At 33.3% G+C, this 72,089-nt stretch overlaps 3 protein-coding genes across 3 annotated transcripts; 2 read left to right on the forward strand and 1 right to left on the reverse strand.

Moving 5' to 3' along the window:
* The first annotated feature begins 27,624 nt into the window (after positions 1-27,624).
* On the forward strand, positions 27,625-28,482 carry LOC132634874 (brassinosteroid-responsive RING protein 1-like). Its single transcript, XM_060350993.1, has one exon. It carries the CDS (start codon positions 27,787-27,789, stop codon positions 28,282-28,284), a length of 498 nt encoding a protein of 165 aa, XP_060206976.1. The 5' UTR covers positions 27,625-27,786; the 3' UTR covers positions 28,285-28,482.
* Positions 28,483-41,690: 13,208 nt separating this feature from the next.
* Positions 41,691-46,938, reverse strand: LOC132638068 (ENHANCER OF AG-4 protein 2-like). Its single transcript, XM_060355056.1, has 8 exons — positions 46,676-46,938; positions 46,127-46,148; positions 44,108-44,164; positions 43,774-43,855; positions 42,827-42,922; positions 42,615-42,739; positions 42,509-42,527; positions 41,691-42,265 (listed from the first exon to the last, which is right to left on the reverse strand). The coding sequence occupies exons 1-8, from the start codon at positions 46,776-46,778 to the stop codon at positions 41,987-41,989; spliced, it is 783 nt and encodes a 260-aa protein (XP_060211039.1). The 5' UTR covers positions 46,779-46,938; the 3' UTR covers positions 41,691-41,986.
* Positions 46,939-52,880: 5,942 nt separating this feature from the next.
* Positions 52,881-55,605, forward strand: LOC132634875 (zinc finger protein CONSTANS-LIKE 1-like). The gene is made up of 4 exons (XM_060350994.1): positions 52,881-53,695; positions 54,185-54,361; positions 54,446-54,577; positions 55,141-55,605. Exons 1-4 carry the CDS (start codon positions 53,159-53,161, stop codon positions 55,249-55,251), a joined length of 957 nt encoding a protein of 318 aa, XP_060206977.1. The 5' UTR covers positions 52,881-53,158; the 3' UTR covers positions 55,252-55,605.
* Positions 55,606-72,089: the final 16,484 nt, after the last annotated feature.

The following is a 72,089-nucleotide window of genomic DNA, read 5'->3' on the forward strand; positions in this document are numbered from 1 at the left end:
ATGTTTTTAGGAGTTGCACGAATTACCGAGAAGGCTCAGATAGCCTGAAACTACGTAGCCACTGTAGGACAAGGATCGCTCTGCCCAGTTAGGACGATTCATTAATTTACACTGAATGGATCCATCAGGCACGTTACCACCTTATACCCTGGCAAGGTATGGGGGCTCTGCTGGTCCGGCGAGGTACCAGACTCCACGTATCCACGTGGTGATATCATGTTGTCGGTTTATGTTATTTCTTTCAGTTGCTTTACACACCAGTACATTTAATGTGCTGACGTCCCCTTTTATTGCCCGAGGGCCTGCATTTCACGATGCAGGTACGGATTTACAGGACGACGCCTTTGCCCATTAGGATCTGCATGTACCAGCTTATTGGTAAGCCCCATCTCATTCGGGGTTTAGGTATTGTCTTTCTTTATTTAGTTTTGCATCTAAAGGTATGCTGGGGGCCTTGTCCCAGCAAGTATGTTATGTGTTTCAGACTCATGTTAGAGGTTTCATAGACAAGACAAGTGTCATGTTAGACTTCCAGAGTTGGTTAGCCGGTTTGGCCCATTTATGATATTGTTCACATTCATGACTTAATCAAGTATTTATGTTTAATATTATGACTTACTATGTTTTATAGAAACTCATCATGCACTTCACGTTATATTTCCGCTCATGTATGCCTCATGATGATTCAGCAAGCCATGTGGTTCGCTTGGTCACATGCAGTCAGGCACCGAGTGTCATGTCACGCCCAGGCCATGGTTTGGGCCGTGACAATTGCATCCACCTTCAAGATCATTTTTGTAAATCACCTGAAATTTGATGTGGTATTTGAGTCATAATATTTGTTCCAAATGAATAATCTAGTACCATCTATGGTTGTGGTGGGATGGATATGATTCTTCCAACAACCCTTAATTAAAGGCAGATTCGAGTCATGTGAATGAACAAATTCCGATAAAGAAAGTTTCTTCTTTTAATGGACCTTATGTGATGTGATTCAGATTAGTCGAAGCGCCAAAGCAACAGGTTCCGAACACTGAGATAGCAATCTCCAAAAAAAATAGTGATTAAAATGCTAATATAAAAATCGTTTGAGCTTAAATTTTAGCGATGATCAAACCACTATTGTGTAGCACGAGCAGAGCTAGAAGAGCCTGCGGAAGAAGCTTCATTCGCAGGAAAATCACACTATACGCAAGTCAATTATTTTTATGGACATAGTAAATGATGATAAGCCGAGGGTCTATCAGAAACAGTCTCACTACCTCCCAAGGTAGAGGTAGGTCTGCGTACACACTATACTCCCCAAACCTCACTTGTGAGATTACACTAGTATCACAACTAAAAAACTATTGATTTCCTACCTAAAAAAACCGACCTTGTGAGGTCGGTAAATGCCTCGTATTTTTTTTATTTTTTTTTAAAATAAATCGACCTCATGGGGTCGGTAATATTATACAAACATCCATAGTGAACATACATCGGCCTCACGACATCGGAAATTTATTTTAAAGTAAATATTATAAATTATTTTTATTAAACCGACCTCGTGAGGTCGGTAATATTTTAAATTTAAATTATAATAATTTATAGTACAGACCACATGAGGTCGCTTAATATTATTAAAATATTATAAATTATTTTTTAGAAAGCGACCTTGTGGGGTCGCTGCTTTTTTAAATTAAAAAAATTATTTAAGATACCGACCTCATGAGATCGGTATATTTTTAATGTCAAAAAATAATTATTTAATGTCACCACCGCCGTACCCTCGCTCACATCATCGTACCTTCGCCGCTAGCTAGCTCCGTCGCCACCCAAATAATTTGAGACCTCCTCGTTCCCGACCTACTGTTGAGGTTGCATTTTTACCAAAAGCAACCTCATGATGTCGGCAAAATAAACTTTTTTAGGTCAGTTTTCAGCATTTTTTTAGTAGTGAAATTTGTTGTTGTTGTTATTGAGTAAATAAATGATGATATTTTTTGGTAAAAGTCCTACCATATATTACGTGAAAAACAAAATACTTAGAAGGTCTAACGAAAATGGAAGATTAAAGAGAGAATTCAATTTGTCCTTTAGGGCTAAAAGCCCTAGCATTCATCGTCACTCACGAGCATCAATGTGCGTACGTGGGCTGTGAAAAATATCACACACAAATGGACAAGATTTTTATATTACTTTATTTTTCTGTCCTTGACTGTGTAGTGAGAAAATTTGGACATGGGAAGATGACCATGAAAGTCTGAAATGAGCATTTAATGGAGATAGAAAGATGTTGGGGGAGTGGATTTTAATTAAGTTTTGTTTAGATACTATGCTTTCTTTATACGTATGGATATGGGCTCTCTTCATTACTCTTTTATCTCCTTTACGACACAAATTTGGGACCATCTATAGTGGAGTAGTACTAATTTTAATTCATATGTATAAAGTTGATATGACAATATGGTATTGGACTCATAAGATTTGATTCTACCGGAAATGTTATCTAGTTCATCCATAAGAGGCATTAGTTAGCCTATTAGTACATCATCGAAACGAGAGAGTTCATTCGTCTACAAGGGAATTCATCCGTACGAATTTTTTATGACCGGTAATTCAAATCATGATTGCATCATATTTGCTTTCGCAAGAAAAAAAAAATGTAAGTCTCCTAAATAGTACTATTTTACATTGAATTCCTTTCATTTCAAAAGAATAATGTAATCACTAAAATATCACTATAAAAATTGTCCAGAATTTAAATTTTGGTGATCATCGATCTAACCACTATTGTGTAGTAACTAGTGGTGGAGTTAGAGGGATGAAAAAGGTTCATTCGCCGAAAATCATACTATATTGCAAGGTCAATTTTTTAATGTATATATAAAGGATACTTTCAATGATAAAAATTATATCTCTGCTCTGTACCTAAAAACAAAAGATATAAAAGACCTAATTAACAAAATGATAGAATTAAAGAGAGAATTCAATTGAGGGAACTTTGTTTTGTTAGATTGGACTATCCGTCAATGGATATGCTAATTAATGGTATTTCGAAAGGAGTTAGAAACTAAAAAATCTCGACAAGAGAGACACTGAAATGGTCCTCAAAAGACCAAAATAAACCCCACTTGAATTTAACGTTAGTTCTGCCCCTAACCCTATTCTTTGATTGTTTTTGTTTGTGTCTCCCCCCACTCCACACAACAATAATCTTCTTTCTTTTCTCCAACAAAATCTTGTGAATTTTCACTGCAGTTTAGTTTTGGATTTTGTAAGGCTTGTCAAAATAATAGTGATGAGTTCAATGAACATTGTTCTTGTCATAGAGACATAGGACCACAAATATCATTAAGACTTTAAAGCATGTTTGTCATATATTCTTCTTGTATACAGGTATATTAATAATCTATGTGCGCTCTAGTAGTAATATTCAGTATAGCTTGAGGTTACTGTATTAGTGTTTATACAACCGGAAAAATTAGAATTTTTTTGACCAAAACTTTCGTGTTCAAACAGAGGAATAGAGAGCAAAAATTGTGTGTGTGTGTACATGACAGGAATAGTAAGAATTTTTCTGTCCTTAATTAGAAATTTCGTGTTCGTGCATCAAAAATGGAGAATTTCTGAGTAAAGAGCAAATTGGGAGTATCATGATTTGAGCTATTTAGTAGTGTGTCTATACATACATGATACATGAATAGTGAGGATTCTGCCGCTATTAGAGAGCAATCAGGAGTAGTATAATTTGAGCTTCTTGTATTAGTGTGTATACACACAGGGTAGTTAGGATCATTCCGGCTTTAATCAGAATTTCATGTTCAAACTCTAGGAATGAAAAATATCTTAATCGAGAGAAATCACGAGTAGCATAGAACGTTTTGAGCATATTAGTGTGTACATACATGGATAGTTGAGATTTTTCTGTCCTTGACCAAAAATTTCGTGTTCGAACCCGTGCAATGAAGAATCTCTTAGTAGAGAGCAATCGATAGTAGCATAGTTATTGAGCTTATTGTATTAACGTGTGTATACATATGAATAGTTAGGATTCTTTCGCTTTTTATTAAGAAATCTTGTACTTAAGTTTCGAAAATGAAGCATCTCTTAATAAGGAATGCATTACTCCATCAGTATGATTTATCAAATCAGTAAATTTCAAATACAAATAGAAAAAAGTATAAAATGATAGATGCATTGGGTGGGGCCAATTACCACCCTTGTATCAATATATAATGGCCCTCTCCCAGCATGATGAATGAGGCACTTGATACAAGTACCGAAATACATGAATAATTAAATATATCTGCACACGTAATACACTTTTTTTCAATTGAAAACACATCAAATATTTAATAGTATCATCCAATTAATTAATTTTGTATTGCCATAAATCATTTGTTCTACTACAGTACATTCTCTGCCTTCTGTTTTTCATCCTTTTCAACCCTTACTTGTCGTCTGCCCTTTTTTTTTTATTTATTTAACTTTCGCCCTTTATCAGGGCCACATTATGGCATGTTTTGCTATTTTGATCTTCATCATTTGTCCTTTATTGAAAGGTAATTTGAATCGGGTTTGAATACTTTAAATTGATTTACTTAATCAATTTTTAATTGTGCCCTTTTCTCCATCAAACTAATTTTTATGTCATTACTTACAAATTATAGAATGAACAAGTTAATTAAGGAAAATGACAAAAATAGTCTTTTATGTTTCTTAACTATATTCCTGAGCAGTTTTGCTCCTTTAAGTTTGCTAAAGTTGATTATATTTGATTTCGGTCAAATATTTAATATCTTGATATTTGCGCCTAATCAAATGGTGTCATATATGCATACTCCAATTTTGTAAGTTCATTTAGTTACATCAAGAATTAAGAACGGAAATCCTTTTTTCTATGTGAATGAATTGAATAACTTGTATATCGTATTAAATTCGCCTGAAATCACTAGTCACTCCAATCTCATTCATGATAGTTAAGTACAACAACTTTCTAGCAAACGGACACGGTTAAAAACTCGATCAAGACAATAAATAAATATAAATTGTTCAACTTTTTAAAATTCTAAATTATGCACTAAAAAAGAAAACCTTTGATAATAATTGATAATGATCATGAATTATGATGAATGGAACAATTCATGGTGGTGGTAGAGGTAAATAATTTGAATGATACTTTTATGCTCACTTCTTATTTACTCCATTATTGGAATTGAGGGCCAAAACAGAAGCAATTGAGCATGGGTGAAAACTAATTTGCAGGAATCGTGACTATGGTCTATGTAGAAATGTGATTTAAATGCTACCAGAAAGCATTAAGTTCAAAGTGCAGAATAAAAATGAGACCACATGGTCCCTTCTAAAATTTATTCTTGTCAGCTTTTATGTGTAAAGAACTCAAAGGCAATGAATAAAATAGGGACAGCACCTAAAAAGAAATTATGAGGGCTTCATCCACTAATTTTCCAGCTAAGTTAGGATTAAATAACAATTAATTAGTTTCATTTTCATTTGAAATGTGGATCTTAAGATGGCAGGTCATAGCTTTACTTGAAGCAAGTTTAGCATTTGATACTTATATTGATAGAGTACCAGATACATCATGATAAATATTCGAGGCACACGCGAATTAGCTCAAACACCATCATTATGAAAATTAAAAAGTTCAGGAAGCAAGTGATTATATGTATCCGGACCATGTTAAAGTAAAGGTGAGATGAGCTTGTGATTCAGTGCAAATATATGCATTGCACGAGATATCTATATGTTGCTATCGCAATGAAAATTTAACCCCAGGTGTTGGTGCTATAGGGTTTTTTTTTCTTTTTGCAATTTTAACAGTTTTAGCTAGCGGAGTAAAACAAATTTCACTTTGTCCATCCGTGTAATGGTTTATAGTCGTTTCGAGCGTGTACTAGTGTATATTATATTACGATATGCTAACTAAAATTTATAAGAAAAACCAAAAGAGAGATCAAAATTATTTTTTATTTTGAGTTTTGTTGGCTAGTGTATTCTACCGTAAAAGTTAATTACTCCATTTATATTCACGATACACTTTACCGTATATTCATTTTTTTTTTTTTAACAATAACTTTACCGTTAATTCATCAAGTCACAAGTTCCTAGGATAGCTTTTTCACTTCATTCAATGCCCCTTGGACTCTGATTACCATGTGCTCATCTGCATTTATTTATTTATTCCAAATTTGGTTTCATCACTTTTCAATTAACTTCCCCTTTCCTTCTTGTACTTTTTGGGCCCAAGTCCAGACCAAATAGCACTTAATTTGATTTCTTAACAATCAATTTGTCCAAGAAGGACTTGATTTTGTTTCTTAGAAGGGAGATTGACGTATATATACGTATGAATAGGGTATATTTACGAAATATGACAATACTTTTCAGTTTACAAAACATAACGATAAATTTTTTACAAAACATATACGAAAATTTTTGCTCAAAATTGTGTATGGAAACTATATGAAATGCGTATATCTCGCTCAAAACTTAAAAATTTTGCCTCAAAATTTTGTGTATAAAAACTGTATCAAATATGTATATCATGTTCAAGGCTTAGAATTCTCACATTTTTCGTATATGGAAACAGTATAAAAAGGATATGAAATTTGTATATAACTATGTACATTTGTATAAGTTCATGTTAGCTTTTTTAAAATTGAAAACAACTACAGTAACATTGTAATATAGTTTTCGTACAAATTTGATACAGCAACAATAACAACACCAACATAGGAAACTCAATATACAATTTTCATACAAACTCGGTATACAATTACCATACAACTTAAATACAAATTTGAATCTCGCTTCAAAATTTGAAAAAAAATCACGCTTCAAATCTCGCGTAGGGCTTAAAATTTCGTACAAATTTCCCTTGTTTTGCCGCTTCGCACCAATTGGAGAACTAGAGATTAATACATTAGCCAGTTCAAACCACGCTCCAGCAGCATCTTTGAAGAACACAGAATTTTGAAAAAACGCAGATCTGAAAAAAACACCAATCCCTCCATTTTTATTAAAGACTTTTGATTTGGTTGATGATCTTTAATTGTATAATAGAAACAGAGAACGGAAAAAAAGGGAAGGGAAGGGTGTTGGCTGTGGAGTTTGGGAGGAAATATAGAACAGGGAGAAGGGGGAGGGAAAGGGAAGGGTGGGGTGTGGAGTTTCAAAGGAAATATAGAATAGGGAGAAGGTGAAGGGGAAGGGAAGGGTGGGACGGATCTGAACAACATAAAACAGAGGATAGGAAAAAGAGGGGAGGGTGGACTTTAAATTTTTTCAGGTCTAATATATTTTGTAATTAAATTGTTATATATTGTAAATAAGGAAAAATATCCTTATATTTTGTAATATGTAATCTTAAATAGTATTATTAGGTCATATCAATTAGCCCAAAGCTTTCTTGGCTTGGGCTGGGTTCACTTGAAGAATTTGATAGAATTTTTCATGATTTGTCACTAAACCGTGTCTCTCAGATGCTATTTATAAATCACGTTGGAAGTGTTTTCGTAAGTGTGACTTATAAATCGCTTTACTGAAGTATGACATCACTTCTGTCAAATGCAACCTACAAATCGCTTCTCCCGGATGTGAATTATAAATCTCCTTTCAAAAAAATGATTTATAATTTTATAAATGCAACTTATCTAATTCTAGTGTTCTTATATAGTGGAAATTCCATACAATATGAAGTTTTATGCTTAAAGGAAGAAATGTTCTCAGTGAAACCCCCCCCTCCCACCCGCAACATACACACAAGCAGCTTCCTCTTTTCTGGTCGTGCTTTTTGGGCCCAAGTTCAAGACCAAGAAGGGGTTTTTAAGGTGGCCTTTAAATTTTGTCCGTTAGCACTTTTAGCGCGGCATAAATTAAATCTCGATCTGCATAGTTAGCATTTAGGTTCGATATATTATTCATAACATTTCGCAATCTATGCCAGACAAGGCAAAACTTTGAACATTCAACATAGTCTGAAAAAAAGCATAAGTTTAGATTTCGCTCGGCATAGTTAGTGCGTAGCTTCGGCATATGTATCATCACATCCACACAAGTTATGCCGGAAAAGGCAAAACTTTCAACAGTCAACATAATCTGAAAAATACTACACAACTTATGTCGCATAACTTAATTCCTACAGAACTTGTGCCAAGCGAGGCAAAAGTTCAGTTTCTGAAGATAAAAATGTTACAAAACTTACACCGAGCGAAGCATATCTGGACATTTCATTAAATAAGCAGCAGGGACAAAAACTAAAGACCACAAATATGAGGGGAAAAAAAATTAAAGACCAGTGTGCTTGAAGGCCAATCCTTGCAAAAATATAGCTTCTATATCACCTATTCAAAGGACATTTTTTTGCGCGGATTGTCCTTCTTTTGTGGTGGTATTTAATTTTTACCCCTCAAATTGGTGGTTTTTAATATTTGCCCTTCACTTAACACTCAGAGGTCTTGGGTTCGAACCCAGGCTCAGTAAAAGAAAAACAAAAAATCCGCAAGGCATAAGTTGGGATTCGCAGGGCAGAAGTTGGACCCCAACTTATGTCTTGAGGCCTAACTTTTGCCCAAAGTTAGGCCTTAAGGCAGAGGTTTGCAAAATTCCAGCAAAATTTTTATTTTTTTATTTTTTGCCTTAAGACAGAGTTTGAAATCCAACTTATGCCTATTTTTTAAAATTTTTAAATGAGCGGGAGTTTGAATCTGGAACCAAGGAGCTTTTAGCGAAGGCCAAAAATTAAACACCACTGATTTGAGGGACAAAAATTAAAGACCACCCCCAGTGAAAGACAATCCTGCAAATTGCCCATCAAAGGAGGCCTCGTTTGGTTCCAATTAGCCCAAGACTTGCTTGGTTTGGACCGGGGGCTGATTTGTCACTTAATATGAAGAGCGTTTGTTCTCTAATTTTGAACTCATTATATGTAATTGCAATTTGTTCTTTGTTCAGAAAGCATGCACAATGTGAAAACAAGCATAATTAATGTGCTCAGTTGAATAAACTCATGTTTCTACCTTAAAAAAATAATCTAGCACATCTCTAAACTGAAAAAGGAAAAAGAAAAACAAAAAGAAGGTATTATCGGAAGGTAAAAATTTACACGCACAAGATGTTTACATCCAGAGGCGGACCCAGGATTTTGAGTTCGGGGGTGCTGGATCCAGGAATTTTGAGTTCGGGGGTGCTCTATTAACTATTTATATTTGTTTCCTTTATATTTTCTATACAGTTATACACTCCGTAACTGAATTTAATGGGTGCCGGAGCACCCAAAAATTCTACATAGGTCCGCCCCTGTTTACATCAACTCAATAAATACATGACATATGCTTGTATATAGACTTCTGTTACTTAATCATGATGAATTAATTCATATATTCACTTAGTTAAATTACTTAACCATCGTATATTGAATTGATTTGATGTAAATACTTGGTGCAGATAAATTTTTAGACAACAAGAGATATATAAACTCCCCACTTCATCAAAGTAGGAAAATCTTATGTGTTTTTTTTTTCTCTTTCTGATGAAGGAAGGTATACAAAATGAGAAGAATTAATTTATACATTATTACACAGTGAAGAAAGTTAAAGAAAAATTCCCAGTGTCAAATTGTACCTTGCATATTGTCAATGACCAAAGAGCAAAGTTTACTCATTTTAGGACAACCATTTAAGTCATATTTGCATTATGCAAAAATTTGCAAGTCTACTTATTTCGGAACAACTTCAGAAAACGATGTTTGAAATTTCTTCTAGTTGAATTTTAACCAAATATGGCTGAATTCAACTATTTTCGCCGAACTTCAGACGTATATAACTTGTACACTGTATGTTTGAAGTTATTTTGAAGTGAATAAACATGTATTTAGAAGAAAAAGAAAAAAAGTGGATATAAATTAAATACTAGTACCTATCCAAATTGGACGCCCGTGAAAAATTTACATTGTCAATAGTGCTATGAGTGCGTCATGTTATTACAGGTATCTATTAAATGCCAATCTTAAATATCACATAAACAATAACATGGGATCTTATACTATGTAGTAATTTTAAGTAAAAAAGCGTCACTATCATCATGGGACCTTAATTATGTCAATTTAAACTGAACTTAACCGTCACTCTTACTCAAATTAAACATCATTACTTACTAATTCACATTATTAGAGGCCCAGTTAATATTCTACTCTATACTTTTTCTTGTTGCAAATTCTCATTTTCCTTGAGGTTATTTTTACCAGTTAGAAAGCAGGTTGTTGCCAAGTTTGATTAGTTACTGTTCATGAAGTAAAGTGAATCTCCCTTCACATTAATTGTGTTTGGATACTTATATTGTTTTGATAATTAAAATTTCACCTAGTTTTCATCAATAATTCTCAAAATTAATCATACATATAATGCTTGCTAGAGTTTTATCCATCATCGCACTACTTTACTTTCTCGTCTTCTACTTTACTCAACTTATACTAGCATAAATCAAGTTCAAAGGATGAATGACAAAGAATTAATTATTTGTTCGACATCAAAATCAATAACTAACTTGGAAAATTAAAAATCCATATCAATAAAAATATAGTACTAGTAAACTTGAATTTCATACTAGAACTAGGCCATCTTGTTTTAGGTAAAAGGAAATAAACCTATAGTCTTGTGCAGCTTTTGTATACCAAAACATAAACAAAAGAAAAGAAACAAACAAGTCTGTTAAAGAAATAAAATAAATTAGGACCAATATTATATTAAAATAAAATTGAGAAAGATGTTTAGTAGTCAAGGAAAGGTCACAGTCCCATGATTTGAAAGTTGAGACTGCTCATTGGATTGCACTTTTTTTCTTCCTCTCTTTTGATGTCGATATTCCAAGGGTTTTCTATAAAAATTTACTCTTACTTACCTCCCGTTTGATTATAAATATTGGGAGCATATTTTGAAGATTTATTTTCAAATGTTTGTTTGATCATAAAATTTTGATAGATTTTAAAAACAAATATTTCAAATTCCCAAATTTTGATTCAAATCTGTTTTTGGGTCAAGATCTATATTTTGGCCTTTTCAAAACTTTTAAAAATTACCCCAAACTTTTGCATTTTATATAAAAAATAAAACCCATCTATTTATGATCAAACTAATTCTATCTACCATATTCCTTCATTAAAGCCGTATCTAGCATGTTTCTACGATTAAAACTGTCTCTTTTATAAAATGAAGATTGTTTGTACAATGTGAGAATATTATATTAAAGAATAGTTAGTTACTACCGTTGTTCTTTTTCCTGCACGGATGGATCTTTGTATTGTAATTTGAATTGTAGTAGCTAGTAAGTGTGTTATTAGCAATCGTTATTAAAATATCATGTTCTGCGTGATTTGGAATTAGCAAGTATGTATGTATGTTTTGTATGGTTGGGTATTCTTGATAGTTTTTAGAACTTATCGATATAAATAATGTTTCATGTTTACCAAAACAAAAAGTGAAATATGGTTTGAAAAACTATGGCCAAACACATTTTCAAAACTTGAAAAACTTCACCTAAATCAAATTTTTCAATTTATTTTTTGGAAATCTATGGCCAAACACTAGCTTAGTATTTGGATCAAACTAATAAATATATAATACAGGTTATCTATTATTAGTTATCACGATAATATGATTTAATATTATTCGATGCGGGTAAATTTTCACCTTGGCCGTCCATATATACCATTTAATTACTCATAGTCTAGAGCTTTTTTTTTTTTTCGGAAGGGGTGGGTAGTTAGGTAGAAGAACACAAGAGACATCCCACATGATAGAATGACCCACATATCTGACTAATGTCTCTGCTAATATCGTTATCATACATATTATATTATTAGAGAATTGTAGAAATAAAGGTGTATTCTGATTTGAGATGAGTCTGAAAGAGTAGTCACTTCACAAATCTCCCCTGCTCTTTGGCTCTTCTCCTTCAATTGATCCTATCATGTGGGCTCTTAATGTATACTACTATATAAAAATAATTGTCCTACAATTTCCAATCTAAGTACAAATTAAGAATGTGTTTGGTACGATAGGAATAAATCATTTTATATTTCTCAAATATGTATAAAGTGATGAGATGGATCCAAAAGTTTTAGGCGTAAAGAATGGATCTTGGACCTAACTCAACCTTAAAAGTTAGCTCATAAGAGGAGGATGTCCAAATTCATATAAGGAGACCACCCATCTCTTTAACCAATGATATGAGACCTTTTCACTTTCACATCTCTTTAACCAATGATATGAGACCTTTTCACTTTCACTCTTCAACAATAGATACGAGTCTTGGAAATGAAAATATTCGTTGTATGTACGGAGCATTTTCCACTCTAATGTGTCTTATACGGCGCGAATATGATTAGTCGACACTTCGAAGCGCATACCCGGCATTAGGTAGGAAATAAAGAAAAGTGACGAGACATTATTATCCTAAATGAAAGCAGAGAAGATGACAAGAATAGAAATCGAATCATAATTAGGTTATATCCATATGTCATTATGGAAATTTAAGTCGCATGCATGTTCTTGATGCTGTAGCTTAATTATAATGAACGAAAGAGAAGCACGCAACGACATGTTACATCAACAAGTCTTGATTACAAACATGAAAAGAACAGCCAGCTCTGCCAGAAAAGAAACTCCAAATCAAGGGTCAAAAGAAGAAGAAAAAAAAAAGGAAAAAAACCACAAATCCACATCAAAAGAGATAATGTTTTCTCATTGTTGCCAATACGAAGGACTCAAACTATAGGACCATTTTTCCATCTTGTGAGAGCGTGAAAGAGAAACCAAACACTATTATAAGTTAGGAGGGGCGGAGTTATAATATTAGGTATGGATCTGAATGAATTTATTAATTTTTGCGGATTTTGAGAAATTCGTTAAAAATGTATTATTATTTAACTGTGAATCTAATAACTAAAATGAGTTGTGGGTTTGATGAAAAAGTTCAAAACACATACAACTTCAAATTTTAATTTCATCTCTGTTTAGGGACAAAACTACAATTTTAATTTCATCTCTGTTCGGCAGAACCAGTAGCTTTGGCTCAAATATAGTATTTATGTTAAGAAAATTCTTTTGATATGTATTATAAATAATTTATCCAGAACCTAATAAGCTGTCCTTTCCACGATCCAAAACCTATAAACTCGAAATTCTATCACCACCTCTGCTTGTATATGTTAACTTTGGATTTAACTTACACACCGGGATACTCTATATATTTTTTCCACTATTCTGTATTTTAATCTATTGTAATCGGTACATGGTTTCCAAGTTACTTATTCCATTTTTATGAATGATTTTCTGTTATTATCTTTTTAGTGATATGATAATGTCAAAATTCTCTGTTATTACATGTAATTAAATCCCAGAGGAAAGAATATTCCTTTCAATTTTTCAAACTCAAAATCAAAGCAATTCTCCTGATATACACAAAACACACACACTAACAGTGGCAGCTTTAATTTGTTTAGGAAACAAAACGTGGTTTTACAGTAAAGCTCTGTGTAATCTCTGCACAAACAAACAATCTTTGTATTATGAAAAAAAAATTGCTCATTTGTGGGGTGGGGGGGCAAAGATAGTGTTGTTACAGTATATGCATAGCTGTAATTTGGCATTTTTATTGAGTCAAAAAGAATAAAATTGGATGCCTGACATTACTGTAATTCCATAATGGACATGTAACATGCAATGGAAACAACTAATAAGGGCAGTGAATAATTAGCTTTTGTGCTAATACTACTTATTGTGTGTGAATCATCATGTTTTGTCTTAACTCTTAAGGTCTAATAACAATTAATATATTATATATGCACTTTACAAACAAGTTTTCAGAAGTGCATGTGATGGTCTTTACTAAAGTGTAATGAAAATCATTTCTTTTTTACCTTATAAGAAACACAGAATATAGATTTTGTTTTTTAAAAGGAATAGAAAAACTTAGATCTCTGTAGAACATTGGATTTTATGAGTTGTTGCTTCAACTATGTCTGTAAATATGAGAGCATCAAGTACTAATTAGTACTCTTGTACCGTATTTTGAAACTTATTTTATGCAAAATCAGCAATTTTAGCTCTATAAGGCCGCGCATCTTTTGGTTGTTTAGTTTAATGTGGGAGAAAATTAAAAAATAAATGAGAAATGATTTAACTTATATATGATGATAGTGAATTCTCTTTACACTATTAGTGTATTGTAATTTGTTATGTAAAGATAAAATGCTTACCCTCATGCTAAATGTTATAATTGATAATAAGTATACATGTACTTTATTCCTTAACCAAGCTCATCAAACAAGCACAATAATTGACCATAGTACTCCGATCAGATATTCGCGAACACGTCATTTGGGCCTCTTCATAGGCAGAATGTTGGTGTTAACCAACAATACCCCCACCTTCCAAATACATGCTACACATCGCATGTTGTTCGTACAAATTGAACCCCCATGAAATTGGCTGTGATATTAATTACTAGGATTAAATGCTTAATTACCTTCAGGTTAAAAGCTATAACTATTAGTAAGAGAGTAATTTTATTTCTTAACCATACCTATCAAAAAGGCATCATTTTCGATCATGACTCAGACCGGCTGACATCACCGACTCATTATCTGGGTCTCACCATAGGGAGAATGTTGACGCACTATATAACAATTACAATATGTTATAATTATGCATTTCTCTAGTTACCATATTAGAGTACTTGTTATGATTAATTGTGTGTTGTCGTAACGTAATTTAACCCGATGGTGTGAAATAATTAACTATTCAGTACTAAATTCCTTTTTGATAAAAGTTCTTTTAACATAATATTCTCTCAAGTACTCTAGTAAACTGGAGTTGTCACTTTGTTCATCTGCAAGCAAAAACAAAATATTCTATAATTTCACAAGTAGAGTCTAGGGAGGGTAAGATGTACGCAGATTTTCACTTACATGCAGTCCAATTAATATGTAGTGTTCAACCATAAAGGGAAGATTTCTTTCACCTTCTAAAATGAGTTTACTTCAAGGGACCTCCAAATTATATCGTGTGAAATCAAAGAATTTTAACGTTTAACTATGAGGAAAAGATTTCTTTCACTTGCTAAAATAATTGAAGTTGAAATGAAGGTCTTTACAAACATATTTTGCTTAGTTAAGATTAAAATAGTACATATCTATATCATTGGCCGGAAGAAAATGAAATAAACTTGCTAAAATTATATAAGTTAATTACCTTCACACATATATTTTATTGCTAAGGCGTAAGCTCAATGAAACTGAGAAAGCTACTGTGAAATTTGTTCTTTTATTTTTTTTCTCTTATTTTGAGCCAAATAAGGCTAGTGGGTTGCGGTATCACATGTCTAATTAAGCGTGATTAAAAGAAACCTTTAACTTTTTCACTTTTAGATGCAAGTTGATATTAAATGTCTCATTAATAACGTGATAATTAATTAAATTTTCACCCATTTATGTACTTATAAAATAAAATAAAAACAAAGACAATTTCTGACATGCCTTGTAATCCTATACCCTTAGACTTTGTGGCAGGCAACTCCTGATACCTTAAGTATAAAAATAATCCAAAATTTTGGAACTAAACGCGTACAAATCTGGTTTGGTCATTGTGGAAGTATCCTATTTAATTACAAGAGCGGCTGGATTATTAATAACTAATATTTTAGTTAAGGGTTAGTGGGATTGCTTTGGCATCATTAAGACTTAAAGCTTAAAATGGAATCAACAGAGGTGGGGAGTTAGCTGGCTTAACTCCTAATCTTCTTCTTAATCAAAAAAACCTGCGTGCCTAAAAAACATTTACATATAAACTAGTACATTATGTGCCTTTTTATTTTTATTTTAATGACATTATTATTACTTCAGGAGTCAAACAATTTTCATTCAGCATATTTTTCAAAACACTTCATGCATATTACTATCTTTAAAGTATCGTGATTAATATTTTATTTTGTATAATTTATGTATATGTAAAGTTATTAAAATATATTGATGAATCTTCTGTACGAAATTTTTTATAAAAATATTAGGTACTATGAACCTCATATGTCAAATCCAGTCATTTTTTAAGAATAAAGGAGATAATATTACCTACCTCAACTTATTAATAGTTCAATATATAATTAATAGTACTAATTAAAGATATTCTGTCAAAAAGATACGATTGACTCACTTGGACTAAGAAAGAATATACACACGCAAAACAAATATATCGTGATCATCATCATCATATTATTTATGACTCTATGAGTCTGTCCACTTATTAAGTGCTGACTGAAAGCCACATCATTTGTTAGTTGTAAATTATGTCCATATATATTGCTAAATTTCACGGAGGTTGTTACAAAATTGTGAAGTAAAGAAATTTGTTACTGCTAATTGTTTATTATAAGAAAAATAACTATTACAGTACTATTTATTATAAGTTCCTAGGAAATTATTATTTAATTAGCCACTGAAAGTAACAAATATTTTCTTTTACAAAGAAATGATGTTGAGACGAAAACTTTAACAGAAAGTGGTTCCTCCTATGTTTGTTTTTGGAAAAAGCCTAGCTAGTCGTATGGTAATACAAAAATGCACACTTTTTCCATCCAACAATCGCCTCTAATTTTTATATATCTACAAGAAATTGGAAGTATTAATTAATTACATCTAATGATGCAGCAAAAACAATTTCGACGTATCAAAACTCGTTCTTTTTGGAGGAAGATTATTTTTTAAAGGTGCTGAGAGAAGCAAGAAAATGGAGTAACAGCACAAATTTAGCATAATCTTGGGAAGACAGAAAGAAGCTTTTCGAGTGTTAGAAATTTTTTAGAAAAATTCTTTGTTAAAAAGATTCTCTAACGTTTTCAAAGTATTTTTTGAACAAGTTTAACTTACATACGTCGTTAGTGTAAATAAATGAGATTAGCTCGTAATTTTAGAAATAAAACAAGGTTACCTACTAAAAGCGAAATAAAAATAACCTGATTCTGAAAGAGTTTCTTACACTAACTCTATGTATACTTCATAGTAAGATGAACCAAGAAACACATATTTCAAAAAACTTTTCTTGAGAAAGTGTTTAATTAGCATAAGCAAACGACAGAATATATCACATGCGGACAAAGGAAGAAACAAAGGAAGGGAGCAGAGTTGAGTGGGGGGGTTCTGGAGATTACTGAAGTGAAAATGTGATGAGTCTGAGCATGAAAGAAAGGGTGTTCCCTTCCAACTGGTCGGAGGTGGGTGGTGGGGGGCCATCTCTCTAGATTGGACAAAATATATATAACCATATGTATATTGTTTGTATATTTTGTATATTTCATTCTCGAATTATAATTCCATTCTTTCGTGGGGCACCATGTCTTGGCCTTGTTAGACATCGTTTAAGGGTGAAGGTAATTTCCTTTACTTTTTCTATTTTTATTTCTTTTTGCTATATATTTTTTTTTGGGGGGGGGGGGGGGCAAACGAGGGGTTGGGGGAAAGAAGTGAGTTGGCCGGTTGAAGTCAAATATTACGGATAGTTTCTATAAAAGATCGGACTAATAGTATTGATTTTTCATTTTTCAGAGACTACGAGAATAATAGAACAAGACATGTCGACATTACTTATATGTGATATAGATGGAGACTCATATGTGTGCGCGCGCGTATATATTAATGCATAAAGCTTGATATCAGAGCAACTAATATATATATTAAAAATAAAGCTATTTTTTTTTTTTTTTGAGATCAATCTTTTAATATAATGAGTCTACTGATCCAATTAACCTAGAGTCGTGTCGTATAGACTCCTTAAGGAGGATAATCGTTATTTTTGGTAATCTGATAATCGTTATTTTTGGTAATCTTACAAGACAGTTCTCCATTCTTATGATTCAAAGGCGAGACGAAAATAAAAAGGCAATCTGGTGCACGAGTCATTCGGCGTTCACGATCTAGGAATGGACATCATGCCAAGGGGATATTACGTAGGCATCCTACCTTGGTATAATTATCAATGGCTGATTCCACAACTTGAATTCCGTAACCTATAAATCATCATACGTAGACAATTTTGCCGTTAATCCAAGGCAGTGAAGGGGAGAGGTCTAGAGAAAGGGATGAGTGAGTTTTGGAGCATATAACAGTATGCAGTAAACACAAGTACCCTACACACAACCTTGGCCAAGAAAACGCCACGCCTATGCACTTGATCCAAAAAAAACCCATGCTCTTTGGCTGGTTGGCCAGGACTCATCACTCACTACCCATTGCCGACATTTGCACTTCTATTTCCTTTTCCTTATGATCCCACAATCCCTCTCTTCTCTTTTTTTCTTTTTGCTCTCTTTCTATCTTGGATTCGTAGACATTTTCTTCTTTGATAGATCATATATATTCATTTCGCATTATCTCCATATATATAAAAACTAAAATTAGCTAGATCTCACTACCCATAATTGTTGGAGTAAAGTGATGGATCATGTTTCTTGATCCACCAACATCCACCAATTAATATTTGAATATTTTAAAATATTTGTATTGATGTTATCTTTAATGCAACTATAATTTGTCACTACCCCATGCTTATAGCAGGTATATCACATCCTATATGCACATGTTTTGCCCTCCATTTCATTAATGGCAGTTTAGGAACCACATGAAGGGATTGCTACATGAGAACAAAAGGCTGATCTAAGATTTAAATCTTATACTAATAGTGTTCAGTAGTAGAATTAGAATTTTCATTAAGGAGATCAAAATATAAAAAAAATAAACACACGAAAAAGTTAAGGTGATTCAATAGAAACTATACGTTCATAAAAACATATACATTGTAGTTTTTCAACTAAAGAAATTCGAATTACGGCCTTGCTCTAACCCGATAGGCAATAGTGATTAATTAAAGGGGAGGCAAATAAGAGAACATGAAAATAAGTTTCAAGATTTCTTTAACAAAGTGGACAAATAAATAGGCAAAGTGGAACCCAAATGAAGATGCAACAATGACAACACAATGGGCAATTGCACCAAATATCACCCACTAGCTACTAAGGGGTGAGCCCATTCTAATTCTTGCTCCTTCTATTCCCTATTTAAATTTGTTGTTTCTTTATCATGTTTTGGCCTGTTTTGTATTTGTGAATTCTCAAGCTAAAAAGGAGACGAATTATTTTATTTTTCCTTAATTTGTTGCTTCATTATTTTATTTTTCCTTAATTTGTTGCTTCTTCATGATGTTTTGGCCTGAAATGTTTTGTGTATTTTTCAATAAGCTACGAAGATGAATGATTGGTTTTTCTTCAATTTTGTTTTCTCCTCGTGCTTTTTAAAGGAGATGATTAAATGCTAGAAACCATTAGTCCCCACTTTATGCCTTTGGTTATTGCATAATTCCTTCATGACTTTTCCCTTTTGGTCCCATTAAATCTTTTCTACAATATTTCTATAGATTTTCTTAGTCCTTACCAACTTACTTTGAAATAGGGAGCAAGATTATAAGAGCGAAGCGAGTCTAGAATAACAACCTATATATCTTTTGACGTTTTTTCAACTTTACATTTGAATTAGGTAGAATTGTCACATTAGAAACCAAAAATAATTAATAAGGTGCAACTAGATTTCATAAGCATTATGCTCATTTTTCAATCACTCTCAGCATCGAGAGATAGCAAATACTTGTACTCAAAACACTTTGAAAATGTAAAGGTCAAGGTTCAACCAAAAGGTTGAAAAAAGAGCTACATACTGCCACTGGCTCTCAAATGAGCCATTTTCGATCTCCTTTTCCTTTTATCAGTACATTACCTAATATTAACAGTTAAAAACTTATAATTTTTTTATGGAGAATTTCATCTATCTATTTTCGCCTTAACGATTTTTCAAAAAAGAAAAGCATGTGCATTTACTTGAACACGCAACAAAAAATTAGGATCGCGCAGATGATTCATGGCTGATAAGATTTTTTCATTTAAGTAGTCATCATAGCAAATAAAAAGAAAAGTGAAAATAAATTAAATATATATAAGTAATAGTAAGAATAATAATAAAGGTTCTCTATATTTTTACTAGCATATAAATATATGATAAGGTCAAAATACTTCTAGAAAAGCCATATGTTCGAATCAACCTACTATACTATCTATTCCAATTCCTTCCTAACTACTCATATAAACCTTTTTACTTTCATTGTGTCCTATTTTTAGCTAATTTGCATTGATTTCCAGAAATTATAAGACTTTCAAAACAACTTCATTACATATGATTTTACATCTATCTCGTCCTCTTTTACCACCTTCACTCATCACCATGATCGGTGCATTTGTAGGTCGAATCAAGACACGATTAAACCATCTCAAGCGATCTCATCCCCTTTACTTGAACAGTTTTATGTTGAGCCTAACATTTCTATCTCTAAAGCTTCAGTATCTGATGATTTGAAGAAGATGAAGTCTTGTTCAGAAAAGGAATTTTGGTCAGAGAAGAAAAGGAGTTTGACTTCGTTTGCATCGAACAAGAAGACCCCCGTTCCTATACTTAAATTATTTGGGCTTCTAAATCACATTGGGCCAACGGACAGATCTGTTACTACTACTCATGACTGGCCCAAGTTGAATGACACAACCAGCCCGTATACAAAATGCAGTACAAAATATAGAAAGGATGATACCTCGTGTATATAATAATAGGACTTTCCTTTTATGTCCTTTTAATCACTGTAAAGGATATTTTCTATTAGAGTACAACAAATAATGTATAGGACAGTTGTGCATATGAGTCATAGGATATAGAAGGTTCTTTTTGTTTCCATTTGCTTGTATATATGCGTGAACAATATTGAAGCAAGATACACAGCAAATTTCCCATATCTTTTCTTCAATTTCCTATATGGTATCAGAGCAGTAAGGAATTTTCCTTTGATCCTTCTTTTCTTTCTTGAGTAATCATCTTCATCATGCCTCAAAATGATGAACAGAACTCCTCCTCACAGTAGATTGCTAATACAACTATAGACACCTCAAATCCATACTATCTTCACCCATCCGATTCACCAGGAATGCAGCTCGTCAATTCAGTGTTTGATGGCAAAATCTATGCAGGGTGGAGCAGAGCCATTGTCATAGCTTTGTCAGCCAAAAACAAGCTTGGTTTCATTGATGGTACCTCCACTGAACCAGATCCAACTTATGCACAATACAAAGCTTGGAATAGGGCTAATGACATGGTGATTTCTTGGATTCTCAACTCTCTTTCCAAGAACATAGCTGAATCAGTATTGTATTCCAAAACTGCACAAAAGATATGGAAAGAATTAGATGCAAGGTTTGGACAATGCAATGGAGCACAACTCTATCAATTGCAAAAGGAGCTAAGTGATGCAGTGCAAGGGACTAATGATATTGTTGGATATTTTACTAAAATAAAGAAGTTATAGGATGAGTTAGATGCTCTTAACACATTTGATCATTGCTCTTGCAACTACACATGTGGAGGAAAGGTAAAGACTATCAAATCACACCAGGATAGTAGACTGATACAATTTTTAATGGGACTAAATAAAACCTATTCAGGGTTAAAAAACAGCATTTTAATGCTGCATCCACTTCTTAGTGTGCGACATGCTTATTCACTGCTTATACAAGATGAGAAGCAGAGGGAAGTCCATGTCTCTGCTCACATCTCTGAAGCTGCATTCTTAGCCACAAACCAAAGGTTCAACAACTCACAAAAACCATCTAACAATCATAGGTTTTCTGGTGCTCCGATAAATTTAAACTAAATTTTGACAAGAATTTTGACAAATCTAAGACTGGATGTTTTGCACTTATTGTAAGCTGACAAACCACAATATAGAAAAATTCTATAGGCTGATACGGTACCCACCCCCCCAGATTTCAAATTCACTAAGCCAAGAAAGAACCAGTTTCTTATTCAAAATCAGTACCCTTCTCCCAACAATGAGCAGTATGCTAATCACAATATAAATGCTAATGCCTCAGGATTCAGTGCTATGGAAGGTTTCAATGCAGTTCAAGTGTTCAGTCCTGACTAGGTTAACCAGATTTGTCAACTGCTACAAGAGATGAAGGGTGGACAACAAAGTGATCAAAATTCTGATGCAAATGTTTCAACCAACTGTGCTGGTATAATCAAGCCACATTTCAATCCTGTTTCCTATTCTTTCTTATCTCAAACTGATTCTTCATCATGGATACTTGATTCAGGTGCTTCTGAGCACATGACGTATGATCTATCATTGTTAACTAACCTTACCCCTTTAACAACTACTGTTTATGTCAATCTTCCCAATTCTCATAAACTTAAGGCCACTCATAGAGGACATGTTATCATTTTTCCAAACCTTATCCTGCATAATTTTCTCTATGTCCCTGATTTCAGATTTAATCTTTTATCTGTGCATAAGTTCACTGTCAGTTTAATTGCTTCTTATTTTTCTTCTCTTCTGCTGCTATTTTCCAGGGCCCTTCAATGAAGAGGCCAGTTGTTCTTGGAGGAGTTAAAGATGGTCTGTATGTTCTCAAGTCAAGTCCCATCAAGTCTACCACCTCTCAAATTCAGCCTAAATTAGTGCCAGCAGCTAGATTAGTTTCTAAGTTTTTTTGTATTAAGCTATCCAGTGCTAAGTTTTCCAGTAGTGACACAGAGTCTGTTTCCATTTCAAATACTAGTCATGTTAAGCCCGTTTCTATTTCCAGTAATTTAGTTTGCAATGTAAGCCTGTGGCATCGAAGACTAGGGCATTTGCCCATTTCTAGTATGAAAAATCTATCCAATTTCCCTTTATCTTCCTTATCTTCTCTTCTTCCTTGTGATGTATGTGCTAAAGCTAGACAAGTCAAACTACCTTTCCCTGATAGCACTGTTACCTCAAAATCCAATTTTGAACTCATACATGTGGACACTTGGGGACCTTATAATGTTTCCACCCATGATGGACATAGATATTTTTTAACTATAGTGGATGATTTTAGTAGGAGAACTTGGACATATTTACTCAAAACCAAAAGCAATGCTTTTCCTATCCTAAAACAGTTTCTAACCATGGTTGAAAGACAATTTGACACAAAAGTTAAGATAATTAGATCAGACAATGCCAATGAGTTAGGTTCCAGTTTGTCAAATTCTGAATTTTTATCATCAAAAGGTATTTTATGCCAAACTAGTTGTGTAGCAACCCCTCAACAAAATGGTATAGTTGAAAGGAAGCATAAACATCTTTTAGAAACTTATAGAGCACTACTTTTTCAGTCCAATTTGCCTTTAATTTATTCGGGGGAATGTCTTTTAACTGCCACACATTTGATAAACATGATGCCTACCAGAGTTTTACATTTCCAATCACCCAATTAGATCTTATTTTCCAAACCTCCTCCTTATCACATTTTGAAAAATTTTGGTAGTCTTTTTATGCTAGTACACTTTCTCACTTTAGAGCCAAACTTGGTCCTAGAGCAATAAAATGTGTTTTTATTGGTTATCCCTTCAATCAAAAGGATACAAATTATTAAACCTATCTAATAACAAGGTTTTTGTTTCTAGAGATGTTAAGTTTCATGACACTATTTTTTCCTTTGTCAATTCTTCTAATGATGTACCTATTTTTCCTACTTCAACTCCTTTTGATCACTCTTTTGATGTCTTTCCCCCTAATGATCTTGTGTTTCCATCAAATGACACCCTACCACCTAATGATCTTGTATCATCCCTATATGATTCTTCAACACCATCTGCTCTTTTTTCTGATTCCACACCTGATCACTCTACCTCTACCTCTCCTCAATCACCAACTATCTTACCACCTGATGTTTTTACTTCTTCTCATGATCCTTCTAACACACAACCACCCATTCCCCTTGCCCCCCCCCCCCCTCAGCACAATCCAATCCCATAACTACCCATTGCCCCACCTCCTCCAGTTTTACCTAATAGATAGTCTAACAGACCTTCTACCACTACTAAATACCTAGAAGACTAAATCTGTAATTCTCTATTTCTTACTGATGTTTCTCAGTCTTGTTTTACAGCACCTGTTTCTCCTAACACTATCCCTTTTTCTGCTCTTTCACAAACCAACCAATCTCTACTCAACTATGTTTCTCTTATTCATGAGCCTACCTTTTTTTCCTAGGCTTTTTTATATCCTTGTTGGCAGGAAGCAATGGCAAAGGAATTTGATGCTTTGGAGGCAAACCAAACCTAGTAAATTGTTGATCTTCCCTCTGGGAAGAAAGCACTGCCTTCTAAATAGGTTTACAAAATAAAGTATAGGGCAGATGGTTCTATAGAGAGATATAAGGCCTGATTGGTCATTCGAGGTGATGTTCAAAGGGAATTATTGACTACACATAGACTTTTTCTCCAGTGGTTAAAATGACCACTGTGAGATGTCTTTTGGCTGTTGCAATTAAGAAAAATTGGTCACTGTTTCAGTTAGATGTCAACAATGCATTCCTCCATGGTGATTTACAAGAGGAGGTATATATGAAGTTTCCATCTGGTATGATTGCTTCTAATCCTAAACAGGTTTGTATGTTAAAAAGGTCATTATATGGTCTCAAACAGGCTTCGAGAAAATGGTATGAGAGATTAACTGGTGCTCTCACTTCCAAGGGTTATTCTCACTCATTTAATGACTATTCTTTATTTTAAAAGAAAACCAGTTCTGGTGTCTGTATACTTGGGATTTATGTCAATGATATTCTGCTAACAAGGGATGATCTCACCGAAATTGATTCTCTCAAGTGTTTTCTCAATTAAGAATTTCGCATCAAAGATCTTGGTCTTGCTAATTTCTTTTTAGGCATGGAATTACTAAGGGAATCACAAGGGTTGATCATTACATAGAGGAAATTTACCTTAGAACTGCTTTCAGAGTTCAACTGCCTTCATAAGAAACTAGCTCCTTCTCAACTTGAACCATCCACCAAACTCTACACTGAATCTGGAGATTTGTTGCCTAATCCAACTGATTATCGACGTTTGGTGGGAAAATTGAATTTTCTTTCGCATACTCGACCTGATTTGAGTTTTGCAGTTCAACACTTGAGTCAGTATATGCAGAAACCTAAGGTACCACACTATCAAGCTGGAATCCATTGTCTACGCTACCTGACTGGAAGTCCAAATCTTGGTCTTTATTTTCGTTCCAATTCTTCCTTTCAACTAGCCGCCTTTTGTGATTCTGACTGGGGTGCGTGTCCGAATTCCCGTCGTTCTGTCAGTGGGTTTTTCATTAGTCTTGGTGGATCACCCATTTCATAGAAATCAAAGAAATAATCTTTGATTTCCCTCTCCTCTGTCGAAGCTGAGTGTGTCAGGTAATTGCTTAACTCACTTGGATGGTTCGTCTTCTTTCCGATCTCACTGTTTCACCTTCTCTTCCGATTCCCCTACTCTCTGACAGTCAAGTTGCGATGCATATTGCGAAAAACCGCGTCTTCCAGGAACGACCCAAACAGGTAGAACTTGATTGTCATTTTGTCCGCCAACAATTTTTGGTTGGTTTGATCTCTCTACATTTCGTCCCTACCAGTTCTCAATTAGCCGATGTTTTCACTAAACCCCTATCTGGTGCCTCACATAATTCACAATTTGGCAAGTTGGGGGTTCTTCCACTGCCCTTCAACTTGAGGGGGTTGTTGAGCCTAACATTTCTATCCCTAAAGCTTCAGTATCTGATGATTTGAAAAAGATGAAGTCTTGTTCAGAAAAGGAATTTTGGTCAGAGAAGAAAAGGAGTTTGACTTCGTTTGTATCGAACAAGAAGACACCCGTTCCTATACTTAAATTATTTGGGCTTCTAAATCACATTGAGCCAACGGACAAATATGTTATTACTACTCATGACTGGCCCAAGTTGAATGACACAACCAACCCGTATACAAAATGCAGTACAAAATATAGAAAGGATGATACCTAGTGTATATAATAATAGGACTTTCCTTTTATGTCCTTTTAATCATTGTAAAGAATATTTTCTGTTAGAGTACAACAAATAATGTATAGGACAGCTGTGCATATGAGTCATAGGATATAGAAGATTCTTTTCGTTTCCATTTGCTTGTATATATACGTGAACAATATTGAAGCAAGATACACAGAAAATTTCCCATCTCTTTTCTTCAATTTCCTACATTTAATCAATGGACATTGTACGAATAATGGTGTCGCTTGATCATAATTTTATAATAAATAGATATACATAAGATTAGTTCCTCGAAACTTCGTTACAGAACAACCAATACCTTTTTTTCCTTCTGTTTTGTGGGCTGTGACTCATCTCTTGAAATTGCTATAAATATAAATACTCAACTTGTTCAAGGAAAAATTACTTTTATGTTATCTGTTGGTGTTGCATAAATTGAAATACAAAATGAATTGTTTTAAACTGCATATCCGAGTTTTCTCCTTGAATTATATATATAATCATATACAATATGTCATAATTGTTTCTCTGGCCCACCAATTTTTCACTCATATCATTAGATTTGTGCATACTTTATTTAATAGAAAACCAGAGATTTATTAAATTCGTCACAAATTAAAAGAAGGAATTGATGTAAAGGAAAATGCACAAAGGAAGCTTCATCCCCTTAATTTTGTGTGACATGGACCGTATATTAATTAGTTTTGTTTGTGCTTTACTTTTTCATAGTAGTTCCTAAGATACTTGTGATACCCTCGTTTTTTGTTGGATTTTTGTCCAAATATGCAATGGTCGACCATCAACTTAAAGTGAAAATTTGCATGAGATATCCAAAAATGTCTAATTTTACACATAAAATGAGAAATTTGTTCTTCAAGGCAGTACTGCTTCGTTTATCTCAAAACTTTTATCTTTCAAAAGTCAAATTGGATAATAATTAAACACAAATCGGATTTATGTAGTTTTAGACAACTCCAAGCGCTACATTACACTAATACGTTCATAGTTATCGCTTCTTCTAAAATCTATCCAAAACTATCCAAATGGTGAAAAAGAATCCAGAAATTTGATTGTTGGACGTAAAAATGGCTAAAATCTTACCTGCTTCGAATATTTATATAAAATTAATATATGCATAACATGTATTTGCATATTATTTGTAATTAATATGTATATTACATCCTCTATTCCAATTTATGTGGTACACATTTTTTTTTTAGTATGTACCAAAAAATACTGTCATTTTTATATATTTAGACACAATTTAACTTTATTAGATAATTTATAACTACACAAATATTTAACATTTATTTTGATCCATAAATTCAAAAAGTCTTTTTTTTTTTAACTTCATGTCGCGTTAAATGATGTCACATAAATTGAGGCGGATGGAAATTTTATTTATCATTTCACTGAATCATTTAATCATGATAAATTAGTATATTTTAGACGTAAATATGGTGTGAGAATAAATTTTCACAGTAGACAGAGGACAAACAAAACGTGTTCATCAGTGAGCGGCCCAAAATAGGACATTAGGGCCAAAATAGGACATTAGCTCACGTCTCTACCTCACACCTCATTCCGTAATTTCATCCAATCTCATGACTTTTCTGTCTTTTCACCTCCCTACTTTCCAACTATATAACCCACCTCCCCGTTTTCCGTTTCTCCTCCGCTTTCTCAAATCTCTAACTTCTTCTTCTTCTTCTTCCCAATTTACACACATACATAAAAAATTTTAGTGTTGCCTTTTTGTTGTTCTTCTTCTTCTTGCCTATTTTCTTTAGTCGAAATCGACAATTCTTTAGCATTTTGAGAAATCATCATGGGTTTCCCAGTAGGTTACACGGATTTATTCCTACCCAAGCTCCTAGTCCACGTACTAACACTCCTGGGTTTCATCAGAAAATTCATTTCCACACTTTTCACCATCTTGGGTCTCGGTGATTTCCTCGAACCCGAAATGTCATTCCCGACCCGACCCGAATCACATTCGGATCTCCATTCAGTATCCGCAACGCTGATCCGTGAGCTATTACCCGTAGTGAAGTTTTCGGACCTTGTTGACCCGCCCGAAAGCTGTGCGGTTTGTTTGTATGAATTTGACGGTGAAGATGAGATCCGACGGTTGATGAATTGTAGGCATATATTTCATAAGAACTGTTTGGACCGTTGGATGGATCATGATCAGAAGACGTGTCCACTTTGTAGGACACCTTTTATACCTGATGATATGCAAGAGAGTTTTAATGAAAGGTTATGGTTGGCTTCTGGTGTTTCTGATTTTTACGGCGAATATTCTCCAATCGCCACTGGATTGTAACATTAAAGGTGAAAGTTCAAATAGTCAATCAAAAATTACCCAGTAATGTGAAATGTATATATAGTAGTACAAGATAAAAGAGGGAAAAAAGAATGAGGGACCAAAAGTGGAAAAAATAGGTCCCAAAAGTTATTGTACAGTCATTTAATCTCTACAATTTTGAGAATATGGAATGAAGATGAATAGTTTTAATTTTCATTTTTTCGTATGTTTTTGGAGTTACTTTCATCTTTTTGCCTATAAATTTTTCTAATTTTAGTAGTGCAATGTAATGAAATTAATACAGGGGCAGTTTAATAAGATCGGTGTTTAAAATCAAATCTAAAAGTTACTGATTGCGTAATCTACAATTTTGAGAATATGGAATGAGGATAAATTGTTCTTAATTTTTATTTTTCGTATATTTGTGGAGTTACTTTCATCTTTTTGCCTGTAATTTATTTATTTAATTAATTTTAGTAGTATCATTATGTAGTGAAAATTAATGCTCTTGTCATCACTTGTCATAATTGCCAGCTCAAACACTGCCCCGATTGAAATTTCTTCCAAGTCCAGTCAATTTGGCTGATATTGTACGTTCGGGTCTGACAATTTTGGTCAATAGTATTAAATTTTGGATAAAAAGGACCCATCCATTCGCTTTAGTTTATGAAATTTTGGATAAACGCAACTATAGCAGCTTATATATTAAGCGCGTCTTGAATATTCTTCTACTTTTCTAGATTTGCCCAAGTGCTGAATTTAGATTAAAGTCATAATTTGTATTTGGTGGACTCATGCTTTAAGTTTTATAGATTCAATATTAAAGGTTTTTAGTCTTAAATTTATTATATTTTAAAGTTATGATTTTTTTTGTAAATTTTGCATATAATGAGAAGATTCAAACTCATCACTTACGATTTGTCTCTGAAATTTAAACTAATGATATTCTTAATCACTTAAACATAAAAATTTAAAACAAAATAAGACTTTGTTCGGATTATAAGAGCTTTTTTCTTAAAAGATTTTTTCCTAAGTTCAAGATAAGAGATAAATATAAGGCATAAGGGGCTTGTAGTGTGGGATACTGTTGGTGTTCAGTGTTTAGTAACTTGCCGGTTAAATCGGATCTTGTCTTCCACTTCGATAGTGTACGATTTCTAAAAATCTTTTATGATTAATTATTTGGATTCTCTCCACTTACTCATTTAAGGAGAAATGCTCTCTGCTGAAAAATATTTTATTCTCAAAGCTTGAAGTCCAGAACTATAACTAATTTTCATTTATAAGAATATGTTCATTAGACGTTCCTATAAATAATTATTGGCAATTTAAAGTTGATGAATGGAGCTGGAAATTCAATTGCCATGTTATGGGCTAGTGCTAGTCAGGGACGAAACTTAAACTTTTTAGCTACAGATTAAACAGAATTCTATAATTTTGATCAAAATTATGTATTTCATATTAAAAAATCTACTTGGTATATATAAATAGGTTATCCATAATCCATATAATTTTAAACGACAATCATCCTTCTGCAAAGTTAAAAAATCAACGTATTACCAATTTATTAAATAAACCAGAAAATGAGTATTCATTTTGATATTTCATTATTAAATGCAGAATCTTAATCTCACAAAAACAATTATCTTCTTAATAAATTTTACTATTCCTTTTCCGAGTTTCTACTAATCAATGAACCAGTGAAAAAGGGTAAAATAAAGAAGTATAATTAAAGGATGTTCATATGAGTTAGAGCTATCAACTTCTTTAGGCCTTTTCAGTTTGATGGAACTTGGGTTTGGTGTCAGCACGGAATAATAGAACCTAAGGTTTTCGGCCTTAGAATTAGAGTTTTCAGATGGAGTAGTAGTACCTAATATTCGATGGACCCCATCTACACAAAAAGACCTATGTATTCCTAGCTAGCTAAGTTTGGATTATAGGTGGCCTTAATTACAAGACACGCAACTCCAATTTTTTATTTTTATTTTTTACATTTATTGGTCCGATTAACATCGAATAGTGATCGGCTAAAACATTTCTAAAATATTCATAATACGGTGTGATATTGTTAGCTTTGTCAAGCCGCATGTTTAAGAGTGTTACGTGACCTTATATATAGCTTTTGATCTTTTTATCACCAAACTTTCAATATGAACATTGTTTGCACTTCTAACAATTTTCTCTTAGAATTAAGTTTTACATGACCTATCATGAACTAAGTTCTACATGACTTATCATCTTATGAATTTATTTATAAATTAATTATGTGTCACCCACATAGTCGCGTATCTATACTTACTAAAATCCATTGATTTTTTGATGGGTGTATATCTCTAAAGCTATGAGTAAAAATAATAAATCCATCCGTAAAAGGGCAAAGGCACTAACAGCCTGTTTGGATAGGCTTATGCCTATAAGCTGCAAACAGCTTATAAGCTAAAAAAAATAAGTTGGGGTAGTCTAACTTTTTTTTTTTGCTTATAAGCTGCTTTAGATAAGTTAAGTCAAATGAACCCAATTATTTTTTTGAGTTTATTTTAAGCACAAAATAACTTTAAGCTAGCCAGCTAAACACTCAAAAAAACTGAAAACAGCTTATAAGCAACTTATAAGTCAATCCAAACGGGCTCTAAATAAGCCGGGCACACGCCATCATTCCATCATTTTAATGTTCGTCCCGCTAAATTATTAGCTTTGATATTAATCGTCGCGCTAATACAACCAATGATACTCGTATCTAGTGGTAATAACATACTGATGGGGATGAGTCTTTATCTAAGCCGCAATTGCGGAAAACAAGTGTCAAAGTGTGAAAGTAGCACAATCAACCTGGCCTTCAATGTGCTGGTCCTAATAGTTTTAGCAAAACATTGCCCTTTGTAGTGTTGGCCTTGATTCTTGATCTTTGTGCCTATTGCTTTGGCCTTGTTCTTGATCTTTGTGCCCATTGCTTTGTTTGTCCCTTCATATTCAATTAACCGACACCATCGTTACTGTCTCCTAATTATTGAGGTTTATTAATAGTCCTCATCTTCTCTATTGGGTCCGATGTCAAAACTGTCACATGTACCGCAAGTTCTTTAATTTTCATATTCAATTAACCGACACCATTGTTACTGTCTCCTAATTATTGAGGTTTATTAATAGTCCTCATCTTCTCTTTTCGGTCAGATGTCAAAACTGTCACATGTACCACAAGTTCTTTAAAGAAACAAAAAGCACTCCCTCTATCTCATATTATTTAGCCACATTATTAAAATCATGAAAAAGGTTCAAATATGTTATCGAACTATAAGAAATTGCTCATTTATGCCATCGAACTATCAGAAATGACTCATTTATGTCACTCATCAATAGTTTGGCTCATTTCTGTCATCGCCCGTTACCAAAATGACCCGTTCATGCCATTTTTCATTAACGTCAGTTTTATAATATCATATATGACACATGACCTCTTATTAGAGGTCTACGTTGTTTAATTAAACCAGTTCAATTTTAAATTGCAAATTAATAAAAAAAATCCGACCCATACACCCTACCCACCCACAACCATAATCTAGTTGAAGGTCACGTGTCATATCTGATATTGTAAAACCGGCGTTAATGAAAAATGGCATGGATGAGTCATTTTGGTAACGGGCAATGGCATAAATAAGTCAAACTATTGATGAGTGACATAAATGAGCCATTTCCGATAGTTCGATGGCATAAATGGGCCAAACTATTGACGAGTGGCATAAATGAGCCATTTCCGATAGTTCGATGGCATGTTTGAGCCTTTTCCATTAAAAATATATGTCTCAAATCAATTGTTCATTTATAAAATCAAGATAAAATTAATTAAATTTTTCCCATTTTACCTTTACTATTAATGTTTTTGAAAATAATCAATATTTATTAGAATGTATTTATTGGAGAGAGATAGGAATAAGATAATAAAATATATCTTTTATTTATAATTTTTAAGGGGCGTGTAAAGGGAGTAATTGTAAGTTGTAACCGATTTACTCCTCATACTCAGGTTGATTTGAAGTCTCCCATTAAAAATGCACGAGAAATAAGTAAGATGAAAAGTGGTGATATATTTCTAATATTGTTCTGAACTAATTTCAAGACTAGTCATTTAAATTTTATTTAACTGCACTAAAATTATGTAAATTTATGTAACAAACAATAAATGAACTTCAGGAAATGCTAAATCGGTCCCAAAACATAAGGACACTATTACTTTTAAGTTTTAACATTTGTCTTGCATAACTAGCAATCTAGCATTAGAACTCACAAAATGCTCGAACAATATTAAAAAAAAATATATTGATTATGTCAAATTATGATCTTATTTGTTGGAGCATGTTAAACCATTTATATAGTATTGCAAACAAAAATGAAAAGAACCAAATAAACCCATTATCCATTTTATCATTCCAAGTTGAGTGAAATGCCCTTCTTTCTAAAAGAAATGCTATGATTTCCCGTATCCAAAGAAGATCACGAGCCATGAAAGATCCTATGAGGAGTCAAATTAAAATATCCATCATTCCCGTTTAAAGATTATGACGGAGCAGTAGATTATATTACATTTTTAATTAAATTTTTGGCGTTCAAAGTCATGAAAATAAAGTCGTCTCTATTAGAAAATATTTTATCCTTTAATAGGATATTCTTGAACACACAAATCGTGATTAGTCTGGTGCAAAGTAGATATCGAATACTAAAAGTGAGAAACAAAAAAATGAATAGATCATCTCTAATTTTTAACCAATTCTCGTTGTACTTCATATGAAATCAAGGACCCGATTGACCATAAGAATTATTCACTTTTTTCTGGATTTTTCACTTCTTTAAGAAATTAGTGTTTGGTCATGAAAATTTCAAATACAACTTCAAGTTGTATTTGAAATTTGAAAAACAAGAAAAACTTGTTTAAACCTTGTTGAAAAAGTACATTTCAAGAAAAAAAATACTATTTGCAAAAATTATGACAAACATAACTCCAACTCCAAAATTTCAAAAAAAAATGATTTTTTTTTTTAATTTCTATGGCCAAACGCCTACTAAATATCTCTTAGACACCAGAACACATATAATAATATATATGGTGTTTCTTTCCTTTCTTTTCTTTGAACAATCAAATCATATTAAAATTAGTTCATCGTGCACCAAAAAGAGAACGAAAAGAATATATATATATATATACACAAAACACTTCCGTACGTTGTATGAATTGGAGACGTGCTCGACGGGTAATCGTAATGACTCTTCCATAGTTGGATTAACTGTAGTGCCACGTGTCCAGCCAACAAACTTTACGTATTCTATAGCCAGCCCAATTAAGAGAGATGAATTATGAATAAATTAAAATATTTTCGAAACCGAGAACTTTAATACTCTCCAGTCATTTTATTTCTAAGGAGTACGTTAATATTTGTTTTTTGTACTTTAAAATATTTAATTTTTATTTTAAAGAACTTTTTTAGTTGATGTTCAAATTTGAGCTTAGTACGACAAAGTCCATAACTATATTTTGGGTGACGTAAGAAACAGATAAAGTTCTCTAATTGGAGATCTTTTTTTTCCCGGATATTGTGAAAATTGCCTAAAGTTTCGTCACTATTTTTTCTTTCTTTGATAAAAAAAGTCATCCTAAGAATGTTTCATTCAAACAAAGATGCAAAAAAATAAAAATAAAATAAAAGGAGGAAAATGGAAATAAAAAAACAGCCGCCCACGCTTTATAATCCAAAAGGGAAACCATTACAACTAACAGAATGTTGCAAAATTATATCGAGAGAGGTCACTTCTTTGTAGCTTCACGAAGCTAAATTTATACTTCTTATTTTGTCTTTTGTTATTATAATAAATCTTTTATTTCTTTTCAAGATATTGCTTACATCAATGGTTATGAAATGCTAATTAGTCAAACATAGAAAGTCACAGGAAGCCGTCTTTTGATTTTATACATTATAATAATGTCAATAAATTGGATAGTGTAGTGCTTTTTTAAGTGTACGAAAGCGATTATAATGTTTAAATGCTTCTTAGAGTAATTGATTTGGAGTAAGAGTTGAAATTTCCGGACCCTAAAAAAAGAAGGTAAGAGTTGGAATATGTAGTTATAAGGGAAATTCTTTTATTTATAATTAAAAGAAATTATTTTTTCCCTTTTGATACAAAACGTGTTTCTTAGAAAATATTTTCTGCTAATTAACTAGCCATTACAAAATATGATCCATCTCTATTGCATATGGTAGAGTTATTAACTATATTAGTCATATACAAACAAACGTGGCGAAACAAAGCGTCGAAGGACCATATTTACATTATTCGTACAACTATATTTAAACAAAACCGTAAAACATGATAAATTTTAAATTTTTACTTCAAACCCTCCAATTATGAACCTTTCATTGACATATCGATATAGTACAAGGTTCTTGAGAAAGAAAGAATAATTAAATGAAGAAAGCAGCCGCCCACGATTCACTTTAGGCTGTTTTTTAAAAAAAAAAAAAAAAAAATTATAATCCAAAAGAGATAACCATTACAACTAACACAACGATCATGTTGCTAAACTATATCCACAATATGGGTAACTTCTTTGTAGCTTCATGCTGCTAATTTTTTTTTTGGTCTTCTATTCTTTGTAATTTGTATAATTAATCTCATATTTTTTTCATTGGTTTATAGATGCAAAGCCAAACACATATAGAGCCTGTTTGAATGGCCATGACTTTTGACTTATAAGCCAAAAGTCATAAGTTGAAATTCTAATTTATGACTTTTAGCTTATTTTTGTTATTTTGATTTGAAAACAAGTGCTTAAAAGTATTTTTTTTTTTTTAATTCAAACACTATAAAAGTGCTTAGAAGTTATTTTGATTTTCGCCTAAAATAAGTAAATCCAAACAGGCTTAAACTCACATGCAGCTGTCTAGTATTATAGTGTCATTTGCTTTTTAACTCCTTTTCCATTTCATGTGAGGGGTGATTTTTTTTTTTAACTCATCAATTTTGTCTCTTGTTCATATGTATAATTGAACAATCATTATTGAATTATCGATTATTAAACAAGTTCTGTGCCCATTACGTATTTGTGATAACATGTGAATTTAATATAAAGTTATAAGTTTCTAATAAATGTTTTGTTACTACGTATAGCTTCTAATCCACGCTGAATTATGTCTTCACGGCGAGTATTTCTTTTGATTTTTTTTTTTTTTGTTGGTACTTTGCTGCTGTGTGCAAATAATATTTCTCGGAATGTTAGTAATAGTACCAAATCGGGTAGTATTCTAATGAGTTTTTTTATTATTACACATTCATAATAATGTACAAAAGTAGTTAGACCAAGTGATAATGAGTCCGGAGCCAAAATGGCGTATTTTTGCAGCCATTAGCCCAAAATAGTATGCTTTTTCTTTTTTAAACCAAAATGGGTATTTCGTTGGATAACCAACGAAATACCCACACACACTGTTCCGGTGCCGAATAAATTGTTGCATTTCACTACACATGTAGCGAAATGCAACAATTTTTTTTTTTTGTATTTCGTTGTGCAATTCACGAAATAAGTTTTTTTTTTTTTTTTTGCAATTCATGAAACTAATGAAAAAAATTGTTTTTTTTTTGCTTTCGTGAATTGGTCAACGAAATAGACTTATTTTTTGCATTTCGTGAATTGATCAACGAAATAGGCTTTTTTTTTTTTTTTTTGCATTTCGTGAAATTAATGAAAGAAACAGTTTTTTTTTATTTCGTTGAGCAATAAGAAATAGACTTTTTTTTTTTGCATTTCGTGAATCAATGAACGAAATAATTTATTTTGTTTTATTTCGTTCATCTAAAAACGACATTGGAAACGGAAAAGGGTCAAAATTACCCCTAAACTTTGAAAAATAGTTTATTCATAACCTTTGTTATACTTTAGGGCCAATTATACCCTTACTGTTATACTATGCGGTCAATTATACCCTTATGTCTAACAGCTGCCACGTGGCATCATCCCAGCCCTTCAAAATTATTTTCCTCTCAAATAATTTTTTACCCACTAAAATTACCCAACCCGACCCGATTTTTTTTCCCCCAGCCAAACTGATACGGACCCAACCCAATACCCCTTGGCTGGAAAGAAAAAACAAATCGGGTCAGGTTGGGTTATTTTAGTGGGTAAAAAATTATTTGAGGGGAAAATAATTTTGAAGGGCTGGGATGATGCCACGTGGCAGCTGTTAGACATAAGGGTATAATTGACCCCATAGTATAACGGTAAGGGTATAATTGGCCCCAAAGTATAACGAAGGGTATGAATGAACTATTTCTCAAAGTTCAGGGGTAATTTTGGCCCTTTTTCGAATTGGAAAATATATAAATATATATTTTTTGCATTTCATTGGTAGATCAACGAAATAGGATAATATATATATATATATATATATTGTATTTCGTTGATATACGTACGAAATAGGAAATTATAAATTTTTTTTTTTGCATTTCGTGTATTAAAAAACGAAATAGGCTAAAAAAAATTAGTTTTATCCTATATGTCGAGAATATTAGTCAGTTTTATTTTCAAAAATTGAAACCACATAAGTGAAATTGACATTCACAGCTACATTACTCCGAAATTTTTATGTTGAAGTCTATTGCGCATTATCATATTATAAGTAAAGAAAACTAAAAATTTCCCGCCAATTTGGGGGAAAATAAAAATTGAAAGGGAAAAAAGAGGTTTTCTAAAAAATCGGCCCGGCCATGGCGGTTTGCGCTGCTAGATCTCAGAAAAATATGCAAAATCATTTTTTTTTTGCATAAATCGGATATCCGAGCGCAAAGTTATGACTGTTTAAAGTTTCACCAATTTATAACTACTCTTTCTCCTATATTTTTTAACTATGTTTTTATCTAATTGAATTAGATTTATATTCAAAATAAAGTTATGTTTTGATTAAAAAATAAAACACTTAAACCTAAAGTTTCCAAAAAAAACAAGCGTGTTATTTTTTAATCAAAACATAACTTTATTTTAGATTTTTTTTTTAAACACGCTTGTTTTAAAAAAATCCACTTTATAAATTATCATAACTTTTTATAAAGTTAAAAAATTTATATTTTCATAATTTTATTTTAGGAAACTTAAAAACAAAACACGAAAAAGTGGATTTAAAAAAAAGAAGGAAAAACTATATTATTTTTGAATTTTGTGATTTTAATTGGTGTAATTACGAGTTGATATTTTTTCTTGTACATGCAAATAGGTATGTTATTTATATAAATGAAATACAATATATATCCTATTTCATTGATATATGAATGAAATATATAAAAAAAAATATTCCAATTATTTTCCTATTTCGTTTTTATATAAACGAAATACAAAAATAAAATAAAATAAAATGTTTATCCTATTTCATTGGAATATAAACGAAATGCAAAAAAATAATAATTATAATTTCCTATTTCGTTGGAATATAACCGAAATGCAAATATATATATATTCCAATTTCGTTTTTATATGAACGAAATAATTTTTTTATCTTATTTTGTTTTTTAATACACAAAATGCAAAAAAAATAAATTATAATTTCCTATTTCGTTGGTATATCAACGAAATACTATATATATATATATATATATATATATATATATATATATATATATATATATATATATATATATATATATATATATTTTCCAATTTCGTTTTTAGAGGAACGAAATAAAATAAAAAAACTATTTCGTTCATTGATTCACGAAATGCAAAAAAAAAAAAAAAAACAGTTTCTTTCATTAATTTCAAGAAATGCAAAAAAAAAAATTCTATTTCGTTGATCAATTCACGAAATGCAAAAAAAAAAAAGTCTATTTCGTTGACCAATTCACGAAATGCAAAAAAAAAAAAAAAATTCATTAGTTTCACGAATTGCCAAAAAAAAAAAAGAGCATATTTCGTGAATTGCACAACGAAATGCAATTCACTAAAAAATGAGGTCAATTGCATGCACACAGTTTCTTTCACGAATTGCAAAAAAAAAAAAAAAATTGTTGCATTTCGCTACACACGTAGCGAAATGCAACAATTTATTCGGCACCGGAACAGTGTGTGTGTGGGTATTTCGTTGGTTATCCAACGAAATACCCATTTTGGTCTAAAAAAAAAAGCATACTATTTTGGGCTAATGGCTGCAAAAATATGTCATTTTGGCTCCGGACTCAAGTGATAATTATGACATGAAAAGTAAAATAGTTATAAAGAAAAACATGTTTTTGCGCGGATTGCCCTTCTTTTGGGGTGGTCTTTAAATTTTGCCCTTCAAATTTGTGGTCTTTAAATTTTGCCCCTCATATTTGTGGTTTTTAGGTTTTGCCCTTTGCTTGAAAAGGTGGGCGAATACATGAAATTCTGGGTTCGAATCCCGCTCAGGCATAAAATAAAAAAATAATTTCGCAAGGCAGGACTGGGGGAGTGTATGCCAGATCCAGCATACAATCTTTAAGGAGAAGCTAAAGTTATGCCGGATTCAACATAACTAAAAGTCTGCCCATAAGGCAGAATTTTTCCTAAGACATAGTTTAGTTATGCCTTATGGGGCAGAATTTTAGTTAAGGCATAATAAAATTATGCCCCATAAGGCAAGAACTTTTCTTAAGGCGTAGACTTTGCCTTATAAGGCAAAGTTTAAGTTATGCCTTAAGGAAAAGTTCCGCCTTATGGGCATACTTTTAGTTATGTCGTTGGGGCACACTTTTTAGTTAAGGCATAACTAAAAGTTTACCTTAAAAAGTAAAAATATATATATATATGCTTCAAGGCAAAGTCTGCCGGAGGGGGCAGACTTTTAGTTAAACATAACTAAAAGTCTATCCCCTCCGACAAACTTCTAGTTAAGGCATTACTAAAAGTTTACCTTGAAAAGTTAAAAAAAAAAAACGTATATATGCTTCAAGGCAAAGTCTGCCCCCTCCGGTAGACTTTTAGTTAAACATGACTAAAAGTCTGCCGGAGGGGGCATAGCGAAATTTAAACTTTGCCGAAGGGCGGGGGTTCAAACCCGAGACCTATGGGTTTTAGCCGAAGGGCAAAATTTAAAGACCACAAATATGAGGGGCAAAATTTAAAATACCACCCCAAAAAAAGGGCAATTCTGCGAATTGCCCAAAGAAAAATGACTCGGGGCCTAAACATGAGGGAAGTCATTTTCCTTCTTTATGTTTGGGCCGTGACTAGGTCGGGCATATTTTCCTTCTTTAGTTTGGGCCGGTTTTGGTTGGGCATATTTTTATGATGGGTCAATTTGGGCACAACCCAAGCTAGCCCACCTTAAAAAAATTGGTAAGAAACATCTTTAAGAATATATTTTTGTGCAATGTATTAGATACTAGTTTCATCAGGCCTGGGCTTAAACTCAAAATATAAAAATAGTATTTTAAGTTTAAAAAGTATAATTTGTATGCCATTTTTTTTATTTCATAATTAATATAATTTAGTGACACGTTAAACATGTCTTGTTGATAAGTCTTCATAATTATTAAAATATGTAATCACATAATTGGATAAGTTTAAGTAAAAATTTATTTATGAGGAAGGAAGTTTAGTTAGAGAATTAGAAAATATGAAAGGGACTACAAGTGATTCGCTATTCTGTAAAATAACATAATTTAAAATATGTTAATAATTACAACTTGATGAAGATTATAATCCGAAAAATATTGGCATTTTTATGAATTTGTGAGCATGTAATTTCTTACTTATTGAAAGTAATAAATTAAATCGGTGTTTATTAAGTCCTAATTTCACTTATAATTTCATGTAGCAAGAGTTTTTGACAAAACTCATTTTTTTTTATCTTCTAGGATCATCTAGTACAATAAAATTCTCAATGACTTCAAGTTTATAGTAGAATATTTATAACATCGGTTAGAGCCTTTACATAAATTAATCCAATAATAATTGAAGTACACAAATAATGTATTCCCTCTGATCCATTTTACTTGTCATGTTTCTATTTTGCACGCCTCTTAAAAAAATACTCACTCCATCCCGTTTTAATTGTCGTTTTTGCTCTTTTCACGTTCATTAATAAACATACTAAGTAGCAGATATTATTTACTAAGTTACCCCTGTTTATTAAATGTTTTTTTAGACTTGAGAAATATTAAAAAGAATTATAAGGGTATAGTTGAAAAAATTGCAAATTTTAATCTTGATTATCTAAATGAATAATTATTTCAGGATAAGTATTTTTAGCTAAAGTCATTGTTAATTTAGGACGGATGGAATATTGATTAAAATGATAATTTGACTAAATTACCTTATATATTTTTGCTCTCAATTAATATTTATCTTTCTTTCACCACATTAATCTATCTCCGTATTTTAGATCAATTATTCTTAATAACCATAACAATTAAAGTAGACTAAAAGGGAAAATAATTTTTAACATCATACCTGAAACTTAATTTAGAACAAATCTTTATAAACATACGTATAAGCTCATTAAAGAAGCAAAGCCCAAAATGTATAACCCAAATAATGCAAAAGCTAACTCAATAAGGGAGCCCAACTGGGTCTGATTTAAAAAAAAAAAAAAAAAGATGAGGACAAAATGGAAGAGCAAGAAAAGTCAACACCAAAAACACATGTAGGGATGTATCTGGTCCAAATCATCAAAGAATGAAATTACTATTTTGACCCTGTGATGATTACAAAAAATTTGTATCCTCACGTATGTATAGTAATAATAATCATAATAGAATAGGGGCAGTCCGCGGGAATGCCCTTGTTTTGGGGTGGTCTTTAATTTTCGTCCGTCAAATTAGTAGTTTTTAATTTTTGTCCTTCACCTAATACCATGAGGTTTGGGATTCGAATCCCGGCTCAGTAAAAAAAAATAAAAAATCGCAAGACAGAGTTTTATAGCAAACTTAGGCATATTCGGGCTAAAGTTAGGTCTTAAGGTAGAATTTTGCCTTCGAAATTTTGCCTTCAAGCAAAACTCTGCCTTGCGAATCCAAGTTTTACCTGACAATTTTTTTTAAAATTTTTGACTGAGCGGGGGTTCAAACTTGGAACCTAGAAGTTGTAGGCGAAGGGCAAAAATTAAAGACAAACAATTTGAGGGACAAAAAATAAAAAACCAGTGCATTTGAAGGGCACTCCACACAAAAAAAGGATAGAAAAGAAAAAGTTCCTTGTAATTAAACAACTTATAAGAAAACAAACAAAGCAATTAAAACATTTTTAGAATTGGACGGATTGAGTTATGACACATTGCTTAGCCTATCTTGACCCAACCCAGGTAAACTTTGAGAGAGTTGGGCATTGAGTCATTTATTGTTTCAGCTCATCTTAACCCGCCCAACTTCAGCCAATACAATCCATTTGCATTTATGAATCCATGATTCAAGTGTAGCTAGTAACAACATTCTAAAGGAAAATTTCAGTTCGATTAGCATATTACATATTGTCACAACGAATGTAATATCCAAATACCAAAAAATAACTCAGCTCTAGGATATACAAGAATGTTATGTTAATCACAAAAGCCTACTACATATATTTTCATGAGACAGAGAAATCTACATAGACAACCTCAGGACAAGCAAAAATATGGTTGCTACTCAATTTCTGGTCTATATAATTGCATGCTCCATCCGATCGTAGAGACAATTCATTTCGCGCTTCATTAATGTGAAACGACATAATAATTCTTCAAAATAATCACCTCCAGTATCCAGGTGGTTGTTGTGGTGGCGGATAAGCTCCAGGAGGAGGATAAGCTGAGGCCGAGGGTGGTGGGAAGCCAGGAGCTGGTGCTGGATAACCTTGATGAGGAGGAGGCTGTGGTTGACCGTAAGGTGAGGCCCCGTAGGCCGGAGGATATCCAACAGTGGGCCCGTAAGGCTGATCAAGCCGCGACATCTGCTGCATGGGTGGTATTGTCATTGGTGAGGGACCAAACATGCCATCTCTTTTGTCCAATTCAATCTTGTGTTGTGTCTGCAATCTCAACAAGAGTAGTATTAAATGATAAACTATAACAACTATGCCTTACTCTCAAGCAAGCTAACTGAATCTTCATTGACCATGTTACTTCATTTGAAACTATAACTTGAAAAAAGGCTATTATAGAGGTAAAATTTAACATAAAAAATCAGTTATGAAAAAAATTTGACTTTTATAGTGAAATGTTGTTATATAAGGTGGCAGTTATAGAGAGGTCTGTCTGTATCTCTTGCTTACCTGCATACAAGCACAAACCCTGCAATCAAATGTGCAGCAAATTTAGTACAACAATGTTGAATTGTTTGCCGAGATAAATTATGCTGATGAATGTACAGAAGCTTACGTGTAGTAGACCGTGTCTGACATGCATGTTAAAATATGAGCAGCATCCTCAATTTCATCGTCTCCAGTAACTAGGGCCAAAATTCTACACAGACAAGCAAGATACCCGAGGACTAACATGAAGCCCTAGTAGGAAGAAGTGTTTGATCAAATTGCGTATACAATGTATTACAAACTAATACTAAATGAGGGAGACATGGAGGGAGAACCTACAATAATGCAATTATCACATTTTGTTGTTCTTATGTTGAGTTCATCTTGCAGCAGGAAGCGAGTTGAGCCCACTGAATTTCCAAAGCAACAACAAACCTGATCGGTAAAATCAATATATCAGCATTAATTCGGCAGAATATTGCTTATGTATATTGTTATACAAATAAGCTACCAATGACTTCAGGGCAAATCAAGGATATAAAACCTTATGGATAGGAAATGTGGGAAATGCACCACAAAACAAACGTTAACTAGCTAAATCCTAAGGAAACTAAAGCCCTAAATGGAATGATGCCAAAGTTCGAGGCACTTATGTCTTAGGTCATAGCCGTGAGCCCTGCACCATGCAAACTAACTCTAGTATTTAACTGGAGAAAGAGAGAGGAGCGGGCCCATCATCCCCGACTTTCGAAGGCTGCAGTTGGCTCTAGACGGAGTTCTCGGTCATAAAATTAAAAAAGCATACAACAACTACACGGTGTTTGCTAGTTCCAACAGTGTGGATAGGATAAGCTTGACATTGAATTGACTACCTTTTCATTAAAATGTAACTGAGCAAAAAATTTATGGCCACTGATGAGTAAATGCTTGAAACAGGAGCAGGACATAATCAGATAGAGTAGTGGCATTATTTTTCATAATTCCATGATCAGCAGTGCAGATAAGACATTGTTAACCCAAAAACAATCTTTTCTGAATTAGGAAACGCGAAAGAATAAGTTCTGTAACCCTTCCATTTTTACCAAATTTGAAGGTATTAGAAGAGGATAAATACTCCAATATTTTGGACGAGTCAATCATGCATGATTTCTTCCCATTTCATAGAGAATCAAAACTTTCTTGCTTTTGATGTTTATCTTATTCTATGACATTCCCTTGGAGAATTAATCATGAATATGCAGCATTCAATTCCTGATTTAAATAAATGAACCAACAATTTTGCTGACCTCAGTTGCTAGGCAAAATTCAGGGCATTTACTTTCTCCACACCTACCACTGCAAGGCATATAACCAGCACAGCACTTATACCTGTCGCAGACAGAAATTTTTTCATAAGAAAGGCAGTAACATGATATTGAAGAAAGAAACACTACTAAAAAAAAAAAGGGATTAGCTATGGACCAATTCTGTTGCTAAACAGCAAAATCCGTTCTAATCCTATATTATCACAAAATTTTGTTTGAATTATGAGCAAATTAGAAATGGATTAGCGACGAAGTTCTTAGCTAATTCCTTTTTTTTTTTTTTTTTTTTTTTTTTTGTAGTGAGAAAGTGCCTTACCTTGTCATATCACCATATAGAGCTCGTTTCCTTAGCACATAGGATGAACATGGTCCACTGCAGTAGATGAGATCACAGAGGAAGTTACATAACTACTAAAATTACTTGCATAATACTTATCAAATATAGATCAGTAGAATAGTTGGGCAACACCAGGAAACTGATAACAAGAATCAACTCAGAGAATTTTGTCGACAAAAACATCAGCACCTAGATACAATAGGGCCTTTTTCATTTTTGGTCTGTCAGCCGAAATTAATTACAGGGACTAGCCAAAATATACAAAACCTATACACTGATTATGTATATTATATGTATATTTTGTGTATTAAATAAGCATATTATTTGTATATTTTGTGTATCAAATATGCACATAATATGTTTATTTATACTAGATATACAAAACCAAACACTTGCTGGCTGTTACTCTTTTGAGCGGTCCAAAATGTAATTATCCCAATACAGTAAGACATGAACGCTTGGGAAATTCTTTAGATTGGATCAGAAAACCTCATGAATCGACCTTTCTTTTATTAGGTCTTCACTATTAGAGGTATCTCACCGTTAGATGAAATATCTCAGTAAGACAACAGACGCACCTGCAAAAAGGGATAGAATCATAGAACCATAACTTCATCTCATAAAAATAGACTGCTGCTTTTTTGGTCCCTCTGTTATAAGTGAATGCTGCTATTCATCCTTGTCTTATCCCATGTAAGACCAGCACATAGAAACTTCAATTTATGCCAGCTCTTTTAGTGTAAATTTTAGCTCGACGCTTGAATGTGGATGAAAAATCTAAACGACTCATGATGTGTGCCATGTGTATGAAGAATAAGAAGGATAATCTGGTACTTGGGATGCTTAATATATTTTCACCAAAAGTCCACTCAGAGCCTATGTTTAAGGGTCAGGGCCGGGGTCTACATTTCTGTTTGTTGTTCACAGAATCACAGGTCTGCAAAAATGGGACTTATAGAGCTCTACATGTGTGAAGGATTTATATGCTGAGTCTAATATGATCTCTAATAAGAGATAAAGTGAATTACCACTTAAGGGACGAAACCGAAAGGAGATTTCTCTAAAATAAAATATAAGCAAAAGCATAATCCCAATGCAGGACATAATAAGCAGCCAAAGATTATAGTTCTTCAGTATCTGCTATGATACTAAGTGTCAACCAGAGATCATGTTCTCCAATATTGACACAAACTTCACTTTCGCATTCATATCACAAAGCTATACCTCTCAAACTAAAAACAAAAGTAGCTCAAAAGTCACAAGAAAAATCTGCAGTTTGCTGTAAACCAAGGTCTCTGCCTACCTTCAGATTACAGGTTAAGTATTTTAACACGCGCATATATACACGCACACAATTTCTGTATCCACTTGACTTTAGATCCTATATTGTCAATTCCAATCTTATATATGTCATTCAAAAAGGTACATAACATTAGAGAAGGACTATCTAGGACCTTTAGCATGGATATAACATATCTCCCGCAGAAAATTTCTGTTAACCAGTGTAAAATAGGATATATAAAAAAAAAAACCAAGTGTCTTTAATATGAAAATATATATTTTATCTTGGAAATCAATATCCGGTGTTTAGACAAGTTACATAATAAGCGATAAAAGGTGTTTGATATGGTATGAAGACGTCGTTTTTGCTGATACATTTGAGTACTAAAGGTTGTCAACAATATTAAAATGTTGGTTGAAGTAAGCTATAAGCCACATTAAGTAAGAGTCTCATATTGCTAAATCAAGTTAGAAAAGTCGTTTTTTCGCCCTGTTGATGGAAAATATTTTATTTGGAGGAAATTTTTCCAACAACTCAAGGTAACCAAACACTAAGGTTTCATCAAAGAATTCAATTTTCGTAGGTAACTTTTCATAACTCAATTATGAACCCCTTGGAATGAACATTTAGACATATCAATCAAATTCATGAAACAAACACAAATGAAGAGCAAATCAATAGCATTGGAGGAAAATAAGAGAGGTAATACAACTCACCACCAAAGCGCGAAACACCAATCTGCAAGCAAAACATGAAAAACAATTAGAAAGGGAAACACATTACACCTTACACCTTACATTCTCATAGTAAAAAAGATACTTCCTTTATTTCAAAAAAAAATAATGAGTTGCTCAAACTCTTCAAAAATAGTAACAGGTGCATGTCGGATCCTCTAAAAGTAGTGCACTTTTTTGAGGATCCAACATGGGTGCGACTACATTTTTACAGAGTTTGAACAACATTGTAATAAGGTCAAATCATCCAATTTTTTCAATACTAACATATTTTCTTCCAATATTAATGGGAGCTTTTTTTTGTTTTTGGCTCATCGTCTAAAATCAATTACGGGTGCTAGCCAAAATATACAAAACCTATATAGTAATTATGTATATTATATGTATATTTAATATACATTATATGTATATTTGTACTTAATATACAAAACATATACATTTACCGGCTATTATGTAATTATCCCTTATTAATGGTGTCATATAAACTGAAGATCAAGGTTATAGAGATTAAGAGAGTGAAAAAAAAATTACATTTTGGATCGGCTTTAATGGTGCTCATAAGATCAGTGCGCCATAAGTTTTGAAAAAATTTACGATTCTCCGCCTTAGCAATGAACGCTTGTTGTGACGCCATTTTTAAAACAAATCTTGAATTACTGATGAATAATGATGATGATTAAGAGAAACAATGAATTTATGAAACACTTTTAATTACTTTTCGACCTTCGTCAATGAAGACGAAGTGTCTTGTGCCAGAGCCAAAATAAATTTAATTCTTGATTTGGGTGTTTTATACGGTGAAAGACGAGAGTAACGTAATTTTTATGAATCGTAGAATTTCTGAATGACACATTTCCTACCCTGTATGTTTTCTTGTCCATTTTTTTCGGTTGGAGATTGAATCTTGTACACACATAAATTGTATGGACTAAAATTTGTTTGGCGCTAAAAAACTTCAACCCATGATCAAATTACAATAAAAAAAAAAGTGTAATCCCTTCGTTCCTGTGATATTTTTCGTTTTTCAAGAGTCAATTTGACTAAACCTTTGAAGCTAAATTGAATTAATTTAACTCAATATATCTGAAAACTACATCAAAAGTACTATAAGTTGCAACTTTTCTCATATCAATTTGGTGAATAATGTTGATCAAAGTTCATGCAGTTTGAATCTCGGGAAGTGAAACGTCTCCCATAAATTGGGACAGAGAATTTTTTTTTTTTTTTGATATTTTGAACATCATACAATCTAAACTTCATTACATTCTAAGCCCAACTTTGCTATTTGAATTGGCGAAATAACTACATTAGCTAGTTTAAAGAGAATCTATGATAATGGTGATAAAGTTGCTGGACTAAAAAAAAGAAGCTTTCGAGTATTCTATATTCCAAAGAAATTGCGCGGTTGTAATGGACTCCCGGGCAGTCTCTTTAACTTTTAGCTCCCCTTAACAACATGTTTAAAATATGACCTCAAGGAAGCTATGCTGCTTACTATAACCCAAGAAGTTAGTTGGACAAAATATTTGTTGTCCATGATGCATAAGGATTTTTTATGTGCATTTATGAGGATTGGAACCATATGTCTAGGAATGAAATTAGCGGTAATTAATCTATTTAATCATCCAGTTTGGTATTTTAAACTTCCTTCTTTTATTTTGTGTTTTTATCCGTAATTTGATTTAGTTATTTTAATTTCAGGAGATTTCGTGTGTAGTTAAAACAACATACAAACATTCTGTACAATCTTTATAATGATTGGTAATAGCTCCAATTTGCACACATAATGCTGGAAACAAGGGTAAAAGGGTATTTTAGTGCACCAGATATAACTTTCCTTTTTATAGGTGACAATTGTCTTTAAAATTTGATTGGTATTCCAACAATCTAAAAGTATCGAAGTCTTAGTTGATATTTTTTTTTTTCGTTGTTTAATTTTATGGGTGCCAACTCGAATAAAAAAATTAGTTCTCTGATATGAAGTTTCTTGAATTTTGTCTCAGGGTCTTGGGTGTGGTTTTTCTAATCGGTTTATGCTTCGAAAGGATACGATGTAAGAAGGTATGTATATGTCTGGAAAGGATATTACCATGTTGAACTGAGTTGTACATCCTTTTTACTGTGATTTAATTACTGTTGATTATCTTTAGAATTATGATGATCTAATTTATTTGCCTTTGTAAACAGACAAAGATTTTTGTTATTTATGTAAATTAGTTAAGAGTTTCATAATATTCGTTTTCCTCTTTTATCACTTTTTCTTTATTTAAATGGTAGTAGTACATTAACCGTCGCAGAATGATGGTACATCGAGGAAATTGAAACAGTCCCATTCGACTGAATTTTGATAGTTTATGTTAGATTTTGAAGTTCTCTAATATATAGACATGGTGTTGTTTTTGTTGTTATACTTGGAGCTAAATTCATTTTACCTTATGCCAAAGTTATTGAACATGCAATTTACTATTTTTCAGTTGCAATTGAGGTTTTAAATTTTATTTGGGAAAGAGTACTAAGGTAATAGCTGAAATTTTATTAATTGCATTTAAACTTGGTTGAATTCAAAGGTGCAAGTAAGATGAAGATTTTATAAACTTAACTCTTCCTTGCATGAGATGTGGGTCTCATAATCAAATATTTAAAATAATTTGAACTATGTAGAGATCATAAGTTTCCTTTAAGAAATATGGACATATTCTATTTTTATTTTTTGGAAATGATAATTTCATTTTAGAGATTGTATCGAGCAGGTGTAAATATGTGCAAGGCAAGAAGTTGGATTTTACTTTTTCAATAATTATCTAGAAAGTTGAGGAATTATGTAAAATGAAATACCCAAGCTATACAAATAGGATTATTAAATGTCGAGGGATTTTCATTTTATGTTGTATTATTATTGTTTGACAAGAGCTGAATATTATAATTGCGTTGATTCTATTTTGCAATAAATTATTAATACTCCTTGATACATATAATTTCTTTTTTATTTATTTGTCACTATTTCCACAAATTTCCGATTGAAAATGATGCCAATCATTTTGATGATGGTGATTCTAGGACTGTAACTTTTGACATGTGAGACACTAAAACCTTTGAATATTAATCTCGCGCGATTTTGTTCATAAGTTTTACTTACAATCTCCAAAGTCATTGCTTGCTTGCTTGAATCTGGTTAGGTAATGAAAAGCTGAAGAAAAATCTACAACTATGTAATCAATAAAGGATCAAAATTAAATTTTAATCTATTTGAATTTGGAAAGAAAAGAATCTTAATATTCAAATATTAAAAAACGGATTAGTTTGTAAAATTGATGAGGTTTATTATGACCGAGTGAAGCGCGGACAAGTTATCTAGTTTAATTATATTTGTATATCACATATTTTAGTTAAAATGTGTAGAATATTCTTTAGTGGATTATAAGAATAATTTTTATAAAGTGGAGGAAACGTAGACAAATTTTGCAAATACAACACAACTTGTGACCAACTACCACCACAGGTAGAATGAATGGTGTCAAGTCTTTCCCTTATGTATAATTTGTGAATAATTGAGCAACAAATTTAACTTTTGTCAGGCAGAATCAATAGGGGCAATTGAGCAAGTTAATTGTTTCCAACTTATTAAAATATCTTGAACTCCTATCTCACAGGCCATTGTTTCATTTTATGGGATCGGTTTGATAGTAGACATAAAATTTAAATATTGAACGAAAAATCAAAATTACATACTCTTAACAAACTTAAAATGAAACGTGAAATCTAAGATTAAATATTTGATGGAAACTAAGATTGCTCATGACAAATTTAAAAGACTAAATTGCTCCAAGATATATTTGAGGAACTATTTTAAGCCTATCCTCAAATATAAGAGATCATTTTTGTCATTTTCTCACTAAAAACAGTTACGATCAAACGCTTATCATCATATAAAAAGTTAGAGTCCGGAGCTAAAATGGCATATTTTTACAGCAATTAGACCAAAATAGGCTGTCTTTTTTTTTTTTTTATACCCAAATGGGTATTTCGTTGATCATTCAACGAAATACCCCAGTTACTGTTCATAGCAGCAACTCTTTTTTTTTTTTTTTTTTTTTTTTTTTTGCTATTTCGTGGATTGTTCCACGAAATAGCTTTTTTTTAAATTTTTTTTTGCATTTCGTGGAACAATCCACGAAATAGTTTTTTTTTTTTTTTTTTTTTAATTTCGTGAAAAAAATGATTTTTTTTTTACATATCATGACACAATCCACGAAATAGATGTTTTTTTATTTTATTTCGTGAATAAAAAAAAGAAATAGGAAATTATAATTTTTTTTTTGTTTTTGCATTTCGTGTATTAAAAAACGAAATAGGATAATTTTTTTTCTAATTTCGTTCGTATAAAAAGGAAATTGGAATATATATATATATATATATATATATATATATATATATATATATATATATATATATATATATATATATATTATTTCGTGTATTAATGAAGGAAATTGATTTGTTTTTTTATTTTTTTTGCATTTCGTAATCTAATGAACGAAATAGGTTTTTTTTTTTTGTATTTAGTGAATAAAAAAACGAAATAGGAAATTATATACCTATATATTTATTTTCATTTCGTTTATATAAAAATGAAATAGGAATATATATATATATATATATATATATATATATATATATTTCATTCATGTACCAATGAAATATTTCGTGGATTGTTCCACGAAATGCAAAATAAAAAATAAAAAAAAAACATATTTCGTGGATTGTTCCACGAAATGCAAAAAAAAAAAAAAAAAAAAACAGTTTTATTTATATTAACGAAACTGTTTTATTTTTTAATTTAAAACTGTTTTTTTTTTATTTTTTATTTTGCATTTCGTGGAACAATCCACGAAATATAAAAAAAAACAATTTTTTTATATATTTTTGAAATTGATCTTATATATATATATATATATATTCCAAATTGATTAAAAGCCATTTTTTAATTTTTTTAAAATATATTTTTCAAAAAACTTAGTGTTTAACTGTAAGGTTATTTTAGTCAACTTTATATATCGAGAAAATTAGTCAGCTTTATTTTCAAAAATTGAAACCGCAGAAGTGAAATTGACATTCACAGATACATTATCCCTGGATTTTTACGTTGAAATCTATTGCGTATCATCATCTTATAAGTAAATAAAATCAAAAATTTCATGCCAATTTGGGGAAAAATTGAAATTGAATGTGATAAAAGGCTTTTTTTAAAAAATTGGCTCGGCCAAACCGCCTTGTGGCAGTTTGTGTGCATAGATCTCGGAAAAATACCCAAAATCAAAAAAAATATCGCGTAAATCGGACGTCCGAGCGCAAAGTTATGACCATCTAAAGTTTGACGACTTTACAACTAGTTTTTCTCCCTATATTTTTTAGAATTATATTTATATTTAAAATAAAGTTATGTCTTGACTTTACAACTATTTTTTTTTTCGTTTATTAAAAAACGAAATAAGATTTTTTTTTATTTCGTGAATATATAAATGTTTTTATAAATGAAACACAAATATATATATATATATATATATATATATTCATCCTATTTCATTGGTACATGAATGAAATATATATATATATATATATATATATATATATATATATTCCTATTTTTTATTTTCCTATTTCGTTTTTTTATTCACTAAATACAAAAAACAAAAAAAACCTATTTCGTTCATTAGATTACGAAATGCAATAAAAATAAAAAAACAAATCAATTTCCTTCATTAATACACGCAATAATATATATATATATATATATATATATATATATATTCCAATTTCCTTTTTATACGAACGAAATTAGAAAAAAATTTATCCTATTTCGTTTTTTAATACACGAAATGCAAAAACAAAAAAAAAATTATAATTTCCTATTTCTTTTTTTATTCACGAAATAAAATATAAAAATATTTATTTCGTGCATTGTGTCATGATATGTAAAAAAAAAAATCATTTTTTTCACGAAATTAAAAAAAAAAAAAAAAAAAAAAAAACTATTTCGTGGATTGTTCCACGAAATGCAAAAAAATTTTTAAAAAAAAAGCTATTTCGTGGAACAATCCACGAAATAGCAAAAAAAAAAAAAAAAAAAAAAAAAAAAGAGTTGCTGCTATGAACAGTAACTGGGGTATTTCGTTGAATGATCAACGAAATACCTATTTGGGTATAAAAAAAAAAAGACAGCCTATTTTGATCTAATTGCTGTAAAAATATGTCATTTTGGCTCCGGACTCTAAAAAGTTATAACCGATAGTAAATGCGCAACTTTATTTCTTAATCAAGCCCATCAACAAGCTTTATATGTGCTAAACCATGACTCTAACCCAAATCATCCATGAACCGTCACTTGAACTCCGTCATAGGCAGGATATTGGCGTTACTCAACAAAAACATATAATTAAAAAATTCAAGAAATTATACTACTACTATGTGTTATTTGACTCGCTAAATATCACACGTGTTATGTAAAATAGGAAAAGAGAATTACTTAGTTAAATTATTACTAATAGTAACAATTTTGCTCTACCTAAATTCTACTGAGTACTTGATAGTCTCTTTCAAAAGAAATGGAAAACACGTGTTAAAACTATGTGGACAACTCTTGAATGACAAAAAAAAAATGAAGGACTTGATTGCAAAGTCTCCTCCTTTATATAGTGGAAGTGGACTAGCCTTTCTCTCCTTGTCTGTTTTTGTTTTTACTTAGTTACATAGAGCAGTCCAAATTTAAATTGTCCTCTTCCTCCACACTTTGAGCAAAAAAGCAATAGTAAACACATCTTTTTGCTGCTATATTTCAGTGAATCAGAAAAAAATCAGAGTAAAAATGAGTTTCTTGTCATCTTCCTCTGTCAATATGGACAAAGATTATTGATTAAAGAAGCACTTTTTTATATACATTTTTACCCTGTTTCAACAAGTTTTGTGCATCATATTTTTATCAAACAGTTGTGAAATTACTCCAAGATTTCAATTGCAATGTCTTCTGAACTTTTTGGATTTGATAACACTTTCTTTGCTGACCCTTTTTCTCCTTCTTTCATTGATCAACACCATGATAATAATATCTTCCAAGACCAAAACTTTACCATGCCAACCAACTGTTTAATTCAAGAAACACCAATTGATGACCAAATTGCTTCAGCTTTTCTCTCATCTTCACCTCCAAGTCATCAACTTGAAAATCTTTCACTATGTCAAGTTGGTTTAGATGGATTTGGTGATTACTCTGTTAAATCAGAGGACTTTCATGTCAATTTTGAGTCTGATTTTGGTTCTAGTAACACTTTAATGGTGCCTCAAAGTTGTGCAGAGAATCATGATGTGAAGTTGATGCAGAGGAGTTTTAGTAGCAATTCATTTGATAATAATAAACCAAGTTTCTCAATTTTTACACCTCAGCTTGATAGTTTAATTGAGTCTCCAAATTTCCAAACACCCGCACTTAGCTCCCCTGATGAAAACAGCTTTTCTACAGGTCAAATGAGAAGGGTTTGCAGCACTGGTGACTTGCAAGTTAGTCCTACATCTTAATTCCCATTTTTCTAGCATTTTTTTAAAGCGTTCGGAAAAAACAAAATGACAACTTTTGCTATTTGAAATAAGGGCGGAACTATATTTTCACTTGCGAGTTTAGCAGGATTCAATAGTAGTTTTAGTTATTTAAAAATTTCACTTACCGTGTGTAAAAAATAAATTCAGAACTCAATAAACTGTTTTTTCTAGAATCCAGAACTCATAAACTCAATATCATAGTTTTATTTTTGTTGAAAACTCTTTTAAGTATAATATTTTATATGCTCGCACCTTAACATGTTTAAAACTACATATTTCCTGGACAGCTTTCAATGTCTCAATCTATTTAAATCTTTTTTCTTAATTTTTTATAATCAATCAAACATCTTCATATAAATAAAATGAACGGTAAACTTTTTATTCAAATTAACAAAAAAAAAATAAAGGAATATTTGAAACTTTCTTGATTATTTTACCTTTTTATAACAGATGAAGACAAGTCAAACAAGAAACACTTTATCTTCAAGTCCATTATCAGGAGAAAGAACATTCATAGAAGAAGCAGCAAATATCAAAGTGGGGCGTTATAGTGCTGAAGAAAGAAAAGAGAGGATTCATAGGTACAGAGCAAAAAGAACCCAAAGAAATTTTAACAAGACCATTAAGGTAATTAATTAAGACAATTTTTCCTCCTACTTCTTTTAGGATTAATTACATGTACTAATGTTTATTACAATGATATAACAACAGTATGCATGTCGGAAAACACTAGCCGACAATCGTCCAAGGATACGTGGCAGATTTGCACGTAATGATGAAGCTGGTATAGAGATTCCAAAAACTACAATATTTAATAGATTTGAAGATGAAGATGATCTTTGGGTAATATTCTCTCTTACACTTTTTCTTAAACAAGAAAAAAAGAACCCCACTTTCAAATCTTTATTTTATCAATCAATCAACCAAAAAGCTTTATTCTTTCTAGAATTTTGTGCTATTTCATGCATTATATGTCAGTGGCTGATTCAACAATGAACTCTCGAGTTTAGCAGAACTCACTACTTCTTAATCGAATCCTATAAAAAGATGTACATATATCGTCACGTCATCTAAATTTTGAATCTGTCACCGTGCATTATTATTATTTCTTGTTTTCCACCCAATGTTTGATGTCTGTTTTGCGGTCCCGTCTAATGGGTTTTGCATCGTGTAAGGCCTATTAAAAAGAAAATCGTGGCGCTTCATACCAAAATATTTTCCAATCCCGGGACTCGAGCATGAGATCAACGATTGAGGGTGGAGGGATCCTATATCGATCCCCACCGTAACCCTTAATTAGTGATTTGCATAATTGAAGTTCTTGATTAACGAGTTAAAAAAAAAAAAAAAAAAAGGTCCTTAGTCTTGTATTGAACTTTCTTTTTTATATAATTTTGTGGTTGTAGATTGAGGGAGTTCATGAAGAGGAAGAAAATCAAGGCTCAAAAGGGAGAAGACAATTCTATCACAACTTTGGTTCAATGACACAGTATCATCAACAATATTCAAGCCACTGAGTTGGGTCGTGATGAGAGATTTGTTTTATAATTAAGTGGTTAAAGTTTGGATTAATTACCTTGACTAATGACCGTGCAAATTAAGGACTATATTAGCACATGGGAGCAAAGATACGGCAGATGGTAGCTTTGCTTTATGAATAAGTTAATTAGGTGCTCTTGCAAGTGCTACAATTTATATGTCTATGGAAGGAGTAGACTAGCTAGTAATGAGAAGAAACTGTTTTTCTCTCTTTTTTAAAATTTTATTTAGGGGCTTAATTACGGGGCCATGTACAACTTATTGTCCTCTATTTTATTAAAATTAAGATTACTATCAACTGAATCTGTAAATAAATATGGTTGTTTTATTTATGTCTAATAATGGTATTATTGAGTATGAGTTGATTATGACAAGTGCAATTCTACCATGTTATGCATGTTTGGAAATAATCGTTTTAGAAGAATCTGAAATTTGCAGAATATACGTACGGCTAAACCATGCAAAATGCATGGGATGGGATGCTTGTTGCCTAGTTAAACCATATATGCATATAATGAAGACCTACAGCCAAAGAAAAAAAGTTCTTTGTTTTAAGGCCAAAGGTGCAAATATACCCCTTAACTTTGAGATTTAGAGCAGATATACCCCTCGTTATAAAACTAGTGTATATATACCCCTGTCATTACAAAATGATGCAAATATACCCCTGCCGTTACAAAATGGTGCAAATATACTCTTTTACAGGATTTGTAAGATAATATTTGTCGTGATTATTCTCATTCCTTGAATAGATTAATATACAACATTTACAACATAATTGTAGGCTACAAATTAGGAACTAATTTGACTAATATAATTCTAACATACGCTATCCTAAAATAGAAGATTACAAAATATATTTGACTAAATATTTACATAATCTAACACCCCCCCGCAATCGAAGCGGTAGGTTTACGAACGGTTAGACTGTCCCGAAAATCATCAAATAGTACGCGCGGAAGACCTTTGGTGAAAATGTCGGCAATCTGATAACGGGACGGAACATGTAGGACACGAACCTCTCCACGTCTAACCTTTTCACGAACAAAGTGAATGTCCATTTCAATATTCTTGGTACGTTGATGTTGTACCGGATTTCAGACAAATAAATGGCACTCACATTGTCACAATAGACCAAAGTTGCTTTACGAATAGGACAATTGAGTTCAAGCAACATATTACGAATCTAACAAGATTCAGAGACAACATTAGCAACCCCTCTGTACTCAGCTTCAGCACTAGACTTAGATAGAGTAGGTTGGCGATTTGAAGACCAAGAAATCAAGTTATCCCCAAAATATACACAATAACCCGATGTGGAGCGTCGAGTGTCTGGACATCCTCCCCAATCAGCATCTGTATATGATAGTAGTAACTGTAGAGAGGTTTTGTATAAATGTATACCAAAGTCAATCGTACCACGAATGTAACGCAAAATGCGTTTTAATGCTTCCATATGCTCGACTTTGGGATCATGCATAAACAAGCAAACCTGTTGGACTGCGTACGAGATGTCTAGCCGAGTAAATGTCAAGTATTGCAAAGCACCTGCCAGCCGATGATACTTCGTAGGATCTTCATACGGGGCGCTCGAATTGGCGCTGAGTTTGCCTTTTGTATCAACTGGTGTGGGGCAAGGCTTACATTGTGACATGCCTGCCCTGTCAAGAATATCCTCTACATAAGAACTCTGAGACATGAATAGGCTATTTTTTTCCCGGGAGACGGCAATTCCCAAAAAATAGCTCAACGGACCCAAGTCTTTCATTGCAAATTCCGTAGCTAACTTGGACATAATTCCGAGTCTAAGAGAGTCTGAAGATGCAGTTAGAATAATATCATCAACATATAACAGAATGTAAGCAGTATCCTTTCCACGACAATAAGTGAAGAGAGAGTTGTCAGATGTACTATGCGAGAAACCAATGGTTGCCACAAAATCAGCAAAACGCTGATACCATGCTCGGGGTGCCTGTTTCAAGCCATAAAGAGACTTATGCAAGAGACAAACATGATCGGGACGAGCCGGATCTCGGAATCCCAGGGGCTGATACATATAGATGGTCTCATTCAAGTTGCCATGTAAGAAAACATTCTTTACATCAAGTTGGTGAATGGGCTAAGAGTGAGATAAAGCAATAGTAAGTACCACACGGATAGTTGCCGGTTTGACGACCGGACTGAAAGTCTCGTCACAACCAACACCTTCCCGTTGAGACCTGCCATCACCTACAAGATGGGCTTTATGCCTCTCAAAAGAACCATCGGATTTCTTTTTATGCCGAAAAATCCATAAAGACCGAATAATATTAGCATTTGAAGGACGAGAAACCAACTCCCAAGTCTTACTATCAATAAGAGCATTATATTCATCTTGCATAGCATTTTTCCAATTCGGGTCATTAAGCGCACCGACTGGATTCCGGGGAATAGGGGAGATGGAATTGGTGGTATTTCAAGTTCGGCTTAAATACCCCATGTTGACTACGTATAGTCATGCGAGGAGCGGGTGGGGGGCTAGCAGGGATGGGGCTGCTGCCGTGGTGGGGGGCTGGCAGCGAGGGAGACGGAGGGGCTGGCAGTGGTGAGACTGCTGGTTGGACCGCGGCAGGATTGGGAAGGAGCTGGCGGGCAGCTGGGGTGGTGGTAGGAATTTGCTGGACAGGCGACGAGGAAGGAGCAGTGGCCTGGTCATGCAACAAATGTATTCTCAATGGGGAATTATCATCACCCAAAAACTCATATGAGGTAGGAGATGAATTATTTATTTGTGAAAAAGGAAAGGAACTTTCATCAAACCACACATGCCGGGCTATGATTATTTTTCGGCTCGGTAAATCATAGCATTTGTACCCCCGATGATTGGAAGGATATCCTAGGAAAACACACGGAGTGGACCTACATTATAGCTTATGAATTTGTGTGGAAGGAAAAAGAGGAAAGCATAGACAGCCAAAAACTTGGAGATGAGAGTAAGATGGATTCTTTTGATAGAGAATCTGAGTGGGTGTCTTATATGATAAGATTTTAGAAGGGAGAATATTGTGGAGGTATGTTGCCATGGCCAAGGTGTGATGCCAATAGGAGGGGGGCATAGATGCATGGGCAAGAAGTGTACGAACAATATTATTTATGGATTTAATTTTCCGTTCCGCCTTACCATTTTGGGGTGAGGTGTGTGGACAAGAAAATCGGAAAAGCATCCCATTTTGTTCACAACATTTATGAAAAGGACCATTATCAAATTCACGCCCGTTGTCACATTGAAAGGTTTTGATTTCTTTTTCAAACTGAGTGCGAATGAAAATCCGGAAAGACAAGAAACAATCATAAACTTGGGACTTTGTTTTGATGGGAAAAGTCCAAAGAAAATTAGTATAATTGTCAAGAAATAAAACATAATATCTGTGACCACAAGAGCTAAGAACAGGTGAAGTCCATAAATCACTCTGAACAATGTCAAAGGGCATAGTAGTAGTTGAAAGAGAATCATAAAAAGGAATTTTAATTAACTTCCCCAAAGGGCAAGAATGACAAACATTGGTTCGAGCCTTATTACATTCAATCAAATTACTACGACGTAAAGAACTAAGAATTACATCCCCGGGGTGACCTAAACGGGGTGCCAAATATGAGGAGAGATGACTGTAAAAGCAGATGGTGCGGAAGACGAGATGGCTTGATAATTTTTGAAGAATGGATAAAGATCACCCGTACTCTCACATCTCATGAGTTTGCTCCCCGTCCGTAAATCCTTCACAGAAAAGCCAAAAGGATTAAATTCAACAGAAACCATATTATCGATAGTAAATTTACGAACGGAAATAAGGTTTTTGATGAGTTTAGGTGCATGTAAAACATTTTTTAGGTTTAGGGAGGGATTTACTTGAAGGGATGTATGACCATAACCACGAATCGGAATCATGTTACCATTACCAACAACAATGCCATTATTTTTGCTCAATTGACAGTAAGACGAGAGAGTACCTTGGGAGTTAGTCATGTGAGATGTGGCTCCAGTGTCCATGTACCAATTATTGTCATCGGGCGGATTCAAAGACATTGTGTGCATAGCCTGATCAATATCCGTGGGCGCATACCCACCATGTGATGACGAGGCTGCCGAGTAGAACGACTGTGGAGGACGAGGACCAAGAACTCCTTGCTGTGACGGTGCTGGGCGTGGCTGCTGCCAGCCGCGAGGCTGCTGCCACCCAGCGATGGGGTACGGGCACGGTAGGGTGGCCCACGGCTGTGGCCCCCAAGCAGCTCACGGTGGAAAAAACCACGACGGGGCAGTGGCCCCTTGGTGCTGCGACGTGGCGGGCTGGTTGGCCTGGGCGTTGTTCCGGCTGCCCCCGCCGCTGCTTTGCCCATTCCCGGTGCCACCGCGGTTGTTGTTGCGGTTGCCGCCGCTGCGACCGCGGTTGTTCTTCTTTCCACGATTGTGAAATTTCGTCGATTGTTGAAGGTATTTTCAGAATCTTTAGGCTGCCCATTACCAGAGAAATTATGAGGATTAATATTGTGGGAAATGAGAGCAGCATTCGACCCGGAGTCGTGAATGGCGTCCTCGCCATGGCTGTCTTCCTCAAGTTCGAGCATCGACCGGACAACGTCAAAAGATGGGAGAGGAGTACGGTGCTGCACCGTTGTTCGAAAAGTTTTATATTCTTTCGATAACCCTCGCAGAAGACGAAGCACAAGTCGTTCGTCGGAAACTTTGTGGCCGACGTTGGCGAGATTGTCTGCAAGAACTTTTAGCGTGGTGCAGTATGCTTTCACATTCGGAAAGTCCACCAATTTGGTGTTTGTGAATTTTGCATCAAGAGCAAGAGCCCTAGCCGATTTGTTGTCCTGAAAGAGATGAACAAGGCGATTCCAAGCCTCGACTGCGGTGTCCTCTTGATGAATGATCGTGTTGAGAAGATCATTCGATATTGTACCATATATCCATTGTCGAACGATGTCATCTAGCCGTTCCCATAGAGTCTTTGTAGCAAGTTTCTCGGCTGCTGTTGCCGGAAGTGGCACGGTGGGGGAGGCAGGAGGTAATATGTAGTCGATCACCAAGTTTGCTCGGCAATGGAGCTTGAAGAGGGTAGCCCAGTTATTGTATTGGCTTCGTTCATAGTCAAGAACAATAGGAATGCATGATTTGATATTGGTGACTGTAGTCGCAGGATGCAACTTGGACGTGTCAGCCATGGGGAGGAGGAGAAGGAAGGGCCGAAGAGTAGAAAAATGAAGAAGAGGTCGGCGGCTAGGGTTTAGGATGCTAGGGTTTTTGGAGAGACCTAATCTGATACCATGTAAGATAATATTTGTCGTGATTATTCTCATTCCTTGAATAGGTTAATATACAACATTTACAACATAATTGTAGGCTACAAATTAGGAACTAATTTGACTAATATAATTCTAACATACGCTATCCTAAAATAGAAGATTACAAAATATATTTGACTAAATATTTACATAATCTAACAGGATTTTAAAAAATTATTTAGGTTATTTTTTAATTAAAAAAAAATGTCACGTGACTTTAAAAAAAGTCTGCCCATTTTTTTTAGTAGACATGCTTTTTTAAAGCCACATAGTAATTTTTTTTCTGGTGGGTTGGGTCTGGTTCGTTTAAAAAAATGGGTAGACTTATTTTTTTAAAGTCACAGAGATATTTTTTTAAACGAACCAGACCCGACAAACAAGAAAAAAAAATTATCATGTGGATTTAGAAAAATATGTCTACTAAAAAAAATAGGTAGACTTTTTTTTTTAAGTCACATGATATTTTTTTTAATTAAAAAATAACCTAAATGATTTTTTTTTAAAAAATATCGTCATCGAAAAGGGTATATTAACACCATTTTGTAATAGCAGGGGTATATTTGCACTATTTTGTAATGGCAGGGGTATATTTGCACCATTTTGTAACGACAGGAGCATATTTGCACCATTTTGTAACAGCAGGGGTATATATACACCACTTTTGTAACGAGGGATATATCTGCTCTAGATCGCAAAGTTGAGGGGTATATTTGCACCTTTCTCCTTGATTTAAACGTTGTTATATTAGCAATCAGTGTTGGAGTTAGGATTTTTATTTTAAAAAATAAAATATAAAAAAATAAACACATGAAGGTAAACCAAGGGAATTCTACACATGCGTGTGCACGCACGCACACGCACGCATATATTAAAGTTACCTAGCGAAGGGTATCAATTGACGCCCTTAATGGACACAGATGGCTCCACCACTACTAAAAACAAAACATGCAACTTGCTATAACATATTAAAATATATTGGTAGTGTAAAAAATATTTACACTGTTAATTTGTATATGTTAAATCTAGTTTTTTTTTAATATTAATAAAAGATGATATTGTTATATGTAATGATATATTAAGCTAGCCCAAGTTGAGGTAGTACCCCTTTTAGAGTTTTGTCTTCTCATCACGCATGATTGCTTGTTCAAATCACATTTAGCGCCTCTAATTTCTAATTGGCATTTCCAAAATTGATGAGTTTATATATACTACAACAATTGTTATAAAAAACATAGCTATACTTAGATTTTAAGGGACCTAATAAGAACATTAAACCTATCCTCCGTAAATTAAGGTCTCGGGTTTAAGTCTTTAGAATGAAAAAGATTTCCGGTAGATAATGCACAAAAAAGTGCGCGGATTGTCCTTCACATGGACTGGTCTTTAATCTTTGCCGCTCAAATCGGTGGTCTTTAATTTTTGTCCCTACTTTAATGAAAATTTGTAAGCCAAAGTACCCTTATTTGCTGGTCTATGAAACCAGAGATTCGGGTTCCAACACCAGTTGAGGCAAAAGAAAAAAAATAATTTCGCAAGGCAGAATTTCATATCAACTTCTGTCTATTCGGGCAAAAGTTCTGTAGTATCCTAGAGAACTATAGACATAACTTCTATATAAAAATTATGCCTTAAGGCATAACTTCTCTATACAGAAATGAAGCCTTAATTGGATATAGTTCTGTAGGATAACTTAATTTCTATGGAATCATGCCTTAAAGCATAACTTTACCCCCAATAGGCATAGTTTACTATGAAACCTTGCCTTATGATTTTTTTTTTCTATTGGTGTTCGAACCCTGAATCTCAAGATGTTTTCGACCACTTCAGGTGCCGAAGGGTAAAATAAAGACCAGAGATTTGGGGGGCAAAAATGAAAGACCACACTCGAAATAGGGCAGTTGTGCGAATAACCCGAGATGCATGTGTTTCTCTTTATGGGCCTTACGCAACATGAACCCGAACTGATTATCGGAATCCCAAAACAAATATTAGACACGAAATTAAAAAAATAAAAATACTAACCTCTTTAAAAACGAAAAATAGGAAATGGAAGAAGTGAACAGACAGTAGAACGAGAAAGTAACCCAAAATTTCAAGTGGACAGCACATGAACAACAGACAGATCGTGGAGATAAGAAGAATAAACAAATAATATGCAGTAAACGAAGACAAAGTGGACATAGAGAATAACTGTGTTATGAATGTATATATTGTGGGTTAGTCAACCGAAAGCCATCACTAATTACTACCATATATCTTTAGTCTATTTACAGTCTACACAAAGAGCCCCCCACGCACACCCACCCCCCCCCCCCTCTTCCGAGGTTATATACCTGCAAAAGTTAAAGAGTCCGAAATCAAAATGACCCATTAAAAATCAAAGTGAACCAAAATACCCCTAAAAACATTTGGTACCAAAGTACCTTTGGCGCAGTATTTTACTGCGCTAAAACACTTTTACTGCGCTAAACCAAAACTCTCCCTCTCCTATAGCCCAGTAAAATACTGCGCTATAGGACTCCACCATGAAAACCCTTCGGCTCCACCACTGGTCCCTCCAGTGGCGTTAAAAAAATTTCAAAAACGCCATTGGAGGCGATTTAAGGTGGTCCCCACTTGTTTGTTTTTTTAATCTGTAATGTCCACGTGGCATTTTAAAATGATGTGGAAATGACGTGTAAGCGGTTGTATTGCACGCATAATGATCGAGCCGAAGAGGGGTTTAAAATGCTCAGTTTTTAAGGGTAGAAGGGTTCAGTTTGCAAACTCGTAAGTACAAACACCGGGATGACAAAAATGGGTAAGTACAGGGGCCTATCAGGTTATTCTGCCTAAATTTGTTACATACATTATATTGTACGCATGTTTAACATTCAATCGTCGTTAATTTCCCAAAAAAAAAAGTTAAATTTCATTTTTTTTTTGGTTTGATCGGCTGGGCAGTGGCTTTTGCCACTGTTCCCTTTTTTTCATTTTTATTTTGGCAAATTCATTAATTGTTAAATGTGTATGAATTGTTAATTTGTTAAATGTTTATGAATTGTTAAGTTGCTATATGTTTATGAGTTGTTAATTTGTTAATTGTTTATGAATTGTTAATTGTTTATGAATTGTTAATTGTTTATGAATTGTTAATGAATTATTATTTTGTTAATTGATTATTCGTTAAATATTGATTATGAATTAATTAGTTGTTAAATATTGGTTATGAATTGAAAAAAGTTGATTGTTAATGAATTATTATTTTGTTAACACTTTGTTTGGATGATTGTTATGTATTGTTTCATAATGTATCGTATTGTGTTGTACTGTATAGGACCAAATCAGTCGTTACATAAAATAGGACCTTTCGCCATTACATAATGATGGATTTAACGATACGATACAATAAAATTAAAGTAACAATCAAAGCAACTATTGTATTTAAACTAACAACACAATACGATACAATAGGTAACAACCATCTAAACAAGTTGTAAATGATTATGAATAGTTAAATCTATATTATTTTAAAAGCATAAATATATATGTTAAATAAAAAAATATTATCTAAAAAAGAATAGTTAAAGTTCTCCTTTTAAATAAAAAAAGATTATCTAAAAAAGAATAGTTAAAGTTCTTCTTTTCATAAATACATAGGTTAACGATAAAAATGTAAAGTTTGTAGGAAAATATGTGGTCGACGAATATACTCTTTTAGTCCAATTTTATCATATTTGTGTTGGCTATTTGATCAACTAAAAATATATCACATATTCTAAATAGAGTTCTAAACAAATATTACTGCTGAATTTCGATTCCCAAACTAATAAACTTAAAAGTCTGTGCCATCACATAATTCAAAACCCCGTGTCCTTACAATCACATATTAAATTTACTGCACATTTAATATGACGAAAGTTATGTTGAAAATAATTATTTTCTTCTAATATTTGGTTGGAGAGTGAAAATAATTTTTGAAAAAGACTATCGAATAAAGATTTATACATTCAAAATAAATAATGTATTCAAGATAATAAGTAGATATTTTTTTTCGAAGTTTCTTATCAATAGAATATAAATAATATTATAAAAATCGACACGAAATATTCGTGCAACGCACGTACATAGAGACTACATACCCCTAAAATATAGTAATCTCCTATTATGTTAATTATGCCATTGTTATTTTATTTATTTGTGAAATTGTTTATCCCATGTTAATTATTCACAAGATATAATACAACATAATTCACATATTCCCTATAAATTATTAAATAATTAATATAATTTCACTTTCATTTCAAGAATAATGACTAATTTAGTTTGTACAGACCGTGCTCTTTCATGGATCCGAATGTTCCCCCCGGGCCTGATGATCACCCGGGGCCCGCTGTTCACTCGGGGCCCGATGATAGATCAGTATTGTCTTTGCAAGGAAATCATAGGTCAGAGTTATTATGGGCTGGTACTATAGGGATATCGACTAGGCTCCGTCCCCGTAGGCTGCAGAGAGCGTGGACTCTTTTACGCGACCCCCGCCCCCCCCCCCCCCCCCACCTTTGCCTCTTAGAGATATTGTTTCGGGCAGCATCTATCGTTGCGTGTCCGTTGGTCGGGTACAGCATGATTGGGCGCTCATTACGGCCATGGTTTAGCGGTGGAGGCCGGAGACACATACGTTCCATCTTCGCACTGGTGAGGCCTCGATTACACTTCAGGATGTGGAGGTCTTCTTTGGAGTGCGAGTAGATGGAGAGCCATTATACACTCGATACGAGCCTCCTCCTGGTAGGACATGGGTGACAGAGTTGACTAGGCTCACTCACTTCGTGCCTGATGCCGCAACCCAGATCTCGGGACAGAGTCGGGTTCAGCTTAGTGCACTTTGCACTTATTTGGAAGGTCTGGATCCCGTTGTGGACGGCACCCAACAGGACGTTGTTGATCGTCATACCCGTTTGTACCTACTTATTATATTCGGGGGCATCTTGTTCCCAAACTCATCGGGTGCCTTTGTCAGTTTACGATATTTGGTTTTCTTGGAGCATCTGGACCTCTTGGGAGACTACAGCTAGGACGGTGCTATTTTGGCGTATCTTTAAAGATGCCTATACCGAGCGTCTATTGGTGCTGTCAGCGATGTGTGTGGATTTTTTGCTCTTCTCCAGGTAATATTTTAAGTGTGTGTTCCTTTAATGTAAACAAACCTCTTGAAACGACGACTAAAAAATCGTATTTTCTAATATCGCTTATAGTTATGGGCGTGGTAGAGGATGTTGTCTTTTCAGCCCGTACCTAGGCATCACCTCGAGATTGACATGCCTTATGCGAGGAGGTGGATAGCGAGTTTTGACCGGGATGTGGATACGCACCACAATATTCTTCAATTCCGGGACCAGCTTGATTACATGGCGGACGATGCGGTAAAACTATTTAACTTTACATTATTAATTTAATTAAACGTCTTTTCTACTTGGTGATCACTTATTTGTATTTATATGTTATGTAGCTATTTATATGGATGCCGTATGCAGCTATATTAGATAGTTTGCCGGCCTTTTGCAGGGCAGGTCAAGGGGTTTGGAGGTCACGGTGTCCATTGATACACCTAAACATCGTAGAAGACCACATGCCCGAGCGCGTCTTATGACAGTTTGGGCATACACAGAGTATACCCCCTGACATCCGTCATGAGCTCCGATACTACCAGCGGGACGATCGAGCTGTCGTTGATGATGATTTTCTGGCTTTCATGGTTGTCCTGCTCCACCGTTGGGAGAACAGGTTGGGCACTTTAGCGGTGGTCGGCCATTTGATTCCCATTGAGGATTATATGCGTCGGTATCATCGGATCACATACCGATCGATTGGCAACCCAGCTTTGCGTCTCGCAAGGACGTAGGATGCTCAGCACTCGTGGGGCAGTACGAGGCATTGGTAAGTTTATCGTATTTAGATTTATTTAATTGCATTAATTGTTACGTTTTAAAAAATAACTTTTTTTTTTACTGTTGAGCACAAATGCAGCTGGTGGACGTATAGCGATTACGCATATTGGGTTTAGAGTATATGCCTTACCCCGGGCTTGCGGCGTTTGCGGCGGAGATGGTACGAATATCCGAGGATGGTATCTGGCAGGCAGGAGAGATTAGACGCATGCAGGAGCCTGTTCCAGAGGCTGAGTATCAGCCAGCGCCAGGAGGAGGACCTGGTGTTGCCAGAGAAGGAGGCTGTGCTGCTAGAGGAAGCCGTGCTGCCAGAGAACGCGGTGCGCGTACAGGTGCTGCTGCTAGAGGACCTGGTGGTGGAGGACACCATCTGGTAGATGAGGCAGATGAGGCCGATCCCATTCCAGAGGACGTTCCCATTCTAGTCCATCCGCAGCCGTTCCAGGCCGGTGGCAGCTCAGCTACGTTTACGCCGGCGCTCCTACTTGCTGAGATACTTGGGTCTTCATCACAGCCGAGCCAGAATGCATATATGGAGGAGCGTGATAACGACGATTGGGCGGTGTTACACGCTTCATTAGCTAATGAGTGGCCTGTGAAGAATTTAGAGGGAGCCAGGATTCTTGACTTCGATGAGTTTTTGATCCCGGTTAGTATTTAAAATACTTATTTGTTCATTTAAATTACTTATTTTAAATATATATGTTACTCATTATTTAGTAATATTTTATAATTTAGGATTCGGCGCTAGGGAGTCCGCCAGAGCCACCCACTCAGGCGTTTTCTCATGGGCCTGCCGAGCCAGCAGTATCTTCCCATGTGACTGTCGAGCCACAGGTAAGCTTTTTATTAAAATTAATTTTATTCAATATAAGGTCAATATTTAAAATACATATTTGATTAGTTAAAGTACTTATTTTAAATATGTATGTTACTTATTATTTTGTTTTTTTCATATTATAGGATTCGGCGCCAGTGGGTCCACAGGAGCGACCCATTGAGGAGCCTTCTAATCAGCTTGCCGAGGTAGAGGTGTCTTATCATGAGACTATCGAGGCGCAGGTAAGATTTTTACTTAAAATCAATTTTATTCAATATAAGGTAAATATTTATTTAATTTTTATAACCTTTATTTAGACTTCGAACAGCATCTCGTCCATGAGACTACATCATATTCCGCACCAGCCCCATCTCAGACGCCTACAGACCCACCTCAGGAGCATACTCAGGCACCTGTCGATACATAGGTTTGATTATTCAACAAATACAGAGGACTTCAATTGAATAAATAAGAAATGGTACTAATTATTATATATTTTTCAGGTTCATCCTTCGGCGCCTGCGGTGGCGACTCCAGACGAGGAAAAGATCGAGTTTCCAGACCCAGCTCAGCCTGAGGTTCTGATTGTGCTAGCGGGACTAGATCCCAAGAAGAAGCACATTCTAGTCAAGGGCGCATGGGCCAGGGCAAGAGGAGATCATCATGACTTGGAACTCCCGGTTATTAAGAGGAAAAGGGGCGATGGAGACGATGACGAGGGCAGTGGGGATGGTATGATCCTTAGGCCTAGGGATAGTCTCAGGCATACCACATGTGGGACCCATCCACAATAGTGTATATACAATAGTGTTGTACAGTTTAAGTAAATATTATATATTTTTTGCATTTCTATTTATATTTATAAATATTATCTTAGTCTTTATTATTGTTTGTAGTGTCACATCCTAAATTGATAATAAAAAAAAAACGTGACACATTCGAAATAAAGTTAAGCATTAATTTAAAAATAACACGAAACCCTAAAACATAAATAACGTAAAGCTAATGACTACAAGTCTTCAAACAAAAAAGGACTTTGAGCACTTTTCAACTACTAAAACGATAATCCAAACTTTTGCGTATCCTTGGTGTATTGAGCCTACCTTATTAATCGTACAAATATAAGTAGGGTTCTATATAAAATATTAAAATTTCGTAGTCTCAAAGCATGATTAATATACGGCTAAACTTATAAGTAAAAAAGTGTGAAAATGTAATAAGAGGCTGTTTTGGGAAAATGGTGGAGTCCTATAGCGCAGTATTTTACTGCGCTATAGGAGAGAGAGAGAGTTTGGTTTAGCGCAGTATTTTACTGCGCTAAAGCACTTAACGGCTCCGTCCGGTTAAGTGCTTTAGCGCAGTATAGGTACTTTTGTACCAATTTTTTTTTTTTGGGTATTTTGGTTCACTTTGATTTTTAATGGGTCATTTTGGTTCCGGACTCAAAAGTTTTACACATTACCAATGTATTTCACATGCATTATACCCAAACTAGCAAGTATGTTGCCTTATTTTCTCGGTTATTAATTGTTTTATGATAATAAATCACCTGTAATTATTTTTTAGGTGCCTTGATAGTATAATTGTAATGTCAATACATAGAAGTTTAACTCATGCAGAAATACTAAGCTTCAACTTGATTTTAATTTCGGAGGGGGTTGGTGAACATGAAAATTGAAACTACTGAAGTATATAACCTTACAACTTTAAAAGTTGTGATAAAATAATAAGGACCCCTCTATCTGTAAATCAAAGATCGAACTCTGGAAATTGATTCACCTTCGATAGAAAGCTCTATTCTCATAATGAGATTTTTCTTCGCAAATCCAAATTAACCTGATACAAAGGCAAGTACACTTCTCTTTTCTTTTGTGTGCCTTTTTCCTGTATATTGGTTAGAACGAGAAATTTCATCATGGTGACACATGGATTGTTTGTTTGTAGTTTATTACAATAAAAAGATCCCACTCGTTATGGTTTATTAACTAGTGTCATTCGTGCACATATGCTATGACTATCTTCTGTCATTATTGAAAAGCAGATCTTATTTCTTTTTTAAAAATGGTTGAAAAAGAGGAAGGAGAAGACGAAAATTTTGACAAGCATTGAAGAATTGTTCTTCAGAATAAGCAAAAGCTAGTCCAAAAACAATTGTTTTTGTTTGTTTTAAAACAAACATTTTTAATTCATTGTCTTCTCATTCCTCCCATAAAGCATTGAGTTTTAAATATTTTTTCAGGTATCTTACAATTATTTTTTGGTCCAATCGAACTCCTAATCTATAGCAATGCAATGATAGGGTATTGAAGTTGAAACTTACTAGTACTAATATATTTAATTTAATGGAAATGGACTTATTCTTTCATGAGAAGAGTGTCTTGGTCAAAAGTGATCATATTCCTATTGGAATCTTTGTTATGTTGGAGGTGTTTGTTGATCAACTTAAATATGATTTCTTTCGCATTTTGCTCATTCCATTAACTATAGTTGGTTCTCACTTTGGACTATTTTCCTCTCAAGAATTCATTAAAGTACTCAAATATTTCCATAAGAAGAATAAAGCGCTTGCAATTAGAAATGGAAAGAGTAAAATTAGACCAAGATAGTACGACAAAATGATTAAAAATGCTATCTTTTTATAAGGTGCAAACTTTGTAACATGGAAAGGAAAATGCTGCAAATTAAGTCTTTCTTCTATATTTTTAATCAAGGTCTTGCGTTCGAGTCTTAAAAACTAATAAAAGTAGGTATAGAAAGTTTTTTTCCCCTTTAGTAAGGCTTACGCGGCGCGAATCCAAATTAATTTGTGTACCAAAACATATATTGAACATTAAGTTAAAAAAAAAAAAAGTCTCTATTTTGCTCCAAATTCATTACTATAATATTTCACTTGAAAATTCTGTTCAATTACATACATGGTTCTCGAGTTTAAAACTACTCTAGGTTCAGTATAAAAGTTCAAAGACTTATATAATCATGTCTTTTATTGATTCAATTTCCTTCCTTTTTGTAGGTTCTACGTATCAATTTACGATGCTTCATCTGAAAGAAAAGAATCAAAATTATGTCAGACATTAAAAGAAGAATCGGCATAAAAAGATTCCTAGTGTATCATACGGTCAAATATCTAAATGATTTAAGGACCAATTAATTGGATATAGTACACTAGCCAATATGATTGCTTTGGAACATTTGAACTTTAAATATTCTATCACACAAATGGAAACCGTAAAAATGAACTGTTAATTCCTAACTAAAATAATAAATAAAGACCAATAATGACAAACACAAAGAGCTATGAAAAAAAAAATACTTATCAGATTCGGTCTTTGCAATATCCCGTCCTTTTTTCTGATTCTTTGGAGATGCTTCTTGCTTCTTTTTTAGGGTTCACAACTAAATTTTATCTTAATTTCATCTTTGATAGGTGTCAGATCATTTATAAGAATAATTGAGTCACAACTTCTCTTAGACTGATAAGAAATTGAATTAAAGATGGCATCGAAGTGTTAGCTAGTCAAAGAAAAGGAGTTTTTGGGCATATTTCTGAATAAAACTCTCATAAACTTTCTAGTAAAGGAGGTAGCTTGTCATTTCATTAATAAAAGATGGTGGCAACTAATAATTAAATAAATAAAGTTGCTTCTAAAAAAGATGCTAATCAAGCTTTGGAAAGTGGTTTTTTCATCTGTGCCTACTTCCTAGAAAAGCATGTCTTTGGCTTAATTATGGAATATATACACACACAAATGAATACATTCTTGTTAAAACATAAAACTACTGAGGAATATGGTGAAATAGACGAGATCCTTTCTCCATTATTTAGAGGTTTTAGTTTTTGAACTCTAATATAAAAAAATTCTTGGCAAAAAATGTTTCTTCTAATTAGACGTGGTTTTTTAACTCTTAATAGAAAAATTCTTGCAAAGATGCTTCTTCTAATTAGGCCATCTGCGACACCAATCTGAATTAATTAAATCAGTGAGTTCCGAATATAAGATAATATAAAAGAATAAATGCTTGTTTCCTTTACTAGTTTTTTTTTTTTTTTTACTCGCATTTGAGCTGTACATTAAAAAGCATGTCTTTGTCTTGTCAAATACTTCTGAGCAAAGAAAATGCAGTCTACCAAACATATACGTGGATATTGGGGAAACACGCACATTTTTATTTTTGTTTACACATATACTAACAATTTTAAGATATATGGAAGCAGCCTAAAATTATTTTTTTATTATGAGAGAGCAAACTCATAATTATGAGGTCACAACAAAATGTCGATTAAAAGACATTCTGCCGACCACATTTTTATCAAGGGCTCAAATAGTTTAGCAAAAATATATATATAACTCTTGATTTGACAGCACAGAAAGGGGTTGATCAAATATAATTTTATGAGGTTCTTTTTATCTTTTATTAGTACTAATAAATTACATCTCCTAGGCTTTAGGGTTTGAAATTCCTTGACTGAACTTTCTGATAAACTATAAAATAAAAAGGTCCCATGTTCTTCTATAACTTTTTCCTTAAAGAATTTTAAAAATTGTGCTCTAGTAGTTAAATATTATTATTTGTTGCTAGTACTTTTCTTGTTCAACGGAGAGAATTTATTCAACAAATGGTTAAATTAATATTACACTAGTAGTTCATAACTAAATTATAACGGTGAAGAAGCTAATTACAATTATGTTTATGCCTAATATGCATCTCTTTTGTTAGGGCAGCATATATAGTACAT

The sequence above is a fragment of the Lycium barbarum genome, chromosome 4, assembly GCF_019175385.1.
Source record: "Lycium barbarum isolate Lr01 chromosome 4, ASM1917538v2, whole genome shotgun sequence".
Lineage (NCBI taxonomy): Eukaryota > Viridiplantae > Streptophyta > Magnoliopsida > Solanales > Solanaceae > Lycium > Lycium barbarum.

Coding starts and splice junctions, on each gene's coding strand:
- LOC132634874 (XM_060350993.1), top strand. CDS start 27,787: ATGGGTTTCCCAGTAGGTTACACGGATTTATTCCTACCCAAGCTCCTA.
- LOC132638068 (XM_060355056.1), bottom strand. CDS start 46,778: ATGGCGTCACAACAAGCGTTCATTGCTAAGGCGGAGAATCGTAAATTT. Junction 43,856..44,107: donor CTATATGGTGATATGACAAG/GTAAGGCACTTT, acceptor TGTCTGCGACAG/GTATAAGTGCTGTGCTGGTT. Junction 42,923..43,773: donor AATTTTGCCTAGCAACTGAG/GTCAGCAAAATT, acceptor TTTACCGATCAG/GTTTGTTGTTGCTTTGGAAA.
- LOC132634875 (XM_060350994.1), top strand. CDS start 53,159: ATGTCTTCTGAACTTTTTGGATTTGATAACACTTTCTTTGCTGACCCT. Junction 53,696..54,184: donor GCAGCACTGGTGACTTGCAA/GTTAGTCCTACA, acceptor TTTTTATAACAG/ATGAAGACAAGTCAAACAAG. Junction 54,362..54,445: donor ATTTTAACAAGACCATTAAG/GTAATTAATTAA, acceptor ATATAACAACAG/TATGCATGTCGGAAAACACT.